Genomic DNA, 72,089 nt, shown 5'->3' with positions numbered 1-72,089 from the left:
AGGGCTAAGAGCGGACAGGGAGCGGCAAAGCCAGGGGATGCGAGGGCGTCCGTGCGCGTCTGCGTGTGTACGCGGATGAGAGGAGAGAGTGTCCATTTGGCAACGGGGAGAGAAACCGTTGGTTATTACTAAACCAAAACCGTCCCCGTGAGGCAAAGTTCTTCCCGTCCCCATCCCTGATAACTGCCACGGGAACATATTGCATACCATAACCACCACCATCGGGTTAACGGCTAACCAGCGGTTACCCATCCCTGACAATAGGCTAAAAAAAATTGAGCAGCACTTCTCTAGTACCTTAGCTAAAAATATTGACAGCAAATCAATAGGAGAAAACTGGGCACATAGCCACACACAGGTCATAGAAATAGATAATATAGGTTCAAATACTTAGCCGCACAGGGACACATAAAATAGGGTCAATACTTTGCCGCACAGGGACACATAGCAGTTTAAGTTCAGCCATTACATGACGCAAATGGTAGGAGTAGCAGTTCAAGTTCAGCCATTACATGACACAAATCAATTGGCAGTTTAACTTCAGCCATTACATGACACGAGTCATGACAGTACAGAATTCGAATGAACCGAAAATGAAGATAAATTGCAGTCTTTACTCCAAGCTTTGCTTCATCATTTCAGACTTGTAGAAGCACTGAAGTGCAGGCTGCGACTCACTAAACATTACAGCTTCAGGCTCTGCATAAGGTGAAAAGATTAGACTGAGAGCTTGTTCTATACAAGTATCATCATCCTGTCCGAAACAAGTGAATAATTGATGATCCATTCATCTATCATAGTAGTATCATCATCCTGTCCGAAACAAGCAAGTGAATAACTGATGATCCATTCATCTATCATAGTATTGGATAATATACATGTTTTCATAATCGTTTAAGCAAAGTTTTAGGCCTAAAAGTATACTATATTAAATAAAAATCGATCATTGATGTCATGTGATTTGTATTATTAAACGGTACACAAGACAGACCAAGGACTCACATGCAGTTTGAATTAGATTGACTTCCAAATTTAAACATAATAAACTTGTTCATTGATTTAGTATAGTAAAAATGCTTTGTATTACATTTTGTGTTCGATTTAGTATTAGAGATAGATGCTAACCTCCAGGCCTTCCTCAATATCTTCAAGAACACTCCAGAAGCTAGCTTCTTGTCCATTGTCATCATCTACAAGCAAACACAAATACAACAATTTAGACATGAAAAATAACAAGGAATATAACTAGAGATGTTGCTCTATGCATGTACCTTTGTATCTATTCCGAATCCAGTCTTGTGAACACATCAAAGCTTCCAGCAAATCAGGGGTAAGCCTACTACGATGTTCACTTAGCACTCTTCCACTTGTAGAAAATGCAGTTCTGAAGCAACTGTACTGATTGGAATGGCATATATGTCTCTTGCAATCAATCTGAGTGTTGGGTATTGATGACCCACAAGTATAGGGGGTGTATCGTAGTACTTTCGATAAATAAGAGTGTCGAACCCAACGAGGAGCACAAGGTGTTGACAAGCAGTTTCGATGAAGGATTCACTGTAAATGCTCACAGACAAGTGTTCAGGGGGTTTTGATATAGCAGATGAATAAAGTACAAGTAAGTAAAATGCGAGATTAATAATTGCAGCGAGTGGCCCAATCCTTTTTAGCACAAAGGACAATCCGGTTTGTTTACTTATAATGACCAAACGTTCTTGAGGACACACGGGAATTTAGTCTAGTGCTTTCGCTTCATATAGCTGATTAATCTTCATTGTTTTGATAAGTGTTATGTGGGTGAACCTATGCTAATGCACCGCCCTTCCTAGGACTAATACATACTTGTGATTATACCCCTTGCAAGCATCCGCAAATACAAGAAAGTAATTAACATAAATCTAACCACAGCCTTAAACTCTGAGATCCTGCTATCCCTCCTGCATCGATATACCAACGGGGATTTAGGTTTCTGTCACTCCGGCAACCCCGCAATTAGCAAACGAATACAAGATGTATTCCCCTAGGCCCATAAAGGTGAAGTATCATGTAGTCGACGTTCACATGACACCACTAGAAGAATAACACCACAACTTAAATATCATAACATTGAATATCAATCAACAAAGTTCACTACTAACATTTAGACTTCACCCATGTCCTCAAGAACTAAACGAACTACTCACGAGACATCATATGGAACATGATCAGAGGTGATATGATGATGATTAACAATCTGAACATAAACCTTGGTTCAATGGTTTCACTCAATAGCATCAATAACAAGTAGAAATCAATACCGGGAGAGTTTCCCCTATCAAACAATCAAGATCCAACCCTAATTGTTACAGCGGTGACGAGGTGCAGCGGTGGAGATGGCGGTGATGATGATGGAGATGATGGTGATGATGATGGAGATGATGTCCAGCTCGATGACGGTGACGATGGCGTCGATTTCCCCCTCCGGGAGGGAATTTCCCCGGCGGATTTCAGCCTGCCGGAGAGCTCTTTTCTCTCTGGTGTTTTCCGCCCCGCAGAGGCGGCTGTGACTCTTCGCGACTATCCTCTGGAGCTTAGGTTTTTTGGGACGAAGAAGTACGCGAAGGAGAGGAGGCCAGAGGGGGCTGTGGGCCCCCTCCCCACATGGCGGCGCGGCCAGGGCAGGGCCCGCGCCGGCCTATGAGGGGGGCCCATGGCGGCCCTCCTCGGCTCCTTCTGGCTCTCTTCGTCTTCGGGAAAAATAGGATTTTTCATATAATTTCCGTCAATTGTTGATCTTCCGAAATATTGCATTCTGACGGCGCTTTTTCCAGCAGAATCCTGACTCCGGTGCGCGATCCTCCAATAATCATGAAACATGCAAAATAGATGAAATAACATAAGTATCATCTCTAAATATGAAATATATCAATGAATAATAGCAAATTATGATATAAAATAGTGATGCAAAATGGACGTATCAACTCCCCCCAAGCTTAGACTTCACTTGTCCCCAAGTGAAACTGAACTCAGTAAACAAGACCACATGTTTATGGAGTGAAGAGTCGATAAATAAAATATGGACAAGAAGTATCATAATAATTCACACAAGACATTCTAGTGAACAACTTCCCCATATGATTCAACTTGAAACAAGTAAAAGGAAATCACAAATAAAGGTGCATAAGAAATCATAATTGGTGATGGCAAACTTCGTTCTTGGTCAGAGAACATTTAACAGATTATACTTATTTATCGAGCAGCGCTCTTATATTAAAGCTTATAGCAAAACTTGCATACTCAATCATAATAATCTCCTCATAATCATCGATAATCTTCAATGCTATATTCATTTAGATAAAACTTGTACTAAACAAGGAAGAAATAAAAGGCATGATTAAATAAATCACAATATAGATGGTTGGATCACAACAACTCAATTGCTTGCTTAAGATGGAGGGAAATAGGTTTACTGACCCAACATGAAAATAAAAGATAGGCCCTTCGCAGAGGGAAGCAGGGATTAAATCATGTGCTAGAGCTTTTCAAGTTTTGAAATCATATAGAGAGCATAAAAGTAAAGTTTTGAGAGGTGTTTGTTGTTGTCAACGAATGGTAGTGGGCACTCTAACTACCTTATCAACTAGACTTTCAAGAGCGGCTCCCATGAAGGACGTTATCTCTACCAGCAAGGTAGATCATCCCTCTTCTCTTTTGTTTACACATGTACTTTAGTTTATTTAAGGACGACAGTCCTCCCAACCTTTGCTTTCTCAAGCCATGGCTAACCGAATCCTCGGGTGCCTTCCAACATTTCACATACCATGGAGGAGTGTCTATTGCAAAATTAAGTTGCTTACTGATGAATCAGAGCAAAACATGTGAAGAGGATTATTAATGAGAGTTAATTAATTGGGGCTGGGAACCCCGTTGCCAGCTCTTTTTGCAAAATTATAGGATAAGTGGATGAAGCCACTAGTCCATTAGTGAAAGCTGCCCAACAAGATTGAAAGATAAAACACCACATACTTCCTCATGAGCTATAAAACATTGACACAAATAAGGGATGATAACTTTTTGAATTGTTTTAAGGTAGCACATGAAGTATTTACTTGGAATGGCGCAAAATACCACATAATAGGCAGTTATGGTGGACACTGATGGCATAGGTTTGGTCTAAGGGTTTGGATGCACGAGAAGCATTCCCTCTCAGTACAGGTCTTTGGCTAGCAAGGTTGATTAGCAAGCATAAGAGTTGAGGGAAACAAACAAATATACATGTGATAGAAACAATCATGCATCTTTCTTGTAAGCACAAATAATTTTAACTTCAGAATACTAAGCTCATAGCTAACAGGAAAGAAAGATAATGAAACAACATATCTACATGTATCTCCTCTTTTCTACTTAAACTCAAAGTGTTGTTGCTATTGACAAATGCTAAGTTTGCCAAAACCAAATAGATTTACTCAATGCTCCCAAAGTGATACCAATACTTAACAACAAGATCAATCATATAATAGAGATTGCAAACTAAAATAAGATGTGCAATATGTAAATGATAAGACTTCTCATTAATATTCCATAACAATAACTCACACCAAGGGATACATAGATAACCAACTAAAGAGAGCTACTTCCATACCGCAACACATCTTATATGATAACTTCCCTACTCATGATATGACACTACTTGATAATAAAAAGGTAAAAGGTAGTGATGATGTGATACCACGACACTCCCCCAAGCTTGGAACAAACCAAGGGGATGCCAATACCGATGATGAATTACTCCTTCGGTGATGATGGTGAATCCTTGATAAGCTTCTTAACCAGCTCCTTTAGCTCATCAATCTCGTAAGTGAGGTTGCGGATCAGCTCCGAGTTTTGCTCGACGCGGTTAAGAAGTATGTCAGACGGTGAGTCCCAACTCTTAGAGTTGTTTCCCCACTCTTCAGCTTCAGGCTTCATCCTTCCTGCAGTGTTAGAACGATCTATATACCAATTGCTTGGCAATACTGCCTTGGGAACCCTTTCAGTTTGACTATTATGAATTAGAATGTGGAAGGGTTTGTAAGTGCCTGGAGGAGATGTCCTTGGAGCTAGGTAATGACGTGGGACTCCTCCTCCGGTGCTAATCCGTGCGCTCTTCTTGGTATTGAACGGATTTGCCACCACTCCGATGCTTGCGACGGTGGCGCGCGGGTGCACTCGAGGAACTTCCTCCACTTCTCCTTCGTCCTTGCTCTCGACTTCCTTCTTCAAATCGGGGTCTTGAATATCTTCCTCCAAAGGCTCCTTGTCCTTGTTGTTGGAGACCATGGTGCTTCTAGATCAAAAATAGATCCTGGCAGAAAACAGGTCGAAACAAAACACGACGAGAAAATGATATACGGACCTCCAGGGGTCCGGGGGATTATATAGCAAAAAATTTCACGACAAAAGGAAAGTACCAGGTCGAACCAGAGTCGGAGAGGGACAACGAGGTGCCGTCCTCATAGGGCGGCACGGCCAGTCTGGGGCCCGCGCCGGCCTATGGGGGCACGCCCTCGTGCGTCTCCTCCACTCCGTTTCGATCTCGTAATTTTTCATATTTTCCGAAAATAGCAAAAACATAGTTCGGAAAGTTAAACGCGGACTTTTTATTACCAGTACTGTTACCTATTCAAAGTCGAACTCTGCAGAACTGTCAATTTGACCTTTGATGAAAGCTTCCGGAGTTACCACTTGAATAACATCAACATCTTCATTATAAGAATCTCCAGAGATGTAGTGCTTGAGTCTTTGTCCATTCACTACTTGTGTGGCACCACCTTGCAGAGAACTAATTTTAATTGCCCCTGAACGATACACCTCCACAATGACATATGGTCCTTCCCATTTTGAGAGTAATTTCCCTGCAAAAAATCTGAGACGAGACCGATACAATAGGACTTTATCTCCCACATTAAATTCTCTTTTGATAATTCTTCTATCATGCCATTTCTTAACTTTCTCTTTAAAGAGTTTAGCATTTTCATAAGCTTCACTTCTCCATTCATCTAGAGAACTCAATTGTAGCAATCTCTTCTTACCGGCAAGTTTAGGATCTTTATTTAGTTCTCTTACAGCCCAATAAGCTTTGTGCTCTAGTTCTAAAGGTAAATGACAAGCTTTCCCATAAACCATTTTATACGGTGACATACCCATAGGATTTTTATAAGCAGTTTGATGACCCACAAGTATAGGGGGTGTATCGTAGTATCTTCGATAAGTAAGAATGTCGATCCCAACGAGGAGCAGAAGGTGTTGACAAGCAGTTTCGATGAAGGATTCACTGTAAATGCTCACAGACAAGTATTCAGGGGGGTTTGATGTAACAGTTGAATAAAGTACGAGTATGTAAAGTGCGAGAGTAATAATTGCAGCGAGTGGCCCAATCCTTTTTAGCACAAAGGACAAGCTGGTTTGTTTACTTATAATGACCAAACGTTCTCGAGGACACACGGGATTTTAGTCTAGTGCTTTCGCTACATACGGCTAAATAATCTTCATTGTTGTGATAAGTGTTGTGTGGGTGAACCTATGCTAATGTACCGCCCTTCCTAGGACTAATACATACTTGTGATTATACCCCTTGCAAGCATCCGCAACTACAAGAAAGTAATTAAGAATAAATCTAACCACAGCCTTAAACTCTGAGATCCTGCGATCCCTCCTGCATCGATATACCAACGGGGGTTTAGGTTTCTGTCACTCCGGCAACCCCGCAATTAGCAAACGAATACAAGATGCATTCCCCTAGGCCCATAAATGGTGAAGTGTCATGTAGTCGACGTTCACATGACACCACTAGAAGAATAACACCACAACTTAAATATCACACCATTGAATATTACTCAACCATAGTTCACTACTAACATTTAGACTTCACCCATGTCCTCAAGAACTAAACGAACTACTCACAAGACATCATACGAAACATGATCAGAGGTGATATGATGATGAATAACAATCTGAACATAAACTTGGTTCAATGGTTTCACTCAATAGCATCAACAACAAGTAGAAATCGATACCGGGAGAGTTCCCCCTATCAAACAATCAAGATCAAACCCAAATTGCTACGGCGGTGACGGTGTCCAGCGGTGATGACGGCGGTGATGATGGTGGAGATGATGATGATGGTGATGGCGATGATGTCCAGCTCGATGACGGTGACGATGGCGTCGATTTCCCCCTCCCGGAGGGAATTTCCCCGGCGGATTCCTGCCCGCCGGAGAGCTCTTTTCTCTCTGGTGTTCTCCGCCCCGCAGAGGCGGCTGTAACTCTTCGTGAGGTACCCTCTGTCGCTTAGGTCTTCGGGACGAAGGGTTTGGCGAAGAAAAGGAGGCGAAAGGGGCCGTGGGCCCTCCACACCACATGGCGGCGCGGCCAGGGCCTGGGCCGCGCCGCCCTAGGGTGTGGGCCCACCCTGGCTCCTCCTTCTGGCTTCCTCCGTCATCTTGAAAAATAGGATTTTTGGTATAATTTCCTTCCAGAGTTGATCTTCCGAAATATTGCGTTCTGACGGTGCTTTTCCAGCAGAATCCTGGCTCCGGTGCTTGATCCTCCAATAATGATGAAACATGCAAAATAGATGAAATAACATAAGTATTGTGTCCCAATATGAAATATATCAATGAATAACAGCAAATTATGATATAAAATAGTGATGCAAATTGGACGTATCAACTCCCCCCAAGCTTAGACTTCGCTTGTCCCCAAGCGAAACTGAACTCGATAGACATGACCACATGTTTATGGAGTGAAGAGTCGATAAATAAAATACGGACAAGAAGCATCATATTCATTCACACAGGACATTATAGTAAACAACCTCTTATAACTCATATTGAAGCAGGTATAAGGTAATCACAAGTAAAGGTGCATGAAAAATCATGATTGGTGATGGCAAACTTCGTTCTTGGTCAGAGAACAAATAACAGATTATATTTATCTCATTGAGCAGCGCTCTCATGTTAAAGTTTATAAGGCACAACTTGCGTACTCAATCGTAATGGTCTTCTCATAATCATTGATAACTTGCAAAGCTATATTCATTCAGATAAAACTTGTACTAAACAAAGAAGAATAAAAGACATGATGTAGCAAATCACAATATAATGGTTTGATCACAACTACTCAAATGCTTGCTTGAGATGGAGGGAAATAGGTTTACTGACTCAACATAAAGTAAAAGACAGGCCCTTCGCAGAGGGAAGCAGGGATTAAATCATGTGCTAGAGCTTTTTCAGTTTTGCAATCATATAGAGGTAATAAAAGTAACATTTTGAGAGGTGTTTGTTGTTGTCAACGACTGGTAGCGGGTACTCTAACCCCCTTGCCAGACAACCTCCCAAGAGCGGCTCCCATATTATTTTCATTTTGTGTGGCACTCCTTCCAACCTTTCTTTCACAAACCATGGCTAACCGAATCCTCGGGTGCCTGCCAACAATCTCATACCATGAAGGAGTGCCTTTTTATTTTAGTTTTATTATGATGATGACACTCCCCCCAACCTTTGCTTACACAAGCCATGGCTAACCGAATCCTTCGGGTGCCGTCCATCAATCACATACCATGGAGGAGTGTCTATTTAGTTTAATTAATTTGGGACTGGGAATCCCATTGCCAGCTCTTTTTGCAAAATTAGTGGATAAGCGGATGAAGCCACTAGTCCATTGGTGGAAGTTGCCCAACAAGATTGAAAGATAAAACACCACATACTTCCTCATGAGCTATAAAACATTGACACAAATAAGAGATACTAAGTTTTGAATTGTTTAAAGGTAGCACATGAAGTATTTACTTGGAATGGCAGAAAATACCATGTAGTAGGTAGGTATGGTGGACACAAATGACATAGGTTTGGGTTAAGGTTTGGATGCACGAGAAGTATTCCCTCTCAGTACAGGTCTTTGGCTAGCAAGGTTAATTAGCAAGCATAAGAGTCAAGGGAAAAGAACAAATATACATATGATAGAAACAATCATGCATCTTCCTTGTAAGCATAAACAATTTTAACTTCAGAATAATAAGCTATGAGCTAACAAGAAAGACAATGAAACAACTACATGTATTTCTCTTTTCTATTTAAACCTCAAAGTGTTGTTGCTATTGACCAATGCTAAGTTTGCCAAAACCAAATAGATTTATTCAATGCTCCCAAAGTGATACCAATACTAACAACAAGGTAAATCATATGATAGAGATTGCAAACTAGAATAAGATGTGCAATATGTAAATGATAAGACTTCTCATTAATATTCCATAACGATAACTCACACCAAGGGATACATAGACAACCAACTAAAGAGAGATACTTCCAACTGCAACCCATCTTATATGATAACTTCCCTACTCATGATATGACACTACTTGACAATAAAAGTAAAAGGTAGTGATAATATGATACCGCGGCACTCCCCCAAGCTTGAAACAAACCAAGGGGATGCCAATACCGATGATGAATTACTCCTGCGGAGATGGTGGCGATGAGCTCCCATCATCAAACTTCCAAGGAAGAGGCTCTCCATCAAGAAACGACATCTTGGTCTCGGGGATCCTGAAACTAGCAGCACGGCTTATGTATTTAAACCTGTTTTCATACTCACAGTTCTGATTCTGAAAATCATAGAGTTGTGCTTGGAGCTTGTTGGTGGTGTCGTGAAGTGAGAGGATGTCGCTCCAAAGCTTTGCAGTTTCCTTCTCATGTTCAGCAATGAGTTCAGACACAATCCTGTGGAAGATATCCACCTCACGCTCAGCCATCTTCTTGTACTTGAAAACCTCTTGTTCTAGCTTCTCCATCCTGTCTTCCAGGCTTCCTTCTCCTTTAGGACCCTGGACATCCTTGACCTGCAGTTCTCCTTCAACGAGCAGCAACTCCTTGGGGTGCATCCTCAGCTCCTCCATGTACAAGTTGCCAACATCCTTGCTGGAGCTGTCCTTCGGAGTTTCCGACGAAGACATGATGGCTCTAGATCCGAAGCAAATCCTGGCAGAAACAACTCGAAACAAAACACGTCGAAAATACGATATACGGACCTCCAGGGGTCCGGGAGATTATAAAGCAAAAATTTTCTCGTCAAAAGGAAAGCACCAGATCGAACCAGAGTCGGAAAGGGGCGACGGGGCGGCCAAACCATAGGGCGGCGCGGGCCCTGGTCAGGCCGCGCCGGCCTATGGTGCCACGCCCTCGTGCGTCCTTTCCACTCCGTTTCGAACTCGTAATTTCTCATATTTTCCAAAAACAGCAAAAATATAGTTCGGAAAGTAAATTGCATACTTTTCATTACCAGTACTGTTACCTATTCAAAGTCGAGTTCTGGCGGGCTGTCAATTTGCCCTTTGATGTAGGCCTCCGGTGTTTCCACTTGAATAATATCAACATCAACATTATAAGAATCACCCGAGATATAATGCTTGAGTCTTTGTCCATTCACCACTTGCGTAGCATTGCCTTGGAGAGAGCTAATTTTGATTGCTCCTGATCGATACACCTCCTCGACAACATATGGTCCTTCCCATTTCGAGAGTAATTTCCCTGCAAAGAATCTGAGACGAGACCGATACAATAGGACTTTATCCCCAATATTAAATTCTCTTTTGATAATCCTCCTATCATGCCATTTTTTAACTTTCTCTTTAAAGAGTTTAGCATTTTCATAAGCTTCACTTCTCCATTCATCTAGAGAACTCAATTGCAACAACCTCTTATCACCGGCAAGTTTAGGATCTTTATTTAATTCTCTAACAGCCCAATAAGCTTTGTGCTCTAGTTCTAAAGGTAAATGACAAGCTTTCCCATAAACCATTTTATAAGGTGACATTCCCATGGGATTTTTATAAGCAGTTCTATAAGCCCAAAGTGCATCCTTCAATTTACTAGCCCAATTCTTTCTAGTTTTATTAACGGTCTTTCCCAAAATAGATTTAATCTCTCTATTTGATAATTCTACTTGACCACTAGTTTGAGGATGATAAGCGGAAGCAATTCTATGATTAATACCATACCTAGCAAGAGTTTTTCTAAAACCTCCATGAATAAAATGAGAACCTCCATCAGTCATAATATATCTAGGCACTCCAAATCTAGGAAAAATAATATCTAAAAGCATTCTTAAAGAGGTCTCACCATCAGCACTTTTTGTAGGTATAGCTTCCACCCATTTAGTAACATAATCAACAGCAACAAGTATATGAGTGTTACCTTCTGAAGACGGAAAATGTCCCATAAAGTCAAATCCCCAACAATCAAACGGTTCAATAACAAGAGTATAATTCATGGGCATTTCATTGCGTCTGGAGATATTACCAACCCTTTGGCATTCATCACAAGATAAAATAAACTTTCTCGCATCCTTGAAGAGAGTTGGCCAATAAAAACCTGATTGTAGAACCTTTTGCGCGGTTCTTTCTCCGGCGTGATGTCCTCCATAAGCACTACCATGACATTTACTCAATATCTCCTGTTGTTCATATTCGGGAACACATCTTCGCATAATACCATCCACTCCTTCTTTATATAAGTGTGGGTCATCCCAGAAATAATGCCTCAAATCATAAAAGAATTTCCTCCTTTCTGAAATTTGAAAAGGTTGGAGGCAAGTACTTGGAAACAATAAAGTTAGCATAATCAGCATACCAAGGACTGTCCCGCGAGCTCACCTTTATTACAGCCAATTGTTCATTTGGAAAACTATCATTAACAGGAACAGGATCATAAGCAATATTTTCCAATCTAGACAAATTATCAGCAACAGGATTATCAGCACCTTTCCTATCTACAATATGTAAATCAAATTCTTGCAAAAGAAGTACCCATCTAATAAGTCTTGGCTTAGCATCTTTCTTTGTCATTAGGTATCTAATTGCAGCATGATCAGTATGAATAGTAACTTTTGAATCAACAATATAAGATCTAAATTTATCACAAGCAAAGACTACAGCTAATAATTCTTTTTCAGTTGTAGCGTAATTTCTTTGAGCAGCATCAAGAGTTTTACTAGCATAATGAATAACATTCAGTTTTTTATCTACTCGCTGTCCAAGAACAGCGCCTACAGCAAAATCACTAGCATCACACATAATTTCAAAGGGTAAGTTCCAATCAGGAGGTTCAACTATAGGAGCAGTTGTTAAGGCTTTCTTAAGAGTATCAAAAGCTTCCTTACAATCATCATCAAAAACAAATGGTACATCTTTTTGAAGAAGATTAGTAAGAGGCTTTGAAATCTTGGAGAAGTCTTTAATAAATCTCCTATAAAACCCAGCATGACCAAGAACACTACGAATACCTTTAACGTCCCTCGGATAGGGCATCTTCTCAATTGCTTCAACTTTAGCTCTATCAACTTCAATACCTCTCTCAGAAATTTTATGTCCCAATACAATTCCTTCATTAACCATAAAGTGGCATTTCTCCCAATTAAGAACAAGGTTAGTTTCTTCACATCTCTGCAAAACTTTATCAAGATTTCACAAGCAGCTATCAAAAGAATTCCCATAGACGGAAAAATCATCCATGAATACCTCTACAATACTTTCACAAAAACCATGAAAAATAGCAGACATGCATCTTTGAAAAGTAGCAGGAGCATTACATAAACCAAAAGGCATGCGTCTATAAGCATAAGTTCCATAAGGACAAGTAAAGGTGGTTTTCTCTTGATCTTTAGCTTTAACAGCAATTTGTGAAAACCCAGAATAACCATCAAGAAAGCAAAAATGAGTATTTTTAGACAATCTTTCTAGCATTTGATCAATAAATGGTAAAGGGTAATGATCTTTCTTAGTAACTTTGTTAACTTTTCGAAAATCAATGCACATTCTATACCCTACAACTACTCTTTGAGGAATAAGCTCATCATTATCATTAGGCACAACAGTCATACCTCCTTTCTTGGGAACGCAGTGCACAGGACTAACCCATCTACTATCAGCAATAGGATATATAATACCAGCTTCAAGGAGTCGTAATACCTCATTCCTTACCACTTCCTTCATCTTCGGAATTAGACGACGCTGAGGTTCAACAACAGGCTTTGCATCATCTTCCATATTAATAGCATGTTGGCAAATAGAAGGAGAAATCCCCTTCAAATCATCAAGAGTGTAGCCAATAGCGCCTCGATGCTTCTTCAATATTTCCAATAACATTTCCTCCTCAATCTCTGAAAGCTTAGAACTAATAATAACAGGATATATTTTCTCATCATCAATATGAGCATATTTAAGATTATCAGGTAAAGGCTTTAAATCAAAAATAGGATCTTCCTTTGGTGGCGGTGTTGTACCCAAATCTTCCACCGGTAAATCATGCTTGAGAATAGGTTGGCGAAGAAAAATTTCCTCAAGCTCATCTCTTTCTTTCCTAAAAATTTCGCTCTCGCTATCCTCCAAATGTTGCTGCAAAGGATTATTAGGAACAAGAACAATAGATGCACATTGCTCCATTTTAAAATCATTACTAGGCAAATCAGCTTTATAAGGAGTTTTAGTAAATTTAGAGAAGTTAAACTCATAAGATTCACCAGCAAATTTAGTCAAAATTTTCTCTTTCTTGCAATCTATAATAGCTCCACAAGTATTTAGAAAAGGTCTACCAAAGATAATAGGACAATAATCGCTAGCAAACAGAATCCAAGTACCAAAAAGTCAGCAGGATATTTAATCTTACCGCATAAAACTTCCACATCTCGAACAATACCAATTGGAGAAATAGTTTCTCTATTAGCCAGCTGAATAACCACATCAATATCTTCAAGTTCACAAGAATCAATTTCGTGCATAATCTCCGTGTAAAGCTCATACGGAATAGCACTAACACTTGCACCAATATCGCATAATCCATAATAGCAATGATCACCAATTTTAACAGATAGCATAGGAACACTAGCTTGTTTGGGTTTATTAGGATGTGAAACAATATTAGAAGCATCTTCACAGAAAATAATATGACCATCCTCCACATTTTCAGTCACAAGATCTTTAACTATTGCAACAAAGAGTTCAACTTTTATTTGTTCTTCAGGTTCTACAGGTTTCTTTTCACTTTTATGAACCGCACTATTTATAACAGAGTACTCTTTCATTTTAGCAGGGAAAGGAGTTTTTTCAATATAAGCTTCAGGAATAACATGATCAGCAGTTTCAACTACAACGCATTTATTAATAGATGAATCAATTTTATCTTTAAACGGTTCATGATACTTATCAAAATTCTTCTTTGGCAATTCATAATGAGAGGCAAAAGCTTTATAAAGATTTACAGCAACTTGAGAATCAAGACCATATGTAGCACTCATATTATGAAATTTATCAGTATCCATAAAAGCTTCAATGCATTTATAATCATAAATTATACCTGATTCTCTATCCTTGTCGTTCTCCCATCCTTCAGTATTTTCTTGGATCCGATCAAGAAGGTCCCTTTTAAACTCTTCTTTGTTGTGTGTAAATGATCCAGAACAAGTAGTATCCAGCAAGGTCTTGTCTTGAAAAGAAAGTCTTGCATAGAAATTATCAATAATAACATTACCAGGAAGCTCATGAATGGGGCATTTGAGCATTAAAGACTTCAATCTCCCCCAAGCTTGGGCAATACTCTCTCCATCATGAGGCCAAAAATTATATATGCGATTCCGATCCTTATGAATTTCACTTGGAGGATAGAACTTTGAATAAAACCGGGGCACAATATCATTCCATTCAAGAGAATCCCCATTATCCAGTAATTTATACCAATGCGCCGCCTTACCAGACAGCGATAAAGAGAATAGTTTCTTCCTCACTTCATCCATAGCAATACCTGCACATTTGAATAACCCGCATAATTCATGCATAATCATTATATGATCACCGGGATGGACAGTTCCATCCCCTTCATAGCGGTTATCCATAACACGTTCAATAATTTTCATAGGTATTTTATATGGTATTACTTCCTCACCTGGCGCTTCATCCACTACCGTTGCAGTAGTAGTAGATTTCCCAAATAGAAATTGAAGAGAAGATCTCACCATAATGAATTATAGCAGCAGGTAGAAATAAAATCAGCACAACAGTAAAGGTTTTCCTTACCAATTCCACTTACCAATAGCGCTTCACTCCCCGGCAACGGCGCCAGAAAATAGTCTTGATGACCCACAAGTATAGGGGGTGTATCGTAGTATCTTCGATAAGTAAGAATGTCGATCCCAACGAGGAGCAGAAGGTGTTGACAAGCAGTTTCGATGAAGGATTCACTTGTAAATGCTCACAGACAAGTATTCGGGGGTTTGATGTAACGATTGAATAAAGTACGAGTATGTAAAGTGCGAGAGTAATAATTGCAGCGAGTGGCCCAATCCTTTTTAGCACAAAGGACAAGCCGGTTTGTTTACTTATAATGACCAAACGTTCTCGAGGACACACGGGATTTTAGTCTAGTGCTTTCGCTACATACGGCTAAATAATCTTCATTGTTGTGATAAGTGTTGTGTGGGTGAACCTATGCTAATGTACCGCCCTTCCTAGGACTAATACATACTTGTGATTATACCCCTTGCAAGCATCCGCAACTACAAGAAAGTAATTAAGAATAAATCTAACCACAGCCTTAAACTCTGAGATCCTGCGATCCCTCCTGCATCGATATACCAACGGGGTTTAGGTTTCTGTCACTCCGGCAACCCCGCAATTAGCAAACGAATACAAGATGCATTCCCCTAGGCCCATAAATGGTGAAGTGTCATGTAGTCGACGTTCACATGACACCACTAGAAGAATAACACCACAACTTAAATATCACACCATTGAATATTACTCAACCATAGTTCACTACTAACATTTAGACTTCACCCATGTCCTCAAGAACTAAACGAACTACTCACAAGACATCATACGGAACATGATCAGAGGTGATATGATGATGAATAACAATCTGAACATAAACTTGGTTCAATGGTTTCACTCAATAGCATCAACAACAAGTAGAAATCGATACCGGGAGAGTTTCCCCTATCAAACAATCAAGATCAAACCCAAATTGCTACGGCGGTGACGGTGTCCAGCGGTGATGACGGCGGTGATGATGGTGGAGATGATGATGATGGTGATGGCGATGATGTCCAGCTCGATGACGGTGACGATGGCGTCGATTTCCCCCTCCCGGAGGGAATTTCCCCGGCGGATTCCTGCCCGCCGGAGAGCTCTTTTCTCTCTGGTGTTCTCCGCCCCGCAGAGGCGGCTGTAACTCTTCATGAGGTACCCTCTGTCGCTTAGGTCTTCGGGACGAAGGGTTTGGCGAAGAAAAGGAGGCGAAAGGGGCCGTGGGCCCTCCACACCACATGGCGGCGCGGCCAGGGCCTGGGCCGCGCCACCCTAGGGTGTGGGCCCACCCTGGCTCCTCCTGGCTCCTCCTTCTGGCTTCCTCCGTCATCTTGAAAAATAGGATTTTTGGTATAATTTCCTTCCAGAGTTGATCTTCCGAAATATTGCGTTCTGACGGTGCTTTTCCAGCAGAATCCTGGCTCCGGTGCTTGATCCTCCAATAATGATGAAACATGCAAAATAGATGAAATAACATAAGTATTGTGTCCCAATATGAAATATATCAATGAATAACAGCAAATTATGATATAAAATAGTGATGCAAATTGGACGTATCACAGTTCTATAGGCCCATAATGCTTCCTTCAATTTAATAGCCCAGCTCTTTCTAGATTTATTAACAATCTTTCCCAAGATAGATTTAATCTCTCTATTTGATAATTCTACTTGCCCGCTAGTTTGAGGATGATAAGCAGAAGCGATTCTATGATTAATACCATACTTAGCAAGAGTTTTTCTAAAACCACCATGAATAAAATGAGAACATCCATCAGTCATAATATATCTAGGTACTCCAAATCTAGGAAAAATAATATCTAAAAGCAGTTTCAATGAAGTCTCACCATCAGCACTTTTTGTGGGTATAGCTTCCACCCATTTAGTAACATAATCAACAGCGACAAGTATATGAGTGTTACCTTCTGAAGAAGGGAAAGGACCCATGAAGTCAAATCCCCAACAATCGAACGGTTCAATAACAAGAGTATAATTCATAGGCATTTCATTGCGTCTGGAGATATTACCAACCCTTTGACATTCATCACAAGATAAAATAAACTTCCTTGCATCTTTGAAGAGAGTTGGCCAATAAAAACCTGATTGTAGAACCTTTTGCGCAGTTCTATCTCCGGCGTGATGTCCTCCATAAACACTAGCATGACACTTACTCAATATCTCTTGTTGTTCATATTCGGGAACACATCTTCGCATAATACCATCCACTCCTTCTTTATATAAGTGTGGGTCATCCCAAAAATAATGCCTCAAGTCATAAAAGAATTTCCTCCTTTGCTGAGCTGAAAAGGTTGGAGGCAAGTACTTGGAAACAATAAAGTTAGCATAATCAGCATACCAAGGACTATCTCGCGAGCTCACCTTTATTACAGCTAATTGTTCATTTGGAAAACTATCATTAACAGGAACAGGATCATAAGCAATATTTTCCAATCTAGATAAATTATCAGCAACAGGATAATCAGCACCTTTCCAATCTATAATATGTAAATCAAATTCTTGCAAAAGAAGCACCCATCTAATAAGCCTTGGCTTAGCATCTTTCTTCGTCATAAGGTATCTAATTGCAGCATGATCAGTATGGATTGTAACTTTTGAATCAACGATGTAAGATCTAAACTTGTCACAAGCAAAGACTACAGCTAATAATTCTTTTTCAGTTGTAGCATAATTTCTTTGAGCAGCATTGATACGTCTCCGACGTATCGATAATTTCTTATGTTCCATGCCACATTATTGATGTTATCTACATGTTTTATGCACACTTTATGTCATATTCGTGCATTTTCTGGAACTAACCTATTAACAAGATGCCGAAGTGCCAGTTCCTGTTTTCTGCTGTTTTTGGTTTCAGAAATCCTAGTAACGAAATATTCTCGGAATCGGACGAAATCAAGACCCAGGTTCCTATTTTCACCGGAAGCATCCAGAACACCCGAGAGCCGCCAGAGGGGGGCCCTATGGGCCCCAGATGATAGGGTGGCGCGGCCTGGGCCCTGGCCGCGCCAGCCTATGGTGCCACCGCCTCTTCGACCCTCCTGCGCCGCCTCTTCGCCTATATAAAGCCCCTGGATCGAAAACCCTGAGGCGTTCGACGAAACCCACAGAAACCTTCCAGAGCCGCCGCCATCGCGAGGCCAAGATCTGGGGGACAGGAGTCTCTGTTCCGGCACCCTGCCGGAACGGGGAAGTGCCCCCGGAAGGCTTCTCCATCGACACCGCTGCCATCTCCACCGCCATCTTCATCACCGCTGCTACTCCCATGAGGAGGGAGTAGTTCTCCATCGAGGCTCGGGGCTGTACCGGTAGCTATGTGGTTAATCTCTCTCCATGTACTTCAATACAATGATCTCATGAGCTGCTTTACATGATTGAGATTCATATGAGTTTTGTATCACTACTATCTATGTGCTACTCTAGCAATGTTATTAAAGTAGTTTTATTCCTCCTGCACGTGTGTAAAGGTGACAGTGTGTGCACCGTGTTAGTACTTGGTTTATGCTATGATCATGATCTCTTGTAGATTGCGAAGTTAACTATTGCTATGATAATATTGATGTGATCTATTCCTCCTACATATGCATGAAGGTGACAGTGTGCATGCTATGTTAGTACTTGGTTTAGTCTGTTGATCTATCTTACACTATAAGGTTACTTAAATATGAGCATTATTGTGGAGCTTGTTAACTCCGGCATTGAGGGTTCGTGTAATCCTACGCAATGTGTTCATCATCCAACAAGAGTGTAGAGTATGCATTTATCTATTCTGTTATGTGATCAATGTTGAGAGTGTCCACTAGTGAAAGTGTAATCCCTAGGCCTTGTTCCTAAATACTGCTATCGCTGCTTGTTTCTTGTTTCTTTGTGTTACTACTGCTGCAATACTACCACCATCAACTACACGCCCGGCAAGCTATTTTACGCGCACCGTTGCTACTGCTCATATATATTCATACCACCTGTATTTCACTATCTCTTCGCCGAACTAGTGCACCTATTTGGTGTGTTGGGGACACAAGAGACTTCTTGCTTTGTGGTTGCAGGGTTGCATGAGAGGGATATCTTTGACCTCTTCCTCCCTGAGTTCGATAAACCTTGGGTGATCCACTTAAGGGAAAACTTGCTGCTGTTCTACAAACCTCTGCTCTTGGAGGCCCAACACTGTCTACAGGAAAGGAGGGGGAACGTAGACATCAAGCATCAAGAGTTTTGCTAGCATAATGAATAACATTTAATTTTTTATCTACTCGCTGTCCAAGAACAACGCCTACAGCAAAATCACTAGCATCACACATAATTTCAAAAGGTAAGTTCCAATCAGGAGGTTCAACTACAGGAGCAGTTGTTAAGGCTTTCTTTAGAGTTTCAAAAGCTTCCTTACAATCATCATCAAAAACAAAAGGTACATCTTTTTGAAGAAGATTAGTAAGAGGCTTTGAAATCTTGGAAAAATCTTTAATAAATCTCCTATAAAACCCAGCATGACTGATACGTCCCAAACGTATCTATAATTTCTTATGTTCCATGCTACTTTTATGATGATACTCACATGTTTTATACACATTATATGTCATTATTATGCATTTTCCAGCACTAACCTATTGACGAGATGCCGAAGAGCCAGTTGCTGTTTTCTGCTGTTTTTGGTTTCAGAAATCCTACAAAGGAAATATTCTCGGAATTGGACGAAATCAACGCCCAGGGGCCAATTTTTCCATGAAGCTTCCAGAAGTCCGAAGAGGAAACGAAGTGGGGCCACGAGGTGGCGACACACTAGGGCGGCGCGGCCCAAGCCCTGGCCGCGCCGGCCTGTTGTGTGGGCCCCTCGTGACTCTTCCTGACCTGCCCTTCCGCCTACATATAGTCTTCGTCGCGAAACCCCCTGTACCGAGAGCCACGATACGGAAAACTTTCCAGAGACGCCACCGCCGCCAATCCCATCTCGGGGGATTCAGGAGATCGCCTCCGGCACCCTGCCGGAGAGGGGAATCATCTCCCGGAGGTCTCTTCATCGCCATGATCGCCTCCGGATCGATGTGTGAGTAGTCCACCCCTGGACTATGGGTCCATAGCAGTAGCTAGATGGTTGTCTTCTCCTCATTGTGCTATCATGTTAGATCTTGTGAGCTGCCTATCATGATCAAGATCATCTATCTGTAATGCTACATGTTGTGTTTGTTGGGATCCGATGAATATTGAATACTATGTCAAGTTGATTATCAATCTATCATATATGTTGTTTATGTTCTTGCATGCTCTCCGTTGCTAGTAGAGGCTCTGGCCAAGTTGATACTTGTGACTCCAAGAGGGAGTATTTATGCTCGATAGTGGGTTCATGCCTCCATTAAATGCAGGACAAGTGAGAAATTTCTAAGGTTGTGGATGTGCTGTTGCCACTAGGGATAAAACATCGATGCTTTGTCTAAGGATATTTGTGTTGATTACATTACGCACCATACTTAATGCAATTGTCTGTTGTTTACAACTTAATATCGGAAGAGGTTCGGATGATAACCTGAAAGTGGACTTTTTAGGCATAGATGCATGCTGGATAGCGGTCTATGTACTTTGTCGTAATGCCCTGATTAAATCTCATAGTACTCATCATGATATATGTATGTGCATTGTTATGCCTTCTTTATTTGTCAATTTCCCAACTGTAATTTGTTCACCCAACATCTGTTTATCTTATGGGAGAGACACCACTAGTGAACTGTGGACCCCGGTCCTATTCTTTACATCTGAAATACAATCTACTGCAATTGTTCTTTACTGTTCTTCGCAAACAAACATCATCATCCACACTATACATCTAATCCTTTGTTCTGACAAGCCGGTGAGATTGACAACCTCACTGTTACGTTGGGGCAAAGTACTGTGATTGTGTTGTGCAGGTTCCACGTTGGCGCCGGAATCCCTGGTGTTGCGCCGCACTACACTCCGCCACCAACAACCTTCAGCGTGCTTCTTGGCTCCTACTGGTTCGATAAACCTTGGTTTCTTTCTGAGGGAAAACTTACTGCTGTGCACATCACACCTTCCTCTTGGGGTTCCCAACGGACGTGTGTCTCACGCGCATCAATGACCAAGAACACTACGAATACCTTTAACATCCCTCGGGTAGGGCATCTTCTCAATTGCTTCAACTTTAGCTCTATCCACTTCAATACCTCTCTCGGAAATTTTATGTCCCAATACAATTCCTTTATTAACCATAAAGTGGCATTTCTCCCAATTAAGAACAAGGTTAGTTTCTTCACATCTCTGCAACACTTTATCAAGGTTTCGCAAGCAATTATCAAAAGAATTCCCATAGACAGAAAAATCATCCATGAATACCTCTACAATATTCTCACAAAAGCCATGAAAAATAGCAGACATGCATTTTTGAAAAGTAGCAGGAGCATTACATAAACCAAAAGGCATACGTCTATAAGCATAAGTTCCATAGGGACAAGTGAAAGTAGTTTTCTCTTGATCTTTAGCTTTAACAGCAATTTGTGAGAACCCAGAATAACCATCAACAAAGCAAAAATGAGTATTTTTAGACAACCTTTCTAACATTTGATCAATAAAGGGTAAAGGGTAATGATCTTTCTTAGTAACCTTATTAACTTTTCGATAATCAATGCACATTCTATACCCCACAACTACTCTTTGAGGGATGAGCTCATCATTATCATTAGGCACAACAGTCATTCCTCCTTTCTTAGGAACACAATGCACAGGACTAACACATCTACTATCAGCAATAGGATATATAATACCAGCTTCAAGAAGTTTTAATACCTCATTCCTTACCACATCCTTCATCTTCGGAATTAGACAACGCTGATGTTCAACAACAGGCTTTGCATCATCTTCCATGTTGATAGCATGTTGGCAAATAGTGGGAGAAATCCCCTTCAAGTCATCAAGAGTATAGCCGATAGCTCCTCGGTGTTTCTTCAATATTTCCAATAACCTTTCTTCTTCAAATTCTGAAAGCTTAGAACTAATAATAACAGGATATATTTTCTTATCATCAATATGAGCATACTTAAGATTATCAGGTAGTGGCTTCAAATCGAAAACAGGATCTTCCTTTGGTGGTGGTGTTGTACCTAAATCTTCAACCGACAAGTCATGTTTAAGAATAGGTTGACGAAGGAAAATTTCATCAAGCTCATTTTTTCTTCCCTAAAGACCTCACTCTCACTATCCTCCAAATGTTGCTGCAAAGGATTATTAGGAGCAAGAGCAATAGACACACACTGTTCAACTCTAAAATCATTACTAGGCAAGTCAGCTTTATAAGGAGTTTTGGCAAATTTAGAGAAATTAAACTCATAAGATTCACCAGCAAATTTAGTCACAATTTTTTCCTTCTTGCAATCTATAATAGCTCCACAAGTATTTAGAAAAGGTCTACCAAAAATAATAGGACAAGACTTACTAGCAGCAGAACCAAGTACCAAAAAGTCAGCAGGATATTGAATCTTACCACATAGAACTTCCACATCTCGAACAATACCAATAGGAGAGATAGTTTCTCTATTAGCTAGCCGAATAACCACATCAATATCTTCAAGTTCACAAGAACCAATTTCATGCATAATCTCCGTATAAAGCTCATAAGGAATGGCACTAATACTTGCACCAATGTTGCATAAACCATAATAACAATGATCACCAATTCTAACAGAGAGCATAGGAACACTGGCTTTCCTAGACTTATTAGGATGCGAAACAATATTAGAAGCATCTTCACAGAAAATAATATGACCATATATCTTCAACATTTTCAGTCACAAGATCTTTAACTATTGCAATAGCAGGTTCAACCTTTATTTGTTCTTCAGGTTATATAGGTTTCTTTGCACTTTTATTAACTGCACTAGTTATAGTAGAATACTCCTTCATTTTAGCAGGAAAAGGAGTTTTTTCAATATATGCTTCAGGAAGAATATGATCAACAGTTTCAATTATAGCACATTTATTTATAGATGAATCAGTTTTATCTTTGTATGGTTCATGATACTTATCAAAATTCTTCCTAGGCAATTCAAAGTGAGAGGCAAAAGCTTTATAAAAGTTTGCAACGACTTGAGAATCAAGACCATAAGCAGCACTCATATTACGAAATTTATCAGTCTCCATAAAAACTTCAATGCATTTATAATCATAGTTTATACCTGACTCTCTATCTTTGTCGTTCTCCCATCCTTCAATATTCTCATGGATCCGATCAAGAAGGTCCCTTTTAAACTCTTCTTTGTTGCGTGTAAATGATCCAGAACAAGAAGTATCCAGCAAAGTCTTATCTTGAAAAGACAGTCTTGCATAGAAATGATCAATAATAATATTACCAGGAAGCTCATGAATGGGGCATTTGAGCATTAAAGACTTCAATCTCCCCCATGCTTGGGCAATACTCTCTCCATCATGAGGCCAAAAATTATATATGCGGTTCCGGTCTTTGTGAATTTCACTTGGAGGATAGAATTTAGAATAAAATAGAGGCACAATATCCTTCCAATCAAGAGAATCACCATTCTTCAGCAATTTATACCAATGCGCCGCGTTACCAGACAGCGATATAGAGAATAGTTTCTTTCTAACTTCATCCATAGCAATACCTGCACATCTGAATAACCCGCATAATTCATGTAAAAACAGTAAATGATCACCAGGATGGACAGTTCCATCCCCCTCATAGCGGTTATCCACAACATGTTCAATAATTTTCATAGGTATTTTGTATGGAACCTCTTTCTCACCTGGCGCCTCATCCACTACCTTTGCAGTAGTAGTAGATTTTCCAAATAGGAATTCAAGAGAAGACCTCTCCATAATGAATTATATCAGCAGGTAGAAGTAAAATCAGCACGTACAGTAAAAGTTTTCTTTACCAATTCCACTTTCCAATAGCGCTTCACTCCCCGGCAACGGCGCCAGAAAATAGTCTTGATGACCCACAAGTATAGGGAGTGTATCGTAGTACTTTCGATAAATAAGAGTGTCGAACCCAACAAGGAGCAGAAGGTGTTGACAAGCAGTTTCGATGAAGGATTCACTGTAAATGCTCACAGACAAGTGTTCACGGGGTTTTGATATAGTAGATGAATAAAGTACAAGTAAGTAAAATGCGAGAGTAATAATTGCAGCGAGTGGCCCAATCCTTTTTAGCACAAAGGACAAGCCGGTTTGTTTACTTATAATGACCAAATGTTCTTGAGGACACACGGGAATTTAGTCTAGTGCTTTCGCTTCATATAGCTGATTAATCTTCATTGTTTTGATAAGTGTTATGTGGGTGAACCTATGCTAATGCACCGCCCTTCCTAGGACTAATACATACTTGTGATTATACCCCTTGCAAGCATCCGCAAATACAAGAAAGTAATTAAGATAAATCTAACCACAGCCTTAAACTCTGAGATCCTGCTATCCCTCCTGCATCGATATACCAACGGGGGTTTAGGTTTCTGTCACTCCGGCAACCCCGCAATTAGCAAACGAATACAAGATGTATTCCCCTAGGCCCATAAAGGTGAAGTATCATGTAGTCGACGTTCACATGACACCACTAGAAGAATAACACCACAACTTAAATATCATAATATTGAATATCAATCAACAAAGTTCACTACTAACATTTAGACTTCACCCATGTCCTCAAGAACTAAACGAACTACTCACGAGACATCATATGGAACATGATCAGAGGTGATATGATGATGATTAACAATCTGAACATAAACCTTGGTTCAATGGTTTCACTCAATAGCATCAATAACAAGTAGAAATCAATACCGGGAGAGTTTCCCCTATCAAACAATCAAGATCCAACCCTAATTGTTACAGCGGTGACAAGGTGCAGCGGTGGAGATGGCGGTGATGATGATGGAGATGATGGAGATGATGATGGAGATGATGTCCAGCTCGATGACGGTGACGATGGCGTCGATTTCCCCCTCCGGGAGGGAATTTCCCCGGCGGATTTCAGCCTGCCGGAGAGCTCTTTTCTCTCTGGTGTTTTCCGCCCCGCAGAGGCGGCTGTGACTCTTCGCGACTATCCTCTGGAGCTTAGGTTTTTTGGGACGAAGAAGTACGCGAAGGAGAGGAGGCCATAGGGGGCTGTGGGCCCCCTCCCCACATGGCGGCGCGGCCAGGGCAGGGCCCTCGCCGGCCTATGAGGGGGGCCCATGGCGGCCCTCCTCGGCTCCTCCTTCTGGCTCTCTTCGTCTTCTGGAAAAATAGGATTTTTCATATAATTTCCGTCAATTGTTGATCTTCCGAAATATTGCATTCTGACGGCGCTTTTTCCAGCAGAATCCTGACTCCGGTGCGCGATCCTCCAATAATCATGAAACATGCAAAATAGATGAAATAACATAAGTATCATCTCTAAATATGAAATATATCAATGAATAACAGCAAATTATGATATAAAATAGTGATGCAAAATGGACGTATCAGGTATCTTGTTCCAGCAACCTTCCACCAATCCAAGACATTGAAATTCTTTGTATCTAGTGAAACATAATCATCCTCCAAGTATTTATCCAACTCGGAAAATAACCTCCTTGTTGCTGGCCTCCTTTTAGCCACACGTGCACTAAACATTGACATAAGTTCTGCCGGTACATCTTCTACAGATTTTGAGGTATCTGGAATATCTTCATGAATATGGTATTCCTCTAGCAATTTTGTTAATAGGTTGATGACTTCTCTAACATAGATCTCACTCTCATCCTCACAAACACCATGAAGCACAGAAAAACAAGTGTTCAACATGTCATCCTTGTATCTAGGATCTAGGAGAATAGCCTCAATCTCTCTACCACATCTAGTGCGAACTCCCACTCAATTTCAGTAGGAAGACAGTCATATTGCTTATCCACCTTCTTAGCACGCTCAAATACAGCTTTGTAAAGACAAGCAATACTAAGCATTGTAAATATAGAGTTCCATCTAGTTTTACAGTCAAGTTGCAACTTTTTGGCATAGGGACTTTAAGAAACGTAGCAATCTCCTCAAATTTTTCAGCTCTCTTAGGAGTGGCAGTCCAATATGCTACACTCTCACGGATATTTTCTATAGCAGTCTTCATAACATCTAAGCCATCCTTAACTATCAAGTTCAGGATATGTGCACAACAACGCATGTGAAGCAGTGTACCTTGGAGCATGAGCTTGTCTGCCCCCAGCTTCTTCACCAGCAGTTCAACAGCCTTTTCATTTGATGTGAAATTATCAACTGTGACAGTAGAGAGCTTCTCATCAAGGTTCCATTCAAGCAAAGCCTCAGCCAGTTCTGCAGCTATAACCTCTGCAGTGTGTGGTGCTGGCACATAAATGAACCTACAAACAATAGTAGAAATCATAACCAGCAACGATATGTGACAACAACAATAGTTTAAAGTAAGAACCAGCAATGATATATCACAAAACAACAATTTTTTATCATAACCAGCAAGGATATGTGACAAAAACGCCCATATATATCATGCTACAGTATGCCAATGTCACAAAACAATAGTTCAAAGTCAGAACGAGCAATGATATATCACAAAAGCACCAATTTTTGATTGTCAGAACCATCATCAATAAAATGGGCTGTTATCACCATATAACCCTTCTTTTGATTGTCCGACGTCCACATGTCAGTGGTGATGGCCACTCTTGAATTGCAGGAGCTCATGTATTTGATAGCCTTTGTTGATTCTTCTTTGTAAAACTTGATAATATCACTCCTATCAAACAAAGACCAACACACAATCAGATACGTGAAAACTATCTACTAGTGTTCCTTCTAAGACCAATACACAACAGTACATGAAGCTAAAAGGAGGGTGATTATACCTAATAGTGTTCCTGTGCACCAGCTTGAATTTAGGGTTCAATGCACTAACAAATCTGCGGAAACCAGCATGATCCACCATACACAATGGATACTCATGGAGAGTTATCATGGCAACAAGAGCTTTCCTAGCAAAATCCTGATCAAATATGTAACTATCCAATGACACTTTGCAACCATCTTTAGCAGCAAACCTCAACGAGGACTGAGCCATCATTTTTCCATTCATCTGGGCCTTGCTATATGGACATGTGTCATTGTGGGCAAACAGATGTGATGTTCCATTCCTCGTTTCTCCTCCAAGAAGCTTACCACATTTAAGACACTTAGCTTTGAGTTGGCCATCAACTCTCACACGCTTGTAGGAATGCCAAGCCTTTGAAGTCAACTTCCTTTTTGACCGGACAGAGCCATCTTCATTCAACTCTTCTTCATCATCAGAGATTTCAATCTCCTCTTTCTCAATGTTCAGAATTATAGGCGAACCAACCGGGCTGCTGCTCCCAGCCCGAGGACTAGAAGTCATCTCTCTGTGCAACAAAACAGCAAGCTTATGTCAACTGGTCATAAACATCAATATTATATCGATAAAACTTCTCTATACAACAAGACCAATAAGCTTATACCATATGCAAATATGCAATACATTTGTAGACCAAAACAGGAACAAGCTTAGATGAAGGACTAGTTCTACAATCAGTAGGCATCCTATACTCCTATTGGAACCATTTATTACCATGCATATGATATCGAAGAACAAGCTTTTATCGCACAATTCACCACGCATATATACACAAAAGCATATATCACAGATCATCAAACATATATCATAGAGAAGCATCAAGCATACATCTAAACATCTATGTATCCAAGAAAAGGCCTCACCGATTTGGACTTGGAGAAGCAAGGCGGGTCTTGAGGGTGGAGCTCGCTGTTGGAGAAGCTACTGCCCGGCGTGGAGGCCGTTTGTCGGCACTAGAACGACGGCCCGGGGCGCTGACGCCATCGGGATGGCGGAGCCGGTTGATGATTGAAGAAGCCGTGCGCAGAGCTCCGTTGTTCGCCGGGATCTGAGTGGCATCGGCGTCGGCCGCTCCTGGTCCTGGACCTCCTGGTCCTGGGTCGACGATGAGCTGCGGAACAAGTGGGTGCTCAATGGCATCCGTCACCACGGTGAGGTCAAGGGACCCCATCTCCACCGGCGGGGCAGACGACCGGGAGGGGGGCTGCTCGCTGGACGTCGTCGTTGCCTCTACAGGTGAGGAACCTGAGGTTGATGTAGTGGGGAACAGCGGCAAGAGAGGAAGCAGAGAGAGCGACAGCGTGCGCGGGGAGCGAGAGCGGCGACGGCGTGCACTGGGAGGGAGTGAGAGCGACGGCGTGGCTGTGGATCGGGAGCGAGCGGGACTGCGGGAGTGGTGAGCGGCGGCTGCGGCGGCGGATCGGGAGCTGAGGGACGTCCGGGAGCGAGCGGGAGTGGTGAGCGGCGGATGCGGTGGCGGATCGGGAGCTGAGGGACATTCGAGAGGATTTGGTTTGTGGCTGGGTCGCTGGGAGCGGCGGCTGGGGGTTGGAGACAAGAGGAAAAAATTGTGGACTAGGGTTTCCTATATGTATATATACTGCCACATTCTCATTAAACTGCCCCCACATATCATAACCAATGACGGGGATGCACCGGGGATTCACCGTTGGGTACTGCTGTACCGTAACTGATCCCCGCTTCCCCAACGGGGAGTGATTTGCATTTGATAAGATCCCCACGGGGATTATATTGTCGCCATAACCGTCCCCTAATAGGTGAATTAACCACCGGGGATCGGGGAATGGGGAACCATTGACAAATTGAAGAGAGTGAGAGGGTCAGGTCGGGTTTAACCCGAGCCGGACAAACCGCGTGGGCCACTTGAGCCAGGCCGATTTGGTTCCGTAGAAATAGTTGGGCCAGCCTAGCCCAACAGAATTGATCCATCCATTTAGCCATTAGGATATATATTCCTTCTAATAAATTTCTGAAAATAATATTTTTTTAAACTCATAACTAAATAAATAAACAACGTAAAAATATATATTACCTCTCAAAATATTAAGAAAAATAAACTCTATCCATTAAAAATATAATATAAAATATTTAATAAAATAAAAACTTAGTTAATTAATGCGTATTATTTAAGTCTTTTCTTTTATCCTAATTTCAAAAAAAATCAATAATTAATAAAATTTGTAAATTAAACAACAATAATTTAGAAAATAAATACAAACCTAAAAAGTGATTTTCTTTTGTAATATTAACATTAACATTATCATTCGTATTTAAAACCCTAAATTACATTACCTAATTATTATTTCCTTTAAATGATAAAAAGAAGAAAAATATTAAAATCCAATATTATCTTGTACTTAAGAGTTATTCGTTAAGTTCAACATTACTTAACAGATGATTTCTCAACAATTGTTGGACAAATAGAAAACCCTAGTTCAATTATGAGTAAAACCCTAACTCCATAATTTTATGTGAGGCACTAAATTTCTTTCACTCCTAAAACCCTAGGGGCTTATGAAATGTAATCATATGAAGGTAACCTTACTTATAGATCCATACTAATCAAATGAATGCATGCTCATGTTCTACTATAATTATATAAGTACCAAATACAAGTTAAGTTGTTCATTCCATGTTTTAATAAAACATAAGTGATCAAATAGTACCTAATAGAAACAAACCCTAACTTGTTACTCCCATGTCATCACCATTGATCACCATTCATACAACATCATTGTGATCTACCTTGATAGTAACCATCTATAGTAATTTACCTTATATGCTCATACTCAACTAAATCTTACAAGTGATAGAGTATTATGAACCATCTTGGTTTAGGAACCAATTATTCCTTACTCAATGATCAAATAGTAAACACTCGAAACCAAAAGCCTTAATTGAAGTACTTCTTGTTCATTGATAAGCATGTTCTTCAAATGTTATTCTTTTGAAGTATATAACAAGTAATCATTAACCATGTCCTATAGTACTAAAACTAGCAATTGTTCTTTACATGTTAACATTATGCCAACTACTATTCCTTGTGTGCTAAGATGATTACTATGCTTTATTATACAACATGTATATATGATACCAAGTTAACCAAACCCTAATAATAACCTTGTTTGTTTGAATCCACTCTGAAAGTGCAACACACCCTAAAGAAATCATCACAACTCACTAATCCAAAATCATCGGGGTTAGATCACACTTAGTACGATTGCATCTCGTACTTATGCATTATAGCATCTTTCTCTAAACATTGTCCTTACTGGACGATGATGCTATTTCAGAATTTGGAGTTATACCGCATCGAAGCTTTTGCCTGCATAATCTTGCAGTCAAGAAATGCAAGTTCACTCTTTCTCATGCTATTTGATTATTTTTATCAAATTTTGTGCAAAGTACTACACTTACCACTCATGCATTGAAAAGCAAAAGATTACTTTTACAATTATGAATATGGCTATGTGGTGGGCAATGGAACCATGGTTTGAGATGATCGTGGAGGTTCCATTACAACTGGAATGTATTCGCATAGAATTAATAACAAATGTCATCCAGTGATTCTAGCGCCGTATTACGTGTTAACCATAAGTTCTTTAATGGGATGGAGAAGTCAGCTGTACCTTTTTTCCTCCGCATATCAACGGACTTGATAGAGCCTGGTTGTGTGTTTGTGAACACACAATAGTTTGGGATGGAATTAATCTCCCCATCCACCTGGATGAAGAGCGCTCTACCGTCTAAGATGGACTGTCCATAGCATATCGTGGGTAAAGCCGTATGAACAGAAGATGTTTACCAGGGATATGTGAGTGTGACAAAAGGGTGGGTATGCAGGGTCACAGAGAAGTACAGTGATTGGCTTGGATCTTACACCTCGCCTCACACCAAGGAAGTGTGGACGAGCATGCAACTCGGCTAGCAACAAGGATAAGTTCTCTTCTAGGTAAAGTAACACGCCTCTGTAGAGTGTATTGAATGTGACCTGTCACTCCATGTTTCGGGAAAGAACTACAAATGCGGCAGGAAAGGAACTCCATGAAGTTCTAGTCAACCTGTGAAGACTGACGGACATAATTTTTCAGAATAAAAACTACCTTTTGAAGAAATGATTATGAAAACTTGCATTTTCTTACGACTTTCTGGTTTGTGGCTGTAGCTAGTGCATGATAAACCTATTTTTATTATTGAACTTGCTGAGTACGCTCGTACTCATCCGTTCCCTCTTGAACCCCCTACTTAGATTTAAAGTCACCGAAGGAAAGCTACTGCGGAACTCGAAGACAAAGGAGTCAACTACAACAAGATAGATAACCTAAAAATTAAAGTCAATCGAGTCAACTTCTACATCAACTAGGGTGGAAACCTAGACTACTAGACTAGTAATAGAAGCGAACCATTTCCCTAATCTTAGCACCTAAGTAGCTAGAGTTCTATGAGATTTTTTTTAGCAAGCCAAGTACCTCTAGAGTTAGAGTTAGCCATAAGTTAGTCTACCAGTTGTTATTTTGGAGCTTGATTTGCAGATTTACCTCACTGTAAAGTAGGAGGCTGTGTTCATCGTCTGTAAAGAGTTTATGTGTAATTCTATAGACATGCCTTGGACTCGCACATGTTTTTGGTGTACCACTCTGAGGGATGTAATACTAGTGGAACGGTGTTTCATTGGTGTTATGTCAACGACTTGCATACTACACCATGCAGTGGTATGCTGTGTCACCGCACATGTCGACCCGGGGACATCCGTGCTGCATTAGACCAAGATCCACCGCATCCCATCGACAAAGTTGAGGAATAACGATAAATCCACCACCTCCAGTCCAACATCCTTGTTTCAGAGCACCCAACTCACCCCAAGCCCCAACGTCACCATGGATAACGACGAACGTCGGCGACATGTCGATGCTGGCCCTCCAGTGCCCCAGAGTTTTCCTGCTACGTTGGCCCTCCAGCGTCGCCCATGGAACTACTCGTTCTGGATGACCAGCGTAGCTTCGACCGACATGAGGAGGAGACCAGCCTCCTCCCGTTGACGCCCGCTCGATGAGATCTTGGTGATGCGCTCCAGGATGGCCGTGTTAGCTTCCTCAATGGCTCGGGCGGTGCCCCTATACTGTTGCTTCGTATGGAACGAGGCGAGGAACGCCGCCTGCTCTGCATCCGCTGGCTCCGTCCATTCGTCCACTGCGCTTCCTCATCTGCCACCTTGCGCTCCGCCCCCGCGATGTCCTCCTTGTCAACTCGTCGTACTCCTCAGAGCCATCGTCCGAAAGAGAGAAGGGCTTAGGCTGCGGCACAGGTTCGGCCGCGGCCGGCGGTGTGCGTTCGGCTGGTGGCATGTGGCCGTTGTGGTCCAACATCGATTACGCGGTGATGAGGCGGCGCAACATTGTAGCTAGGAGGCGGAGAGGCAAGTGTGAGGCTCATCGTGCGATGGTTGGGCTTTTATAACTGGAGACGACTCAGGCGGGAAGATAGGGTGAAAGGGCGGGAAGGAATGGTGGGCATTAATCTCTATTTCTTCTCTACTACTATAATGCAGCAGTTTTGAAATTTAAATTTCATCGGCACTCTGGCAGGTATCTCAGAGTTGCTTTTAGCCGTCGATTGCACCCCATCGAATGGCTATAACCAGCTGGATTCGCCAGTACTCCTTTCCTGCTCTCTTCCGCGCGCATGCTTCAGTCGCTGGTAGCTGCTCGACCGTTCCTGAAATCCACAGCATGTAGCACTGCTGATGTTTTTTTATTCGAAATTACGCCAGTTGTTGGCCGGCCGTGCTGGACATACTCCACTTCTTCATCTCGCGCACAGGCGCACAGCAGTACCGCACACCACCGCCTCCATGGTTCCTTCCTGTTATCGCTGGTCATATATCACATTCTCAGCTCCATTTCCGTCTCCGTTGCATCGTGCCTTGATTCTTCGAGGATCTTGCTTCTGTCAGATCATACAGTTTGGTTGAGATTGACACCTCTTAGCTCTCTCTAGCTGTGTCGTCCGCCGTCGCGTACATATGTATACGACCTGTACATAGGCAAGCCTGCCCTGTACGATCCTTGAATGATGGTTATGTGTTTGCACAGTTCATTGGCGTCAATTGATACACATCTGATGCATCTTGTTAGTCCTGGAAGTACAATTAGTGCGGTTCCTTTTTCTTTCTTTCGTTCTTGTGTGTATCAACTGTGAAATTGCTTAAAATATATTAATTCAGTACCAACATTTTGTATATTTACTAATATTATCTTCTAATTTTGTTTTCCGTATGACAAACATTGACCGCAGCTGGTAGTTTTGACATGTCAGCACCTGACCAACACATCCTTCTTCAGCCAAACATGTGTCGACCAAATATTGGTACCTGAATGAAGACCAGTCCATCTGGAGTTCATGTATCTTCTATTTCTTCAGAAAATCAAGCCGCAACCGATGCATAAATAGATAACAGTAATGATGGTCACGGTAGATGTATGTAAGCTACATTCACCACTAGCCAATGTATAATATAAAGAATGTGGCTTGAGGAAAACGGCATATAAATCATAAAAAAAAGATCAAATTGAAAAGTATGAGTTGATTAAAACTCACTTCTTAATTGTGAATTGTAAAGATGGGGAAGAAAGGTAGAAAAATAGATAAAGGAATCAGCACAAAATTTTGTAGGACGCAAACAACACAAAAAAGTAAAGATAAATAAATATACAGAAGATGTTTAAGTCACGTATTACAGTGAACTTGAGAAACAAAAAAATGGAAGAAAAATATTTAAGAGCATAATTAAACCATAGTTCAATTCCGTTTTCCGAAATTATTAACTTACAATAGGATAGAATAAAGAGTTCTTTTAAAAGGAATGCACCTTTTTTATTGAAATAATAAGAACTCATCTCTGAGTCCGTGGACTTTAACGTGTCTAGATAGGTTGTACATCCACTTCCTTAACCAAATAAGTCAGGCTCATTTCTTATAGAATAAAGATCTTACTCTGCAATCTGACAAATACAAGAAAATATTTAACGTTCCTATAAAATCTAACAGTGTCAGTGTGTGGGTTACATAAAAATAAAATTTATGAAGGTATTAATTTTTTATATAGATATCAGGTAATGTTTGTATCAAGTTAAAATTTATCATAGCCAAAATATAATCGTTGATATTCTAATTTTTATATAGATATCATGTAATGTTTGTAGCAATTTAAAAGTTGTGACAACCAAACTATAACTTAAATAGTCTAGCCACGCAAATGCGTGGACTACCCTACGTAAGATGGACCCTTAATATGTTTTCGACATCTAATCATGAATATATACATACTCATATTGAAAAAGTTGTGTCTCTGCTTAATAGGTTATACTTCGATTTCGTATGTATTAAAATATTCTTGTAATGATCTCAGGTTATTATTCCTTCCATTTTTTGTTATAGGGTGTATTAGTTTTCCAAAAGCCAATTTATGTGCCTATGTTTGGCAGAAAAAGATATCAATATCGTGCATAAAATAAAATAAAAATAATACTTAAAATTGATATATGTTGCAACGTGCAAAGCACGTGCTACTTACTAGTATGCAACAAGTCACGAACCCGTTCGCAACTATGAGCTTTTGTATACGAGGAAATACAACATCCAGTTTCACGGTATGATCTCTTTTCTACAAAAGTCCATGTAGACCAGTACAGAATATACAACTGTTTGCAAAATTTCGACAAAACATTCACCGTAAAGGCAAACAGAGTATATATATATAATTTCTACTGGAGTAACCAGTTCTGAAACATGATCAAGATAACAACTTAGTAATCACATATATATCATATATATTTGTCCCTGGATATTATTTCGCAACGAAGAAAACCATGGAACACACTGCATAGTACGGTGAAATCCAAATCTTCTGGCATGGAGGATCAATTCAGCCGATCAGCACATGCCAGCACAGTACTGCTGCAGGCTTATACTTCACTTTCCAAGCTTGACTAGTCCATGACATGGTGAATCACACAGCCTTCTGTTTTCCAAAGTAATATACCGAGTATATGTTGATAATTCAAGGTGAAACCTGATCACCCATTGGCTCAATGCATACCGTTGGCTTAGTGGTGCGTTGGTTGTTCCGGTACACATACTTCTTCGCCCAGTACAGGTAGTTGAAGAAGCCAAGCAATCCGACTACAGCCACAACCCAGTAGAACCAGTCAAGATGGCTGCTGTTCAAGGTTGTACCCTCTAGCCAGCCTCGCTGGTGACCATGCCTTGTTGCCCTGTTCACAGCATCCACCAGGAATGTGGCCATCAATGACGCAAGCCCTAGATCACACCAGAACAATGCCGTGCCAATTGACTTCATTCCCCGTGGCGCTTCACTGTTGAAGAACTCAAGGAGCCCAGTGAATGATGTTACGTCTGACATGCCAAGCAGTAAGAACTGAGGTGTAAGCCAGAAAATGGACATCTGCTCAACAGCTTCCTTTCTCTTTTTCTCAACAACCGCTGCGATGACACAGGAAAGTATCATGGCGGCGAAGCCTATACCTATGCGCTGCAAATGGGTGATGCCACCAATGTATCCTGTGCGCCTTCGCAATAATCGCACAATGAATTTATCATAGATGGCAAGAATTAGCATCTGGAATATTACGGGGATGGCGAAGAGCGTCGCTGGTTCAACATGAATCTTGCCCAGCCTCGTGTTTGTCATACCACCTTGTTGCACTGTGAATGTGAAGATGATAATGTTTGATATATATCCAAACACGGAGCTGATGAAGATCGGAAGAAAACGGAGCACAATCTTAGTTTCCTCCACCTTCGTCGCACTGCAAACTGACCAGGCTCCACTTTTACCACGGTTGATGCAAGCTTTGTTGAGAAATCTGGCAAGATAAATGAAAAGAGTTTATAATAGGGAACACTATCCAAAACTCTAGTGTACTTTCTATGCTCACTTGATTAGTCCGAACAGAAGAATGAAAATTTTCTATTTCACCGAGTCTTACTTCAGACTATTTGTTTGAGAGTATGCATCAATAGAAACTGTTCCCGCCTCGGGATTGATTTTCCGTGCTTCTTCCAGATTTTCGGGTGCTTCAAGCTTCATGTTCCTGAATGCAACCACAAGAACCTGGGAGAGATAAAATACTGAAGTCAGCCAAATAGTTCTAGTACATTTGTTGAGAACTGGGATGAAATTTATGTTTTGAGCCAGGAAGTACGTAGCACAACCTGCAGTACTCGAGTTAGAGGACTTCCTTCTGGTACTTGGTTGCGGTAGAAGGGGAAACCAGCAGCAACAATGAGCAGTCCGAGAAGAATTAGGAGAGCGCACAACCCAAATCCGATATCCCACCCTTTATACTTCTGGAGCCACACTATGAGAATCAGCCCTACAAAGCCTCCAAAGGAGATCCCGAAGGTATACCAGTTAAAGAAGCTGGACTGTTGGCGAGATTCAGTGGGATCTTCATGGTCAAACTGGTCTGCTCCAAGGGAGGACAAGCAAGAACGTATACAACCATCACCAAATGCACTCATATACAAGCCTATGTACAACAAGGCAGCGTCCCGGCCATGGACCTCTTTGCAGTTGTTTAGCTCTGCTTCAATATTGCACGGTGGTGGATGCAGGGAGGGTAAGTAGGCTTGTAGTGCGAGCAACCCGTATCCCTGCACAAATTCATGTTTGATTAGACTCTACAATAAAGTTACATATTTAGTTTCCTCCGGAAGGTGCATAAAATGGCTGTTAGCTAGTGTACATTTCCATCACAGAGAGAGAGAGAGAGAGAGAGAGAGAGAGAGAGAGAGACCAGTGTCATTTTTATAATTTTATTAAGAACTAAATTATAATTTTACAAGAGAAACTTGTTTGAAATCATGGACCTCCTTATAAAGGGAATTTAGAAGCTGAGAAAACTATTGTGAATAAATACATACATCCTAAGCTGTTAGGATTTTTGTTTACATGTAAACATTGTGAAGGACAATAACATAGCCTTAATAGGATAGGACACAAGGGATACCGATACTACCATTTTACAGAAAAAGGTACCCCTTCATATCAACATTAATAAGTGGGTTATATTTGTCAAGGATATGGCAGAGTAGGTATTCTATGTTTGTCAGGAATCGGGCTGTATGAAAACATGGCAAGAAAATTTATATCATTCCTCAAAGAAAACATGATAAGTTATAAGGAAGTTCTAAGTCCCAGCATCGGATCAGTATGTTAGAGGCACATCCCTGTTTTAGCTAGGTATATTTAGAGCCATTCTCACCTCACCACGCCCCTTATCATTTGGCACAAATGATTTGCTCTTATGGTGTCTATTAGATGACGGGCTAAATGATTGGATGACATTTCATCATTTTTTTATTTTCAAGCAATTTTGGTGACTGACTGTGTCGACAAAATCGTGTATTTAAGGGTATTTTTAAGATTTACAGTTTCTTCTGCAACTGTATTTCAGAAAGGCAGGCAGAAGTTTCTTTAAAGTTGGTGAGACCGCAACACAATAATTACCACAAACAAAATCAAATTTATGATACTACGGTTAGTCATCGTAAGCACTTAGTTTTGGTATTTAATGGTACTACCTATGTCTCATGAAACATGCCTTAACTTTTTCTAAATGCTAAATAGTGTCTAGATACATCAAAATCTAGATAAAGTTGCGACATGTTTCATGGGATGGAGGGAGTATATTTTACAATACTGGGATCTCACGTTTACTTTTTAAAATTGATAAAGACATGCAGGTATCATTGCTGTCTCTATTGTTGGCAGGTTCTAGTTTTAAAAGGAGAACATGTAAGTAATAAAAAATAACTCCTTTGGATCATGAGAAAATTAGAAATCGTGTAGATAACTTAACAGAAGATTCATATTACCAGAAACATAAATGGACCAAACATGAGCATAGTTCTAGAACGGGTAACATAGGAGTCTGAGATGAAAGCTCCGATCATTGCAAACCCGGATGTGGCACCGAAAAAATTAGCAGCTGTAGTTACGGATCCTGAAACCCCCATATGCATTGTTCCATGGAGATAAGTAACCATATTCAGGACGTTTGGGACTATAACCACGTTTGTTATCACAGTCAGAACTGCAAGGAAAAACAACATACAAAAATGTTACAATGTTTAAAATTCCAGAGGTTACAATGAGATATTGCATCCGCACATATGTAACCATGTCTGCATATAAGGACTTGGTGTGTAGTGACTTAATTACCATACAAAAACCATGCTGCTCTGACTCCGCCGTGCACCTCTCTATTAATGGTGTTTCCCCTCCAATCTACAAAGACTCCAAGTGCCATGGCGCTTCTTCTTCTTCCTCCTCCTGCTTACTGCTTGTCTGCCTACCTGTGGCATGGCTCACAGTACGAGGGGTATAAATTAGCAGGTGGATATTCATATTAAAAGGAGTGATAGCATCAGCAGGGTCGATCAAAGATTTTTTCCTATTTTATGCTACTTGCTATTTCCTACTGACTCAAATTTTGATGTTAGAAAATGCATTCACTAACATCAAATAGAAAAAGAGGCAAGTGAGACTACTAGTCCAAGTACCAAACAGTAGCACATATTTCTATCAGTGTGTTATCATCCTGAGAGCAACATTCTGTGAGTTAGCTCATAATCCATTATTGTTTCCAGCGCAAGTCCTTTTTACGAGATAATTTACATCCAAGTAGTTCACATTAATTGACTTGTGAATTGGAAAGCTCATGTCATAAACAAACATGATAACAACGTAAATAAAAACTCAGAAGTACAACAGACTTATTTACTCTTGCTCACCCACCAATTGTATTGGAAGTAGAATGCTGAAAAGCACCAAACCTACAAGGACAAACAAAACAAACAAAACTGCAGGCAGAGGTCAAAGACAAAAACCTAGGCGGCTAACTTGACCAACCAGCAGAAAGCAAATCCAAAACGAACACAAGGTCAAAAGAGAAAAAAGAAAAACATGCCATGTTAAGCCATGCTAAACTGCAGTGGGGTTAAAGAATCTGGCAGCCGTGAATGTGGTGTCAGCCTTCTCGGAAATAAAATTACTGACTAATCTGTGCTCAGTACAATTGTTTGTAAGACAAAATCCATAATCCTCTGTTTGAAAATTTAGGGCATAGTTTGACTGTCTTAGTTTAGACTTTGAGCATAAAGTACTGGTACACTGTTGAGTTAACAGTTACAAAATCACTAAAATTAGTTTTTTTCTTCTTGAACATGCATCAAAATGTGTGTCATTTTGTACTAGATGGAGCACGTCCAAATGACGGGAAGCTACAGCAAACAGAACAAGATTAACAGGTAAAAGAAAACAAAAAAGGAAGCAAGAAACGAAAAACAAAAAACTAACTAACTAGCTAACTAAGAATCTGCATATGATCGTGAGTTCAATTGTATGAGTTGTTTGTAACATACTAATGTCATTGTATTAATTGTTGGCCAAAAGATCGACCTTGGATAGTCAAATTACCCTTGTATTTCCTAACAAAGAGAAAAAAATTGATAGTTTGCCACGAGATGATGTAATTAGTACATTTGCTAGAATGGCAAACTAAGGTTATGAGACATTAAGTCCAAATCCAAATATCACTGCCATACTGAATAAAATGCCTAGCCCCTTTCCATCAGCTCTTGTAATATTTCTCTCAGTGTTGTCCCCTAGACAGACCTAGCTCTCTACAAGCAAATATACTTTAATTTTATATAATATAGAAGCTTCTCCTGCTGTAATTCCTAAAAGACACTGCCATTTTCGCAAACCTTGTGTATGATCGTTTTGGAGGGACCAGGCATGTAGATGCTCTTGTAACTCCATAAATGGTCCAAGTGCAGACAATATCCAATCGAGGAGAGGAACTACTTCAAAAATATAGTTAATTGATCTACAGAGGCTCCAAGTGCAGAAAATGTCCAACAGAAGAGGCGTAAGTGGGTTCTAATTTGCTCCCTTAAAAAGCCCTTATGTAGTCATCGACTGACTAATCTCACAATAAGTTGAAACCATATAAAGGAAAAAAAGTAACAGTTTTCCACCAGAAGTTGAACAATACCAGATTTTGTTGAGTATGAGCTGGCCAGAGAATAATTCCAAAAGAAATATATCAAACCAGACATTCTTAAGACTTAGCCCTTCCTGTAGTAGCACTGTAGCACATCCTATTCCATTGAATCTCAAATTCCCTACATGGGCTGCTACAGATGTCCTAGCACCAACGACATGGTCAAATTACAGAAGCTGACATGTTGAAGGTTTACCAAACTCCCACTGAACTACAGAAAAAGCTTAGTGTCATCTTCCATAAAAATGATTCTCATATGAAACAGCAAGACTAACTCGTGTGTGGATGAGCTAGTAGCTCAGTGACTAGACCGCTGCGGCGTCTTCTGGCCGGCCAGAGTTGCCCAGCGGTCTTTTTTTTTTCTGAAATGGGTGAGCTTTATTCATTAGGCAACAACGTTTTTACAATCATGCATGACGGTGGTCTTGTTTTTTTTAAGACTAAAACGTTGACCAACGGGGGAATGATCCCTCCCTTGGCTATACGTTGTTAGGTAGGATGAGACTCTCCCCGCGGATGGACGCGGATGGATGATAACCCGGTTTATTCGCCCCTCCTGCGAAATTACCGCGGATGGGGATTCGAACCCGGGTGGGCTGGCTGCGCACTCGCTTGCCTTGCCACTGAGCTAGAACTCAGTTCTCCATGCAAATCGTATGAAGATGCTATTAGCATTCACTGCAAAAGAAAATAATACTTGTATAACATGTGCACTTATTTATCCGAGCTACATATTGTTTTGGTGAACAGAGAGAGAGAGATCATAGACAACTGTGTAGCATAGGAGGATTCATAATATCTGAAGACTAGTCTGCTACCTTGTGTTACCGTGCAGGTGACCAAAAATCAAAAATAATACTTCGTCACTACTTTTTCCAATACTTGAAATTTGAAACCCAGGCGTAGAGGTAAAGGTGCATCATGTAATAACAGGGTATGGTTCCTACAATACACACAGATATAAATGTAGAGAAGTTACCTAAATCTCATGCTATCGATAAATTAAACTTGTGAACTGCCATAAAGACTAATAGTCCACCAATGTTTCAGGCCTAAGCCCCAAAGTTGCTCACGCTCATTGAGCAACATTTGGAAACGAAGTGAAAGGGAATGGACACAAAGATTAAGAAATACATTAGACGTATCATTCGGCCAACCTTCCAAACGGCTAAGTACTAAAAGGGTCACTGCTGTTGTCCCTACTAAGAAAAGAAAAGGACAAATAGCTGCCGTCCTTGCTAAACGTCGGGAATTCATGTCTAGTTTAAGGAGGAATCGTAATCTGCGTGAAGTAAGATCTCATAAAGAATACCTCTGCACTCATCTGGGCGCTTGCGCGTATCTCCACCTCGGCCTGATGGAGAAACGTCGGACGCGTGCCTGAGTGGCGGGGTCCCAACGGGCGCCGAGGGCCCGAGGCTGGCGGTGAGCCATCTGGCCATGGTCGAGTACGGCGAAGGAATGAAGTCTGGATGAGGAAGGGGGTGACGGTCCGTCGTCGGCACTCGGCAGAAGGGATATTCTGGGTTCCTTCCCTTGCCCTTTGCTTTCTGGTTAACTTTCGTTTTTCCCCCTCCGGTTTTCTTCTTCGTTTTGAACATTTCTCTTATTGTTCTTATTTCTTACGCTTAGAGTTTTTGTAGCACCAAGATAATATACTTTTGAAATTGTGACTTCATCTTTAGGTTTATTGGCTTCAGCAATTTAATGGGAAAGAAGACCTACCAGTACCGCAAGGGGACTTTTTTTTCGAAATGGGATACACCCCCGGCCTCCACACAGCCTTTTATTAATAAACAAAATATTCAAAGTTTACAACTCAAGGATCAATGAGGGTCGATACAAAAATCAACCATCGAAATAACAATAAATTACTAAGTGCTCTAAACATCTTGTAATCTCTTAACAGGCCACCAAGTAGTCTGGTAGAAAATATCCTGGGCAACCATTCGAACGCGGTTGCATCCAGAAACCATGCACTCCCGCTCGTCCTCCTGGAGCAAGAAACGCCATAGTTGGATCCAGTGGACCATAGTGTGGATAACCTGCAAAAAATTAGTAGAGTCCTTTCTGTTAAAAACAATATCATTTCTGCAATTCCATATTGACCAACAGAAAACCGAAACACCAATAGCTTTATCGTATTTGTCAACTCCATTAAGCCAATTTCCAAACATATTTATCACATTGGATGGAGGTGGAATATTATAAGCAGCGAAAATAACCCTCCAAATAAGCCTAGCAAAAGGGCAGGAAATAAACAGATGTTCAACTGATTCCTCGGTGTCACAGAAAGAACATTTCTTATTACCATTCCAATTCCTCTTTACTAGATTATCACGGGTTAATAGGACTTTCTTACTAAGGAACCACATAAATATTTTTAATTTCAGTGGGATTTTTATTTTTCAAAGATACTTACGAAGATATCTAGTATGTCCATTTAACATATCAGCATACATCGATTTAACCGTGAAATTCCCTGAAGATGTTAGGCCCCAAACAAACTTATCAGGATCATCATTCAAATTTACCGTCATTAAATGTTGACATAGGTGTGCCCATTGATCCCATTTATCACCAATCAGTTTTCTCCTAAAACCAATATTTAAAGGAGTTGATCTCATAACATTTGCCACAGTATCATGCTTACGGTGAACTATATTGTATAGTTGGGATACTGAGTTGCAAGCGTCTGATCACCAAGCCATTTAACTTATCAAAACTGCACCCCTTCTCGAGAGCCTACCACAAATTTACCTCTACTGAAAAATTCCCCCTTGATTTTCATTAGTCCCTTCCAGAATGGTGAGTCTGTCGGCTTACTTTCAACTTCAGCCAGTGTTTTTTATGATAGGTATTTATTTTTCAACAATTGTTGCCATAAACCTTCTTCTGAAAGCAGTTTGAAAAGCCACTTACTAAGAAGGAAGGAATTTTTAATCTCCAACACTTCAATTCCCAAACCACTTTGGTCTTTGGGTCTACAAATCAAGTTCCACTTAGTTAACCTATTTTTTTTTTATTTTCCTCGCATTGCCAAAAGAAGCGTGATCGGAAAAAATCTAGCCTCTTCCTTACCCCTTTAGGTATCTTAAAGAAGGATAGCATAAACATTGGTAAACTAGTAAGAACTGAATTAATCAACACAAGACGATCCCCATAGGATAATAATTTTCCAGCCCAACATTCTAATTTGTTTTCAAACCTACCTTCCACTGGATTCCACTCAGAGTTTTTTTAATTTTCTGTAATGGATTGGAATACCCAAATAACTAAAGGGTAGAGAGCCAGATTCACAACCAAATAGTTGTTTATATTGTTCCTCTTCCTCTTTAGCCTTACCAAAGCAGAAAATCTCGCTCTTATGGAAATTAATTTTTAGTCCTGACAATTCTTCAAAGAAACGCAAAATCAATTTCATATTTATAGCATTTTCAATGTTATGTTCCATGAACAGTATCGTGTCATCAGCATATTGCAGAATGAAAATTCCTCCATCAACCAGATGAGAGATGAGGCCTCCTATCTGTCCATCCTCTTTCGCCCTTGCTATTAGGATGGCTAGCATATCCGCAATAATGTTAAATAACATCGGTGACAGTGGATCTCCTGTCGAAGTCCTTTTCTAGTTTGGAAGTAGTGACCAATATCATCATTGACCCTGATCCCTACACTTTCTCCCCTCACAAATTGTTCGACAACACCAACTAGGATGAAAACCTTTCATACGCATAACTTGTTGAAGAAAAGGCCATTTTACCTTATCATAAGCCTTCTCAAAATCAATTTTAAAAATCACACCATCCATTTTCTTCCGATGAAGTTCATGAATGGTTTCATGAAGGACAACTACTCCTTCAAGAATATGTCGTCCCGGCATAAAAGCCGACTGCGTAGGGCTAATAACTATTTCTGCAACTGTATTAGCTCTAATAGTAGCGACTTTCGTGAAAATTTTAAAACTAACATTAAGAAGGCAAATTGGTCTATATTGCTGGATTTGAACCGCATTCTCCTTTTTAGGTAATAGGGTAATAACACCAAAATTCAATTTAAATAACTGTAACTCCCCTGAATTTAGTTGATAGAACATTGACATTAAATCACCCTTGATAACTTCCCAGAAGGTTTGGTAAAACTCAGCTGGAAAACCATCAGGACCTGGGGATTTATTTAACTCCATTTGAATAATAGCATCCTTAACTTCCTTCTCTGTGAATTCAGCAACAAGGATATCATTTCGTCTTGGGTTAATTGCAGTATATCCTGTATATAGTCCTCATTCAAAGTGAGGGTAGAAGGAGTTGGTTCCCCAAACAACTTCTTATAATATTTTGAAATATATAATTGCAAATTTTCATCACCCACTATGGTACCGCAAGGGGACTGAATACAAATATAGCTGTGGTTCGCTGGATATATGCACAAGAGACGTAGTTCGTCAGGACAGTAAAGAATGACATTGCTGACCAGATAGGTAATTAGAGTTGACAATGTCACAACATCCAGATGCATTGTTCCATAGAAGTAAGCCACACGACTTAAGTTTGCGCTACTAGGGCAGCTTCGCAGTATTACCAAAACTGCAATGAATATAAAATTCAGCTCCAACAGTTTGTTCGGTTCTGGTTAAAAATGCTGGCAACACTAGTATTCCAGGATCAGGAAAGAGGAACAGATGAAATCTAAAGGTTTGGCCAAACTGCTTATGATATTCACCCAGTTTACCAAGCTGAGCTTTACAAATATATACCAGGCTTCAACAAACGGTCTAGCTTATATTGTCCAATTGGGCCCAGACTTAGCTTGACCAGAAACTGAGTTGCTAGTAATACAATATCTGAGTTTGTTTTGATCCCAAATGTCTCAGCAACCATATATGCAGTGTAGAACTATTTTGCACATGCCACATGTCGTGTTCAAACAAAGAGTTATTGTTCTGAATTATATGATCAAACATACACATATGGGAGGTGAACCGTACAAATTATTCATGCGGTGCTGAGTCAAAATTATAGTTTCAAACTTGTATATCTACGGCTCTACCTGAAACCAGAAATATGTAAAATGTTCTTGCACTTGAACAGATGATGTACCCGATACTTTCAGTTTTTTTTTTTTTTTTGATTTTCTGCCAATATTTGTGACGAAAAAGTGGTCAGTGCCTTCTGTAGTTGCATTACGCCCAAGATCTTTTCTTCACTTGTCCCTATTCATGGATATTAAGAGCAAGATCTCTTCGAGCAGATATGAAGAAGACAAAAGGAACGATGATTATTGAACAGAGATTTCGTCAGATTTTCTCTTGGTCATTATGAACTAGGGTTTGGCTGGTTCGAAAACTTCCTCACCATATATCTTGTTTAATACCTCGATCATGGACTATATGTCCCTCATGAGATTCCATTTGATTTTATTGTGTTTTTTTGCAAATGTCACTTTTATTGCATGTAGACTGTCTCAGATGTAATATCTTTTACCTGTTACTCTCATTATCTGGTTGTTAGCCATGCGAAAAAATAGTCTAGAGGTGAAACTTCTAGCTACTAGACTAGTGAAAGGGCATCTGATTGTTTTTCTTATTTTAAATTGAGCAATTAGGACATATTGTCCTTTACTAATATAAGCTGCAGCTGTTTATTTATTGGAGGCGTGCAAAGTGCTGGGAATCTTCTGTATAGTTAGAATTATTTTATTGCGCAAGCTTGCTTCTGATGATATTATCTGTTTTCTTTATGACCAAGTAGAAGAGAATCAAGTCAATTATTATCTACTGCAGCCTGTAGGCATTGAGATCAAGAGAAGATTCTGAATGATCATGCTGTTGGTATTGAGTTTAATTCCTGTTCTGGAGTGCTGTTGCTTTGCACCTGTTAAAGTTTTTTGGACAATTGTATTGACCGGCTACATTATAATGTTTATTTACATTTTAAACTCTACCACTTGCATGTAAAAGGCACTTCATACTTCCTGACAGCATGTAAATGGTTACAATTAAAAAAAGGAATTATGTGGTCATAAACCTTGTACAGCTTTACAGACGAGTATTTCAACAAATAAATGTCTTTGTTCTCAGAAATATAGGTGTATCCTTGTAGCTCTAGTAGCTATGAATGAAAAAATATAGGTTGTGCATGACATCATCCAATGCAATTACTTCTGTGTAGATGAGTACATCAGTACATCGAGAAGGAAATAAGTCATGGCAGGAGATGAGATTTCCTGCATACATAGAATTATGTGTAAAGAAATTACAGAAAAAAACGGCTCCTTTTGAGATGATTGCAAAATTTCAGAGATACTGTTCATGGTGAAGCAGATTATATATGTATAATCTCATCTCCTGAAAATACTCACTGGAGAGTGCAATTTTAGCAAAATTCCACTCTTTAGTCTATGCATTATGTATAGAGAAACGTGAGGACAAAAATAGTAGGATTTTGATTCGGATGCTGAGAAAGATGTCTGAGATCTAAGAAAATACCGGGCACCTTAGAAATAGACAATAGCATGGCTTCTACCGAAGTAACAAATGTTGAAACATACGAGAAATGTAACATGCTTGTCCCTCGATTTCACACTGCACCGACCTTAACACAGTGGCCTACCCTACTTCTTTTTGGATATGACATGAAGGGGGAGTGTAAAGGATGAATCTAACCAATTAGCTGAAAACAATCAGCACACGACAGCGGACTACTAGTACATGCTTCTACATTACTTTACAAAGTTGACTAATCCATGCCATGGGCAATCAATAAACCCATGCAAATGTGACATTTCAAGGCAAATCATGATCAACTGATTGCTCAGCCATGCGTGGATTGTGCTGGTACACATACTTCTTTGCCCAGTATAAGTAGTTCAAGAAGCCAAGCAACCCGACGACTGCCACAACCCAGTAGAATAGGTCAAGATGGCTGTTGTTCAAGCTTGTACCCTCGAGCCATCCACTCTGGTGACCATGCCTTGTCACCCTGTTCACAATATCCACCAGGAATGTAGCCATCAGTGACGCAAGCCCTATCTCACACCAGAATAATGCCGTGGCAATTGACTTCATGCCCCATGGCGCCTCACTATTAAAGAACTCGAGGAGTCCGGTGAATGATGTCACGTCTGACACACCAAGCAGGAAGAACTGAGGTGTAAGCCAGAACAGGGACATCTGCACTACAGCATCCTTTCTTTTCTTCTCAACAACTGCAGCGATGACCGAGGCAAGTATCATGGAAGCGAAGCCTATAGCTATGCGCTGCAGATGAGTGATGCCACCAACGTAGCCTGTGCGTTTACGCAAGAATGGCACAATGAACCGATCATAGACGGGAAGCATTATCATCTGGAATGTGATGGGGATGATAAAGAGAGTCGCAGGGGAAACATTGACCTTGCCCAGCCTTGTGTCGGTCATGCCACCTTGCTGCACAGTGAATATGAAGACGATAGTGTTCGACACATATGCTATCATGGAGCTGAAGAAGATCGGAAGCACGCATAGCACAATCTTAGTCTCCTCCACCTTCGATGCAGTGCAAACTGCCCAATCTCCATCCTTACCACGGTCAATGCAGGCTTTGTCGAGGAATCTGTCAAGAAGCATGAAAGAGTTTGTAAGGAAATACAGCTAAACACTCTCTAGTCTCTTCTCTCTGTGACAAGTAGCCCGCTCAGAAAATGGAAATATTTGAGCTAATCTTACTTCAGACTTTTTGTTTGAGAGAGTACTTCAACAGACTGTGTCCTAGTCCCTGTCTCAGTAAAGCTTTCCTGTGCTTCTTCCAGCTTCTCAGGAAGTTCAAGATTCCTGTTCTTGCATGCAACCACAAGAACCTGGGAAGGTAAGATTGTAGTTAAGTATTAGAACACATTTGTTGAGAATCACTATGGATCTTATGTCTCAAGTTTGAAGGCAAGACAGAGCACAAACCTGCAGTATTCGAGTTAGAGGGCTTCCTTCTGGCACTTGGTTGCGGTAGAAAGGCAGACCAGCAGCAACAATGAGCAGACCAAACAGAATTAGGATGGCACACACCCCAAGTCCGATGTCCCACCCCTTGTAGTTCTCAAGCCACACTATGAATATTAGCCCTATAAAACCTCCAAGGGAGATCCCGAAGGTATACCAGTTAAAGAAGCTGGACTTCTGGCGGGACTCGATAAGATCTCTATGGTCAAATTGGTCTGCTCCGAGGGATGGCATGCATGAACGCACAAAACCATCGCCAAATGCATTGATGTACAACGATGCATACAGCAAGATAGCATTCCAGCCATGGACCTCTTTGCAGTTGCTTAGTTCTGCTTCAACGTTGCAAGGTGCAGGATGAAGCGAGGGTAAGTGTGCTTGTAATGCGAGCAATCCATAGCCCTGCACAGATTAATGCGTGTTTATAAATAGTTACCTAGAAATTCAGCTGGTGCATATTTGACTAACAACTACATTTGCTTTACAACTTAAACTTCTTTTCAAATCAGGGACAATATTTGGAAGGTATTGTAGATGCTGACAAGGAAATTGTGTAGCATCATACATTCCAAACCAACTACAGTTTCCTAGAGGAAAACATTGTGAAGGATGTTAATTTAAGTCTTAATGGGACAAGGCAAAGAAAGAGCGTCAATATTAGCCTTTCTATGCCAATCATGTTCTTCTTTCATATCCAGATTAAGTGGATTTATGGTCAACGGATATGCAAGAGTAGGTTCCCATCCTTGTCATGTACTGAGCTGTAATAAGACACGACAAGTTATAAGTCAAAGCTAGAAGCACACCGTTGTTGAAGTATTTCTTTCTTTGTTTGCAAATAAATTAGTACAGCTTTCCTAGATAGGTATGTGTGAAGTCCATCTTCAACTAACCATGCTCCTCAAAATCATGTAAACCCACAATTGTTTAATATGTATCACAACTGAATTCCAGCTTTGGACTTCCGAGACACAAACTTTCATCCTTTCTGTTCGGTGAAATCACACCAGAATTAAGAAAACACAATAAGAGAAAGAAAAAAAAATCAGCAAGGATTTTTCATATTCCCGGTTTTTTTGGCAGTGGCCTGAGGATACTAAGTTTTATTATTCACTTCTTCATTTTATAGAGCTATGTATGTCTCAAACATAATTAGTAAAGCTGCAAAAGTGTCATCGCCTATAGCCTTTTTCTCTATTGCTAGCAGTTTCTCCTCTTAGTAAACAGCACGAATATATGCAGATAACAAAAGAATGGTTTCCTTGTATCATAATAGGAATCCTATAGATAATTAGAAAAGCAGGCGCATTACCAGAAACATCAATGGACCAAAGAGGAGTATGGTTGTCGAGCGCATGATGTAAGAGTCCGAGAGGAAAGCTCCTATTAATGCAAACCCGCATGTGGCGCCAACAAGATTAGTGACAGTAGTTGCAGAGTCTGAGATCCCCATATGCATTGTTCCATGAAAATAAGTGACCAGATTCAGCATGTTTGGGACAATAACCGTGTTCATTAACACAGTCACAACTGTAAGGAGAAACAAGGTACCAAAATGCTTTAGTATTCAGAACTTAGAGCGGAAGCTTGAAAAAAGAAGGAACTGAGATATTGCATGCCTGGCCATATGTATCTGCAAAGCAGGGATCGATATATGAGGACTTACCATACATAAACCATGCTGCTCTGACTCCTCCATGCACCTCTTTGTTGATGGAACTTCCCCTCCAGGCCACAAAGCTCCCAGCTGTCATGGTGCTTCTTCTTTCTCTCAGTCTCCCAGTTTCGTCCCAAAATGGTGAGGGCTATAAATAAGCAGGTGGCTACTGATAGTCCATATTCAACAGAGTGATGCCACCAACTTGATCAATCAAATACTGTTGCTTATTTTATGCCATTATAGTATTGCAAGCACCAGTAGTACCAGCAAAAGTTGCTACTACCTCCGAATGACTGAATTTCAGACATCAAAGAAAAAGAAACATGGACAAGTACTATCAACTAGTACAGAAAGTCTGCAAGCACCAACAAAATGGCAGGTATTGCTATCAGCTTGCATCATTCTGAGAGTGAAACTTTGTAAGTTAGCTCTTAATTCATTAATTGTTCTGAACAAAAGTCTTCTGATAAGATAACTTCCCCAGAAGTGGTGCGACTTAAGTTATGAACAAAAAATGCTCAGGTCTGAAAGCACTTAGCTACTTATATTGGTTCTTATGAAGAAACAATTAACACTAATTGTTAATTATGAACTAACACTACTGTCAGATAGCTAGAAAGGCACAAGCGGCAATGTGAAAATATAGTTTCAAAGTCATACATGATTGAGAAGCCATATAACTGCAATCAGTATATGTGAACTGAAGGCAAACAGTTCTGTGGTTCTTATCCATATTTATCTTGTTAATCTGCAGTCTATACTACAAAGGCCTCTGCCATTTTCACAATCAGATAAGTCATCAGTTTGGAGGGTCTAGGCATGCAGGTGCCATGTTCCTAGCCTACTTGCCCAATATAAGTGGTTCAAGTAGTTAGGCTTTAACTGCATTAAGTATCCAACAGAAGAGACAGAACACTCGCTCCCTTAATAAACCACTCAGACAGTCCTGGACTAACTGATGTCACAACTTTGGTGAGACCACACAATGAAAATAGAGCTCCTAGATTCCCACCAAAATTTGAAGAATCCATACAATCTACAAGATTTTCTTGGATACATGATATTCAAAAGACATTCACTAATGTTAAAGTAGAAAAAAGATTAGAGGCATACATAATCCACAACCACAAGTACCGTCAAGAAGATAATGCTATCAGTGTTACAGAGACATTTTGCAACTTAAGTCCTATTCGTTGACTATGTCAAGCACATGTATTTTTTTTAAAGCTAACTTCCTCTTGCGAAAGCAGAAGGTGATGTCTGAAAGCAACATTCCAACTAAAGTATAAAAATTATCGACCAGTACTAAACACATTGGTCCATAGGACGAAAAGTATACTCCCTCTATTTGGACATGTAAGGCATAATTTGACTGTCCAAGATTGAACTTTGCCCCTAACTTTCGTGTACTGTATTTTGTAAGTAGTTACAGAACACCAGTCATAAGAAAGTGATTCTGAATATGAATCCAATGGTATCAATATTTGTGTAACACAACCCACACATTATTAAATTAACTTTTGGTCAGAGCTTGACCTTGGGGAGTCAAACGCAGTGCTGAACTACAACTGCCCACCAGATCTGCGCTGTAGCCACTGTGTTGCGCCTGTTGCCAGTTGAAGCCACGCTCAATGAGCAGTGGAGCCGCCCCTGGGGAGGCGACTGGCTACTAGGTGACTAGGTCATGGGGAGCAACCGTGCCCCTAGGTGACACGCACATGCTGGTGCTGTGTGCGCCTGCCTCAACTCCCAAGCCTTAAATGACGGCCAGTTTTCCGAAACAAAATGGATGATCCAAGTTTAACCGATAGAACAAGCTAATAAGTAAATAAATTGCCGGAGTAAAGCAAAGCTTCTGTGGAAGGTATATGACTAATAAGTACTGAGGGTGAACGACATGCACTTCTTACAGGAGTAACCAATGCTGAAACATGACCGGCGTGACAGCTTGACTGTTTAGACACGTGATAAATTTGCACCTTGGATGTTAGTCTGCTAAGAACTATCCAGGCTAGACAGTGTTATGGCAAAAGCAATTTCTTTTGGCGATTTCACAAATGGAGTATGCAGGATTAACCCAACCAATAAGCACGTGAGAGCAGAACACTCATACAGGCTTATATATTGTTTTGCAAACTGGACAATCCATGTCCTGGTGAATCAGACATCTTCCTCTTTTTTACTGAAATAAGAACAACAGATGTGCAACATCTCAAAGTGGATCCTGATCGGCAGATGTCTCAACGATGTGTGGATTGTGCTGGTACACATACTTCTTAGCCCAGTACAGGTAGTTGAAGAAGCCAAGCAATCCGAGAACAGCCACAACCCAGTAGAACAGGTCAAGATGGCTGCTGTTCAAGGTTGTACCCTCGAGCCAGCCTCCGTGATGCCTGTGCCTTGTGGCGCTGTTTACAATTTCCACTAGCAATGTGGCCATCAGTGACGCGAGCCCCAGCTCACACCAGAACAATGCAGTGGCAATAGACTTCATGCCCCGTGGCGCCTCGCTATTGAAGAACTCAAGGAGCCCGGTGAATGACGTCACATCTGCCACGCCAAGCAGGAAGAACTGAGGTGCAAGCCAGAACAGGGACATCTGCACCACAGCTTCCTTTCTCTTCTTCTCAACAATCGCTGCGATGACTGACGCAAGTAACATGGAGGCAAAGCCTATGCCAATGCGCTGCAAATGTGTGACTCCGCCAACATAGCCGGTGCGTCTACGCAAGAATGGCACAATGAACTGGTCATAGACAGCTAGCATTATCAATTGGAATGTGATGGGGATGATAAAGAGTGTCGCAGGAGAAACATGAATCTTGCCAAGCCTGGTGTTTGTCATGCCACCTTGCTGGACAGTGAATGTAAAGAGGATAACGTTTGATATATAACTGATCATGGAGCTGATGAAGAGAGGAAGCACACGCAGCACAATCTTTGTATCCTCCACCTTCGCCACACTACAAACTGACCAGTCTCCATTTTTGCCACGGTTGATGCAAGCTTTATTGAGGAATCTGGCAAGATGCATGAAAGAGCTATAATAGTGAACACTATTAAAACTCTATAGAGTCTACTCGCTATGACAACTTGATAAGTAGTCGACACGGAAGTCAGAAAATGGTAGTATGTCACTGAATCTTACTTCAGATTATCTGTTTGAGAGAGTGCGTCAACAGAACATGTCCTTGTCCGAGTACAGCTTTCCTGTGCTTCTTCCAGTTTCTCAGGAAGTTCCAGCTTCCTGTTCCTAAATGCAACCACAAGAACCTGGGAGAGGCAAGATTGTAGTTAACTTATGTTTCTAACAATTTTGCTGAGAAATGGGACGTTATCTTATGTTTTAAGCCAGGAAGAATGTAGCACAACCTGCAGTATTCGAGTTAGAGGACTTCCTTCTGGTACTTGGTTGCGGTAGAAAGGGAGACCAGCAGCAACTACGAGCAATCCAAGCAAAATTAGGATGGCACACACCCCGAGTCCAATATCCCACCCTTTGTAATTCTCGAGCCACACTATGAAAATCAGCCCTACAAAACCTCCAGAGGAGATTCCGAAGGTATACCAGTTAAAGAAGCTGGAACGTTGGCGGGACTCAGAGGGATCTTCATGGTCAAATTGGTCTGCTCCGAGGGAGGGCAAGCAAACACGGATAAAACCATCACCAAATGCACTCATATACAAGGCTGTATACAATAATGTAGCATTCCATCCATGGACCTTTTTGCAGTTGTTTAGCTCTGTTTCAATGTTGCAAGGTGGTGGATGGAGTGAGGGAAGGTAGGCTTGCAGTGCGAGTAATCCATATCCCTGTTTAAATGCATGTACAATTATAATATAAGAGCATTACATATATAACTTTCTATAGAAGGTGCATAAAACAGCTGTCAGCCAGTGTACATTTGATTAAACTTAGTGTTACAATCTAAACCTGTTTTAAATCAAGGGTATCCTTATGGAAATTTAGAAGCTGAGATAACTAAAGTATAACTATTTACATGTAAACATTGTAAGGGGTGTTCACATAAGGCTTTAATAGGATATAATAAAGAAGATGTCAATACTGCCAGTTTACACCAAAGGTATACCTACATATCCGCATTAAGTTTATATTATGGTCAATGGTATGCCGGAGTAAGTATTCTTTGTTAGACAAGTTATAAGGCAGTTCTCTAGAACTGGGTCACTCAATTAGCTAGTGGCCTGTGTGTTCGCTCAGCCCACCTGGGTTTGAGGCCTTGCCTCCCCGTGTTCAGTCTCATGGTTCTTCTCAATAAAAATGCCACAGGTGCTAGTGTCTCTTGGCCGAGTTTTTAAATTATATTAGGCGTTTAAAGTTTTAGATTTTGCTCCATATGTTAGAGGCGCATCCCTGTTTTAGTTCAGTATATTTAAATATTGTATATTACCTCATTCCCTATAATTTTGTACAGCCATACATTTAGCAATGAAAAAGTATTTCAGCTAAGCAAAATAGTAAATGACATAAAACCACCACGTTGGAGGCAATTATAGCCGATTGGGGATGATGAAAGGAACGGGGTATAGAAGATAGAGCTGACAGGTGGGACCCATATCCAGCTCAGCATGCTTCCACACGCGCTGCCAAGTGCCAAGTGCCAAACCAGTGCTGACAGACGGGTTCCACTGATCGGAAAAGCTTCATCAGATGGCTATCAGTGCTATTTCAAAGTCATGCATACGAACTTGATGTGGTGGTTTAATGATTTCATGTAATTTAGTCCAGCTAAGCAGGTAACAGATTTCCTCAATGTTAGTGAGACCACATCAAAGGTGAGAGAATTACAATTAAAGAAACTCTAAATTACGAGAAATTTGCAGAAAGTGTGTAACCATTTTTAGCACCGATCTCAGGGTAGTGAGATGGTATATTCACTTTTTCAACTGACGTAGCTGCTGATGTTTAAATAATTGATAAATCTGCAAAATTATTATTGTCAATCTCTATTGTTGGTACAACTTCTCATTAGAAAAAGCAAGGGAAGAAGATTCAAATTACCAGAAACATAAATGGACCAAGAAGGAGCATTGTTCTAGAGCGAGTAATGTAGGAGTCAGAGAGGAAAGCTCCTATCAGTGCAAACCCGGATGTGGCACCAAAAACATTAGTGGTTGTAGTTGCAGAGCCCGAGACCCCCATATGCATTGTTCCATGGAGATAACTAACCAAATTCAGCAGGTTTGGGATAATAGCCACGTTGGATACCACAGTCAGAACTGCAAGGGGGATGCGTACAAAAATGGTTCAATGTTTGGACTCACAACAGAATCTTGAAAAATAGGAACAGTGAGATATTGCATGCCCACGTAAAAATGTTGACAAAGCAGGATTCAGCTATGGTGACTTACCATACAAAAACCATGCTGCTCTGACTCCACCATGCACCTCTTTATTGATGGTGTTTCCCCTCCAATCCACGAAGCCTCCAGGTGCCATTGTGCTTCTTATTCCTCCTGATCACTGCCTGGCTGCCTGCCTGCAGCATCCCTGGCAATAACAGGGTATATATCAGCAGGTGATATTCATATTCAAAGGAGTGACAACATCGACAGAATTAATCAAAGATTCTTGCCTTCTTAATGACACTGTTACCAATTATGTACATTAATTTGACTTCCATTGTACCAACTATAAACACTATAATTTGACTTCCATTGTCAGTGTTCCTACTGACTCAAATTTGTTAAAGTAGAAAAAAGATTAGGTACATGTAAACTGAGGCTAATGAAGTCTACAAGTAGCAGCAACTTACAGATATTGCTATCAGTGTGCCATCATTCTGAGAGCGACATTTTGTAAGTTAGCTCCTAATTCAATGATCATTCATACTTCCTTCAAAGTAGTGCACCTTAAATTATGAACTGCTAGACCTGCGTCTGAAAGCGACATGATAACTATTTATGTAAAAAATCTCAGAAATGGAGCTAAAAGATTTATCGATCAGAGCTCAATAATCGAGCCATAAATCGGAAACCATACTCCCTCTGTTTGGAAATGCAGGGAGTAATTTGACTGTCCAAGCTTGAACTTGAGTGCAATTTTTTTTGTATGCTATTTTGTTGGTAGATACAAAATCAATGTCATACCAAGTGATTTTGTCCACGACTCCAGTGGTATCAATTTTCTGTTTATATTATTGTACTGATTGCTGGCCAAAGATTGAACTTGGACAGTCAAACTAAGCTGAACATTTCCAAACGTAGAGTCTTTCTTTTGTGAGCTAATGTAATTAACAGATTTTATGATTTACAAGGCACATTAAGGTAATATGAAAATAAACTAAAATATCACAATTGGCCATACCACTATACCAGAGAGAGAAGTCAAACTGGAACCCATATTATTTGCTGGTTAGCTACTGATAAATCCTCTTCCAAACTGCTAAGGAAGAATGACATATCTCTTTCCAGCACACACACAGGGGAGAAATGAGCTTTGTGGTATATTTACCTTTCCGATATCTTTTTCACTCCTATCTAAGTATCCAGCTCCATTATCAGGTTATGGTGTATTGCCGATGTTCTGATTCCAGTGGATCAATACTTACAGACCACGGTGTTTCATGCCTACTACAAGAATGTGTTTGCTTATGACATGTGAGAGTTTAAGGCGAACAAAGTCTTACAGTATTTACACTGCTATCCATTTTTCTCTAATTGTACATGCCGCAACCACCTCTGCCATTTTCATGAGCCTTGCCAATCATCTATTTGGAGGAACCAAACATGTAGCTGCTCTGCTAACTCCATATTGTACTTCCAAATGGCAATGGAAGTAATTGAACTACAAAGGTTCCATGTGCAGAAAGTATCCAACACAAGAGAAAGAAGTGTGTTCCCTTAGCTCACAAGTCCTCAACATAATCTCATAATGATTTGCATTTAGATACCACATACAAGATAAAAAAAATCCCAGTAACAATCACCTATCTAATTATCGGCAAAACTTGCTCTAATAATCCACCAAATTTCAGGCCTAAAGTGCGCTCAGTGAGCACATGTGTGGAAACAAAGTAGTATCAAAGGAACGAGCGTGGGGATTGAGAAATACAGTACTCCGTAATATATATGGATATGAACCTGCACACGACCAACGAAATACTCATCCAAAGCTCCAAGCGGTTGCCTGGAGCTCAAAGGATGACTACTGTGAGTGCTTGCCAAATTTGTCACCGATGCATGTCTAGTGTGAAGAATCACTGTAGGAGACTACATGAAGTAAAGCGTGTAATGAGTACCTCCTGCATTCTGCCGGGGCTTGGGTGTATCTCCACCTCAATCTGGGATCGAATGTAGGAACCTCGGAGGAGGGGTGATTGGCCGAGGGGCCGAGGTTGGCGCTGAGTGTGTTCCACCTAGTCCCTTCATCGCCGCTGCCGCAGCTGTCCGCAATCCTTCGTCTGGTGGCCCTCAGACGCAGCTTCTGTCCATGCCCTACCAACCGTGAAAAGGGGAATAGGAGGAGAGGAAGAAGAAGATGCTGACAGGTGAGACCCACCTGCAAGTGCGATGAGATCTCAAGTGTGACTGATTAAGTGGACCCACATAGCATAAGAAACTGGACTTCCCACCGGCGCCGCCGCCGCCGCCGCCGCCGCCGTCACGGCGTCACCAACCCTCTCACGCCCACTGGCCACCACCTCTCTTGCTGTTTCAGGTGCAGATAGCGGCGGCGGAGGCGCGTGCGGTGATTCTCCCTGCATTGTCTTCGCCGGAGACTCGCCGCGGTAAGTTTTCTAGCTCCAAATCTGAACTGCTTTATTCATTTTACTTCCGACAATCCGACCACCGGGGTCTCGTGGTTAGTTTGGAGTGCCGCGGCGCTGAGGTCTCCAGTGGGAGGCTGCGAATTTATGCTTCACCAATCTCTCGTTTACTTGGCCAGATGACCCATTTTCGCCTTCACTGAAAGAGGGCATAGCTGCAAGCCTGCATCTAGACTCTAAAGCGAACATCTGTGAGTGTGACACAATCAATTCTGCTCGATGAATATTTTAGGATTTCTTTGTTACAATCTGTATATATAGCCAGACTAACTAAAGCTAATTCATCAAAGATCTTTGTTCTCTACGGCCTATATTTAGTTTCCAGAGATGTCAGCACTGCTCTGTGTAAACTAATTCGCTGAGATAATGCAATGATTAATAGGATCTTGTCTAATGTCATGAACACGCCCTGATCTAATGCGGAAATTAGGGGCAGTAGAAAGAAACTCCGCTGGGTGATGCAATCTCAGTAGTTGAAGTAGAGTCTGAAATCACTGAACAAGATGAAGCAGTGTAGTCGATCAGGCCGCTGGAACCTTGCAGGATCGATAGCTGTTCTTCATGCAGTGGATCCGCTTCGGTTTTGTAGTGAATTTCGCAAGGCAGTTCTTCCCTAAATGATAGAGTGATCTTTAGGTGCTACGTCTACCCCTTATAAATATTGCGCTGCCTTTGACTGTGGGACCAGCCGTATTAGCGAAATTTGCCATCCAATTATGGTCACTTAACTAAGAGATCTCCTTAAGACTACTCATAGTGGGAGTAACGTCACTAGTAACTAAGTGTCCAACTCACCAAATTTGCTTATGTGGCAGCGAGTTAATTAGGAGAGAGGAGGATAGAGTAACACTGTAACATCATATTTTCCAAGATACAATGAGTCTACAAGCTAATTAATGAAGACATCTATGATACTACTTTGATGTTACTAACCACTATGAAGGTAGTAACATAGAGTAGTAACATGCACACTCTCGTAGAGTAGTAACATAGAGTAGTAATAGACCAACTTTTACTTAATGGGTTTCAATATTTGAACCGGCTGATACTTAAAAATCTTACATTCTCCCACTTGTTGATAGCTAAGTGGAATTGAAAATCTCATTGAGACTAATTTTACTTCTGGAAGGAGCACATTCTGATTACCCTTGGGATCATGGACGTTGATTATGCACTTAGTGAAGAAAAAACAATCATCCCTCTGTCCTCTGATGACGAAAAACTTGCTGAGAAAACTGAAGTTTATGAGACCAATAAGGAGAAACAGGAGCATAAGAACTCTTGGGTTTAAGGGAACAATCCCTAATATCCGAGTGCACTAGATTTTCCTAAATCAGTGGAGGAGCAATTCAAATCTCCACAAAATTTTATGCCAACACATTGATCATGAGAATGCCCACCACTAAGTATGATGGTGGAAGCAGCATTAGAGAACATATCATGAACGATATGGCCGCAAAATTAAATAGCATGGAACATAGATATTTCGTAGGGCTTTTTGGTTCACTTCTTTATGACTTCCGCCACGGAAGGTATGGTCCATTTAAGATCAACTATAACTTTGGGGTAATTATATTGACGAGATCTTGAATTTCGATCTGGACAACCGGAGTTTGTTTCACTCACTAGATGCATATGATAATAATAAAACTAGGACCGTGAGTAAAAAAGCATGGCGGCATGCACCTACACATTCTTGGCCATAATTAAATAATAATCCATGCTGAGATGAGTATTATGCTGTAGATAATAGTGTTCCAGTAATGATTATAACGTGAATACATTACCTTGGTATGGTACTTTGTCGAAACATGGACTGATGATGTTAACATTTGGTCAATTGGGGTTCCAGGGTGCAAAGAAACAAAAAAACGGGCCGGGGAGAACCAACAGAGGTGATCAAAGCGTTAAAATGCTAAAATCACATTAAGTAAAAGCTGACTTATTAATTAATATGAGATTTAGCCACTTAGGATCCCGTATTAATTAATTGGCCAGCTTTTACTGAATGAGATTTTAGCATTTGAAATTTTTGATCACTTAAAAGTCCAACAAACTCTCCAAAAAGGAACTTAAAAATTAACACTCTATTGCTTGTTGGCATATCTCCTCGTGCAGAAAGCATAGTTGATCCAGGCTACCAGCTCAAAGGCTGCCTAAAGTTTGTTTCGACTTCCATCCAACCAACCTCTTCCGCTGTCCCTATGCCTTGCCAGTCTGTTCGCTTTCTAGCTTCTATTGCTTGATGGATACTATAGGATTTCACTGTTACAATATGCATAGAATAGGTAGACTAACTAAAGCAAATTCATCCAAATTCTTTGGTCTCTATGAAGTATGAATTACACTATCACCTATGCGCTACTATGTTGCTTGTTGGCATATCTCCTCGCCCAGAAAGCATAGTTGATCAGTGCCACCAGCTCAAAGGCTGCCAGTAACAAGAAGAAACGATCGAGACGCGTCCTGTTGAAGTCCGCTCCGTCCAGCCATCCTCTTACGTTGTCCCCATGCCTCGTCACTCTGTTCATCAGTTGTATGAAGGCACATGCCAACCAGGCTGCTATTCCAGAAAGAATGGATTGTACTGCCGGTGCTATCAGCTCCATTTGTGGAAATGACTCACTCTTTATGAACTCAATCAGTCCACTGAAGGATGCTATATCCATGATGCTTAACAGGAAGAATTGTATCACCAGCCCGAACACGGACATCGGGACAGCTGCTCCTGTCGACGTTAGCCCATGTTGTTCTGCGGCTATCAGTCTTCTTGTTTCAACTAATGTGGCAACACATGCTGCTGCTATCCCGCATGCAGAGCCAGCACCTATACGCTGCAGTGGTGTGATTCCATGTGTGTGGCCTGTGAATCTTTTTAGCAGTGGTATCAATATCCGCCTGTAGCATGGTCGCATAAGCATGTGAAATGCTGTTGGGATTGCGATGAGAGAGGCAGAGGAAATCTTTATCTCTCCTATCCTTCCGTCCATCGTGCTGCCTACTTGTATGGTTAGTGTCATTAGAAGCGTGAAAGGCAGGTAGATGAGCAAGCAGCTGATGAAGATTGGAAACATCAGGATGATGCCATTTGTTTCCTCTTCAACTTGAGTGGTGCTGTAGAATGAACACGGATTGTTATCTCTATCACATATATACTCAAGAATATCCAAAAATCATAGTTCATATACTATCATGATCGTGATATTGATATGTCTGACAAAAAGAATCATTGTTAATATTTCCATTTCCTATATGTAGTAGCAACTTGCTGGATGAAATAATAGGGAACTTACCGAATGATCCTGCTGTCTGATTTGTCTTGTCCATCAACACATTCTGCTGTGCTGGTTTCTTGCAGCTCAATATCATCTGCAATGGCAGCCTGCCTCTTCTTTGATGAAGTCATGACATCCTGGAGAGGTACCAACGATAACTTAAGCACAATTTGTTTTCAGGTTTCTTATTTTATATTGATAGATATACCACATAAGCTTGTTTACATATTAAAATTTGTTTAGTTTCATATCTGGAAAAGAAATATATTGATTCCTTCATTGCTTTAGGAATAATTATCTGTCTGTTGAACTTTGTAAGGATATGAAATTGTGATTTTCAGGATGAAGCATCGAATAACAGTCAGTGCAATTCACTGTGAAAAATGCATGCATCCCATGCACAGAAGTAACTTACTAGTCTAGACCTGTGTTCAGCCAAGTTCAGTTTGTTAATTAACACGCTGGAACCTTTATAATTGGAAAAATCTATGTGGCATGTGAACTTTTACCTGCAATATTCTAGTCACATGACATCCATTAGGTCTGACTGTTCTGTAGAAAGGCAGTCCACACGCTGCCACAAACAGCCCTACCAGTACAATAAGTGCAGATATCATAAAGCCAGTGGCCCAGCCCAAATTGTTTTCGATCCAGACTAAGAATACCAATCCGATGAGCGCTCCAAGGGAGTTTGCAAACTTTAGCCAACTCAAGAACCTACCCTTGAGCTGGCTTTTTTTCATATCATCATTGCTGTACTGATCTCCACCAAGGAGTGGTATGCAGGAGCGCATGCAGCCTTCCCCAATGGCAAATATTGATAAGCTCAGGTAGAGCAGTGTTAACTGCCAGCCTTCAGCTGGTTCACAGTTGTTTGGTTCTTTGTTTATCTCACAGTCCAGAGGATGTAGTGAAGGCAAGTGTGCCTGCAATGCTAGCAACATATAACCCTGCATTGTTTGAGAACAAAATGTTTAGGGTCCAAAATTTTGGCATCTACTTCCCAAATCTAAAAAGCGTAAATAGTTCATATCAGTTACTATTGTGTACTCCATATGGGAGCATCATCATACACTGATACACATGGCCTAAAATCCTAAATTTTCCAAGTTGTCAACAGATTCCTCAACCAAAGGGCCGTCACTCTCTCGAGTTTGATCAGTTGATGAAACAAAGGACTATCAAGCATTTGGTGCATGCTCTTGTGCTTATTGTTGGAATAGATTATTATTATTTGTTTTGCTAATATTACTTCTTTAGTCAGGTATAAAAAATGTAACTTGGCAACCTAGAGAACATAAAAGTATAGATGTATATGATATCAGCACCATGAGAGTGAAGAGCCTTGAAAACTTATAACTTCTATCACTAGGATTAATTAGCATGCGTATCAACCGGGAATTCAACGGGAGAGAAGTATTACCAGGACCACAGTCGGGCCGAACACAAATATAGCGGTGGTTCGTTGGATATATGCACTGGAGATAAAGTTCATCAGGGCAGCAAAGAATTACACGGCACCAACCAGGTAGGTGATCACGGCTGAAGAGGTCACAATATCCAGATGCAGTGTTCCATGGAAATAGGCCACAAGACTGAAGTTTGCGCTGCTAGGACAGCTTCGTAACATGACCAGAACTGCAAATGAACACAGAATTAACTTCCAACAATTAGATTGATTCTGCTTCAAGATGCACGTGACTCTATCATTCTAGGATCAGAAAGAAAGGAACAATCGTATTAATAAGGTTAGGCTAGGCCATGGAGATCCTTTTGTGAAGTTAGAATTTATTTGTAAGCTCCAGCTGAGACCCATGCCAGCTTTTTAGTACAGTAGCTCAATTCAGATATCTGTACCAAAGGCGTCAAGAACAGAAAATTTTCAATGCCCACCTACATTTGAAGTGCTAAGATTGTTAGATTATTTTTGCTCTTTGTAAGAGATCTTATGTGCATAAGCACCAGTGAAGCACTGGTGAATATAATGAGACACTAAATTAAGTTACAAACTTTGCCCTTATTGTGTTATCTGGGAAGCAGCTTTACTCTATCTGTCTGGAACATAAGGAGCTAATTGGTGGTGAAAACCCTGTATTAACAACTCAAAATAGACCTTGCATTTCTGACAGAGGTGGCTAAGAAAATTTTCAGGCACCTGCAATCTGTTGTGTTGCAACTATAATGCAAGATTCACCCTCGCTGGTTAGGCAAATATTTAAGAAGACACATATATTGGCACAAAAATGCATAAATAAAGCACCAGATAAGTTGCTACATGGCCGTGAACACTCCATTTTATCTCGAACATATATAGCCATATTGTGGTGATAAAGACAAAAGAAAGAGAGGGGAAGACATCTAACAAGAAACATTAAAAAACTCTAATACAAATACTAACAGTTGATGCTTAAGAACGTCTAACAAACACATTCATGTCTCAGGCATTGATTTGTATATGGAATATGATCGAGCCAAATAAAGGGATCAAATGGAAAGGCATCCCAGTGCAGCACGAGGAAGCTAGCTTAGCTAGTTGCTCACCGTAGAGGAAGAGTGTTGCCTTAATGCCACCGTGCTTGTTTCCATCCACAGCATTCCCTCTCCAATCTACATACCCAGCTTCAAGCTCCATAAGTAGTATGTGTATGCTCCTCAATTAGCTGAAGCAAACCAATCGGCTCCCTCTCTCATGCACGCAATGGCAATGGCAAGGGCACAACACAACACAAACTCCTGGCCAGGTCCTTTATATACACATGTGAAGTTACAAACTCATGGACAGTGTTTCTAGGAGGCACAAAACAAGGGAGAAGACCAGCTAGCACTCCGGAAGTCCAGCACTCATGTGTGTGGCAATCTAGCTCTCTCACGTGGTGGCGTCTGCGCGCTTAAATGTGTCTCCCGTTTCTCGAGGTGACGCCGCGTCTAGACCGCGCGGCGGCGACGTCTGGTGATTAGTTTTATCATGTGCACGCAGCTGAGATCATATCGATCCTGTCAGTCGAGCGTTTACCCTGGGAATTGTCCTCTAGTTCCAGTTAAGATGGAGTGAGCCAGCTTGCAGCCACTGTCTGTGGCTACCATTATGATCAGATCCTACTGATTTGGACTTTGCCTATGACATTGTATGGCAGGTGTTCATATCAAGACATTGTATGGAGTATTTAGCATGCTAGATTACTGCAGATACATGTTGAAGAGATTGTTAAACATTGATGCGCACTTAATACACGACTAGGAAATGGCAGGGGTTGGCATGATAAAATTAATAAAATTATTTAACATAAGGGTATTATGCACATGGCATTTGACTATCTTCTGTTTAGAGATCGAACTCCCAGACTCAGGATCCTTTATTAAACAATGGTTTGTGATGTGCGCCAGTATTTTAATTCAGGATCGCTACCTCATCCTATTTTCCGTGATGATAACATATTTTGAGCAATGACTTTGTTTCGTATCAGATTCATAAGATCATCTCACATGACCTGTCTATAAATTAGGGCATTAACAAGATATGTGCGATTACTAGAAGCAACTATATGAAATTCATCTCTCATTTTCCAGTACCCGGCAGAGCACTATCTTAATTAGAAGAAATAGAGATCTTGACAAATATGTACAAAACCAGTGTATGCCAAGCTGGATGAATAGTCGTCATGAGGATGTCCAATTCCCATAAAATCGCATCCACAAGGATCGAGCATGTCGACTAGAGAATGAATAGGACACTAATTTTTTTATTGAATTCATTGAATTTAGGAACTGTGGCATTGGCTAGAAAGGAAGATTAACAAACAAACAAACAAACAAACAAACAAACAAACAAACAAGCTAGGGTTACACTAGGCACGATGAGGTTTATGACCGAAGTTCAAATTTACAGGGAATTATAATATATGTTGGACACTTAGAAACAAAGTCTTGACACCACAAAGGCCTAGCATTCTTCTCCTTGATATTTAGCTACAAAGTGCAAGATCAACCACTAAGGATATATCTTTAATCGGGCAATCTCTGAACTTCATAAAAAATCCAAGAGAAAATCCACATGTTTGGAATCTCTAGGGTGACCTCAACTATATAGGATTCCCCACAACTCCAAGAGTGACAAGATTGATAAAGAGCATGGAGGGGGGACGTTTTGGTTGGTGGAAATACGGATATAGAACTCATATCTCTCTTTTCCCTCACTTGAATGGAAGGTTGGACATTTCGAGGCTCAAGGAGTTGTGAGCTTGTTTCAATGGTGGTGTACATCTCATGTACAAATGTCTTGGCTGGTTTGTAAAGAAGACCCCTTTATATAATTCCTCTCCATTTCTACCTATTACGGGATTTTTGTGACCATCCTAGAGTATCCAAGCTTGCCTAAAATATTGGAATCCGAATTCTGTATTTTTTCCTAAGATAACTGAAGGCGGACTAGTAAGTCCATGGTTCAGCCTAAGGTGGGTCTAGAACCCTGGCCAAAAAATCCTGGCAACTTCAATAACTAAATGTATGTTCACTTGGTGGTTTATCTTAAAGTTTATGACTTATGAGTGCATGCTATTTGTTTCAACAGTTGATTCTCACTCCTAGCATTTAATCGAACCCCTTCCCTATGTCTCGAAGATAGGGAAATGTAAATACAAAATTTAAAGACATTGTCTTATTTTATCTTTTTTGTGTAGGGAGTCTCCCCAACCACATATCTTCTTTGGGCACTGGAACATCTCCATACACTTGGGTTACACACTACTATCTTAAATTACTTGCCATTAACACCAAAATCCACTAAGAAAAAATATGCATTTTCATGTCCTCGTGGATGTGGTCAAGGCCGAGGTTTTGAAGTGTGATGCAAGGATTCCAAAAAGCATGCAAGTTAGCTAGGGTGGTGAGAATGGACATCGATATAGTCCATCTATTATATGTGGCATAACTCGTTGAACAAATATGTCCTTTCATGAAGCAATCTTGAATAGCTCTAGCGCATGGTCAAAGAGGGTAGCCGTTCTACTGGATGTGTTTGCTCCGTAGACATCTGCTCCATGTTGAAGTCCCAATTCTAAACGCGGTCTTTCCAGTAATAGGTTCAACAATCATTACATATGGTTACTATTGAGGAAACAACACAACTTCCCCTCCTAATCTTCCTCTTGCTCTCCTGAAAAGGGCCATGTCAACATCATTACAAGGTAGCTCCGATTTGGCCCATGGCCGCAGTTGGTTTTTTCATTGTAACCAAGCCCAACAAAGTCGTAGGTCATGTGCAAACTGGTCCAGGTCCAAGTCCATGACCTAGACCACCTAGCTCATTCGGCGTGCACCATTTCCAGTTACCAAGAAAGTGGTCATCGCTAGTAAGATTTCTATCATCACCTTCCATGTGAAGCCCTTAGTTATCCATCACGCCGAGCTTGTTAAGAAATCACATACATCTTCCCTCCTCTTTTCCTTTGCAAGAATATCACAAAAGTGAAGTTGGATTGGAAATGAGAAGGAACCCTACAATAGTTCAATAAAATCACCAGGTCATAGAATAGAGTAAAATGCATCTCCCGTGATTTTGTTTGTTTTGAGGGTTTGATTGATTTGTTCACTACACCTCTAATACCTCCATTTATGGTCACCGGAGACGCTCAACGAGATAACCTATATATTGTCATTGCCTCCTATACCGATGTATTTTGTTGTCATGGAAGGCATAGGTTTGTCCACTTTGATCATCCACATAGGTTCACAGTATATGATAGATTTGTGTCAGCATGTGGACCTTTTTGGACTAGTTAATTAACTAAACTATCTGAAGCTATCTTACCCTCCAATTCCCTTTTCCCTTCCTCTACTACCACTTTGGATCATTCTATGGAGTAAGAAAGACATCAATGAAGCAGAAGCGGTTGGTGATCGGTGATGACCACGCATGGGCGGAGAAGGGTTGCACATGGTGCAAGAAAGCTTGGTGACATTGCGGTGCATGTTCATTGTTCTGATGCTGAACCAACTTAAGTACTCCCTCCATTACATAATAATTAAAGTTTTAAGTTATCTTAAGTCATTTGACCAAGTTTGTAGAAAAAAATGCATCAAAGTCTACCATGCCAATTTAGTCCTATTAGATTCATCATACAATACAGTGGTGGAGCCGCGCCTGGTGCTACCGGTGCTGTAGCACCGGCTCAGCAGCTACAAAGCAACGAGTTTTCCATCAATTTCAAGGTTACGAACATAAAATTCATAGGTAATTAGCAGCACTAAAGCAGTATTAGCACCACCCTTAGGCTGTTTCTGGCTCCGCCCCTGATACAATATATACTTTCATATTATGGAGTTGTTGTTAGGTGCGATCAAACATAGAGACGTTTGATTTAGGACAAACCTGGAAGAGTGGGAGTATATGGTAAGTGCAAAGGTAAGTGCAAACAGAGCTCACCTAGTCATGGAGTTTTTGTGGTGAAATCTGAGGTTTTTTTTTCTTATTTTGGTCCCTGTTATTCGAAAGGCACAATTATTGTGAAGGATCTAGCACGTAGCTATTAGGGTTTTGGGTAGTGTTTAGGTGACACCTTGGTAAGATACAGTCGAACTTTAGTAGTTTCTGTGTTCGATTTGTAGCAGGATTCTCCGTGCGAGTCTACTGACTAGGTATGTCACGGTGGAGACCCACGTGGACGGTAAGGCTGTCAAACCTATGCCCCGTCAGCACAAATGAGAGGCGGTGACCAACCGTACGTGGGCTCATATATTGAACATTTTGACCGTACCAGCGACCAGAACGAACGGCCAATCTAGCTCTGAACCATCTGGGGACCGTTCTATATGGAAGATGGTCTAGGAAGCGTCCGTCCCTCAGAAACTTAGAATTTTTGCGTGGAGGGCAGCCACGGACAGCCTCGCAGTCCTTGCAGGGCTACACAAACGCATTAACACCGTGAATCCCATCTGCTCCATTTGCGGGCAGGCTGCCGAAGACAGTCATCATGCGCTGGTCAGATGTACTTTGGCCCGTGCTCTCCGGGATGAAACGAGGAAGCTTTGGCGGTTGCCCCCGGAGGAGGCCTTTGAGTATAATGGCAAGGAGTGGATGCTGCAGCTCCTTTGCAGCATCTCTAAGAGTGACCGGCCTAAGGTAATTTTCCTACTGTGGCGGGTGTGGCATCATAGGAATAATGTCGTGCATGGGGATGGGAAGGCCTCGATCACAACTTCGGATTTGTTCATCATCAACTATCACCGTTCATTCCTTGCGGCCCGTTATCCTGCGAACCAACATAGTTCTGAAGATCCGCTGGCTCATACCAAGTGGATAGCTCCGACAGAGGGATCCCTGAAGGCCAATGTGGATGCTGGGTGGGATGAGGTATCCAAAAAGGCTGGGTTGGGGGTCATCACTCGTGATCACGAGCATCAAGTCATTCTTACGGAGTGGAAACATGTTCATTCGTGCGCCAGCGCCGAGGAGGCCGAGCTTCAAGCATGCATTGCTAGGATCAAACACCTTATATCTATTGGATGCGATCACCATTGTTGAATCTGACTGTCTCCGAGCTGTGCAATCCATATCTAGTTCAGGACAAGAGTTGTCGAGTGGCTGGGCATTCTATAATGAAGCTTGTGACCTTATTAGAGTTTTTGGTAGCATATCCATTCGTAAGATAGACCGGGTTAGTAATGGTGCAGCGCATGTGCTGGCACAGTTAGGCAAGTCTGGTTTTGATGGTCTCCTGCGTGGTGGAGCCCCTTCCTGTGTGTTGGAGCTCATTGCCTAGGATTGTAATTGACTTGGCTTCAGGCCAACAGGTTTCTGACGCACTTTTTTCCTTCCAGGGTACCGAAGGGGGCTGGAAGGTTTTTAATGAGGCGGTATGTTGGTCTTAATATATGGTGGTTTATTTCAAAAAAAAAAAAACGAACGGCACATACGTCCGCCGTGTGCCTTCCAGAGCGAGCAATGGCTATGGGTAGGCACCTACACCGCAAATGCCGCTGCGCCCACGCGCGAAGCGGCGTGAAGCGCATCAGCTCGCGCGACGCTCCGGGAACCTTTCGGCGGACGCACATACCGCCGGGCGCGCGGGCCGGCGCAACACCGCCGGCCGTCGCGCCCGTTCCACGGCGGGCGCGCGCGTGGCTGCCAGCTACCTGCTAGCTTCTTCCCGACCTCGTGTCTCCCGTGGACGGATGTGCGCTTAGCGCTTCGCAGCGGACGCCCTTTCAAGGACCTGGGAGGGCAGCCACCTGACTCGCCGCTGCTTACGGTGTGTGCCCATGCTTAAGTTGCAAACGGCCGGCCGGCGATCGCTTCGTGCCGAAATGACGACGATTGCCGGCCGTGTATAGTGGCTAGCAGGTAGTCTGCGTTGATGTTGTCACGCAATAAGCTGACTAGTGCGCAACAGAATCCCGGATAAGAAGATCTAGAGAGACGTACGTGCGTCTTTTCAGTCCGCATGCATGCAACCGATCGAGTCAGCCTAGCTAGACAATACTACTACTCGTACATATCAGCAACTCCGCGATCACGAGCATGACACGAGGGCATCGAGCACGAGACAGTATAGTGGCACTTGATTTGGAAATGCAGGGAAGGCAATGTGAAGGAAAATTTCGCCAGGCACACCGTGCTGGCCGTGCACTAGCTAGCTAGCAACGCATGTAGGCGAGGGGCGGATCAAGCACCAGCTCGGGCAGCCGCTAGGCTTGACAGTGACGTTCTTGCTTGCGTTGTGTGACTTTCCCACTATTCGGAAAAAGGGCAAGTTAAACATGTTTTCCTAGATTTCGAGAAATTTTGATGTCCGACCACTCTAGGTGAGCAAGCCTCTGCATGAAAACAATAGCGGCGTGCCCCATGTCCACACTCGGTTCACAGGCTAGCTTTAAGTCAAGTGTAGTAGTTGCCGTCAATTTTAGAAAAATAACGTTGGGAGCACCTCCCTCTACCTTAAATTCATTTTACTCTTCGAGCCACTGGAGCAAAATAACATGTTTTGGTGAAATAGCAAGTTAAACATACAATATAGTTACTTTTCTACTTCTTCCCTTGGGCATAACCGCTCGATGTCTAACACAACCCCCCCCCCCCCCCCCCCCCCCCGTGATTCTCCAATCCCAAACGTAAGTACCTTCTGATTCCCCACCCGGCCGAGATGGTGACCGGCGGCGGTGACACTACCAAGTATTCATGATAAATTCCTCCAGCACGTGACCAGAGGTGTCGACTCCTACGCCTATTACTCATCTATCATAGAGAGTTCAAATAGACATCTAAACTTTTTTAATTGTACTAAACTTTTTTAGTTTACTAAAATTAGAATATGTTCTCTTTACATATGATCATTACCACTACAATTTTCTACAATTGCTAAGAAAATTAACCACATAAGGATGCAACTAAATATTAAGATACATCCTTATGTAATTTTAATTAACATCCACCATGAAAAATAACTTGCATTAAATTTAAAGCATGTATTGCAAAGGAACTAGTTTTATTTCTTTCATTATTCTAGGACAACATCTTAAATATATTTTATTGAATCAAATTTTCTACATCATAGAAAAAGTAAAAGGAACAAAATTGCATGTCTTCTCGGTTTAATTTATAACATCACATAAATTGAATTGTACATTTATGTTTGTGTCTATTCTACTTTCATTAAATATCATGACAAATAGCTCTAAAGCTAGTAGAGGTTTCTAGAATGCATGATGGACAATCTTATGTGTAAGTAAATATAAGATTTAATAACAAATAAGCTTACTACGAATGTGTTGCGGTCAGAAACCCACCGGCGAGCAGCGACGGGCAACACAGTAGAGCCGGGAACAACTTAGGGCTGCGGCTGGCCCTGGTCCCTCCGAGCGACGGCCCGCAAAGCCTCTGGAACGCACGTCCGATGCTGGTGCAAGGGCGTGCCACCTGACCTATACCTGGTCAGGAAGGTGATGGAGATGCCTCGCTTAGTTTCCTGCATGGCATACACGTAAACATTAAATACGAGCCTCGATCGGCTCTCAGGTTATCCTGTGGATCGGCCCACCCATGATTCGTACGAGGTGTACGAATATATGGTGGTCCTGCTTGATCAAGATAAAGCTAAAGCGATCTACGACGATTTAGGGTTTTCACCGCATAATCGGATCATCCTACTCACGATTGGGCCTCGCGGTCACGTACGGTGATCGTAAGCCGGTTCTAGACAAGGCCTAAAAACCAACACGAGGTTGATCCTCGGAACATCCTGTCTAGGGCTAGCAAACGACACCCTACGCGTCGCTGGATCCTCCAACCCTTTGTAAGGCCTAACTATTGCAGATATTAAACTAATCCTTGAAGAACAAGGAGCAACCGTAACGGATCGGATCTACTAAATAATGATCAAGCGGGGTGCCGCCCCTACACCTAAGATAGGTGTAAGGGCGGCTAGATGTATAAGGGTTGCACTACGACAGCATATGATACGAAGAACAATGCTAACCCTAACACATCTAAGATAACTACGTTGCTCGCCATCAAAAAGGCTTCAGTACGAGCAACGCATGAACAACGAAATAAGCTTGTGCTGCCTAGATCGCATCTTGCGATCTAGGCAGCATGATGCTTACCGGAAGAAACCCTCGAGACGAAGGAGTTGGCGATGCGCCGAGATTGATTTGTGGTGAACGTTGGTTGTTGTTTATTTCATAAACCCTAGATACATATTTATAGTCCAGGGGACTTTCTAATTTAGGCGTGCACCTAACCGTGCACGGGTAAAACTCTATCTTTTAATCTAAGATGCGATCTACTATATTACAGATACACGGGCAATCTAGCCCAAACTCTTCGTGCAAGGCCGCTTCAGAGATCTTCCACATGTAATCTTCCAAGCCCATCTCCCTTACGGCCCATCTCCTGATTTGGCCAAAATCTGGTGATAACACATGCCCCCCTGGTTTTGGTAATGATAATTTCAAAACCACTCTGTTTTTCCTTCGAAGGGTCATGTCGTGGCAGAGCAGAACCGTCGCAGTATTCTTCATCATGAGGACTTGCCTTCTCAACTTCTCTGCAAAATTTGATAGCTTTAGCACCACTTCCTTGGAAACTGCAATGGCATTAAATCTCCATCAGGCTCCTCCTTATTTAACTGTGCCGACTGACTCGCTTTTTTTATCCCCCTCCTCCGTTCTAGCTATCGGCACCGAAAAGCCCTCTTTCCCTGTAGCAATGTCTTCTTCTTCCTCCGTCTCCTCCGGCCTCTCTTTCCAATCTTCTTCCTCGAGCGAGCCGATGTCGGAGCCCGAGTGGGACTTTGACTTCATGTCAGATGGCGAC

General features: G+C 41.2%; 4 protein-coding genes across 12 annotated transcripts; all 4 read right to left on the bottom strand.

The window, feature by feature from the left end:
* Positions 1-34,683: 34,683 nt before the first annotated feature.
* LOC127335381 (protein NRT1/ PTR FAMILY 4.5) lies at positions 34,684-41,632 on the bottom strand. Of its 3 annotated transcripts, XM_051362037.2 has the most exons (7): positions 41,397-41,632; positions 38,815-38,879; positions 38,239-38,372; positions 37,893-38,110; positions 36,228-36,668; positions 36,002-36,126; positions 34,684-35,878 (listed from the first exon to the last, which is right to left on the bottom strand). In XM_051362037.2, the coding sequence occupies exons 3-7, from the start codon at positions 38,324-38,326 to the stop codon at positions 35,053-35,055; spliced, it is 1,698 nt and encodes a 565-aa protein (XP_051217997.1). In that variant the 5' UTR covers positions 38,327-38,372; positions 38,815-38,879; positions 41,397-41,632; the 3' UTR covers positions 34,684-35,052. The 3 variants fall into 3 exon arrangements, with proteins under 3 accessions (XP_051217997.1, XP_071682666.1, XP_051217996.1); XM_071826565.1 differs by having other exon boundaries at positions 38,815-41,632; XM_051362036.2 differs by lacking the exon at positions 38,815-38,879.
* A 4,947-nt stretch (positions 41,633-46,579) lies between these two features.
* Positions 46,580-51,055, bottom strand: LOC127335382 (protein NRT1/ PTR FAMILY 4.5). The gene is made up of 5 exons (XM_051362038.1): positions 49,723-51,055; positions 49,369-49,586; positions 48,018-48,458; positions 47,790-47,920; positions 46,580-47,676 (listed from the first exon to the last, which is right to left on the bottom strand). Exons 1-5 carry the CDS (start codon positions 49,808-49,810, stop codon positions 46,869-46,871), a joined length of 1,686 nt encoding a protein of 561 aa, XP_051217998.1. The 5' UTR covers positions 49,811-51,055; the 3' UTR covers positions 46,580-46,868.
* Positions 51,056-51,813: 758 nt separating this feature from the next.
* Positions 51,814-57,629, bottom strand: LOC127335380 (protein NRT1/ PTR FAMILY 4.5). Of its 7 annotated transcripts, XM_051362034.2 has the most exons (8): positions 56,979-57,629; positions 55,090-55,228; positions 54,740-54,957; positions 53,440-53,529; positions 53,285-53,342; positions 53,089-53,156; positions 52,865-52,989; positions 51,814-52,757 (listed from the first exon to the last, which is right to left on the bottom strand). In XM_051362034.2, the coding sequence occupies exons 2-8, from the start codon at positions 55,175-55,177 to the stop codon at positions 51,929-51,931; spliced, it is 1,476 nt and encodes a 491-aa protein (XP_051217994.1). In that variant the 5' UTR covers positions 55,178-55,228; positions 56,979-57,629; the 3' UTR covers positions 51,814-51,928. The 7 variants fall into 7 exon arrangements, with proteins under 7 accessions (XP_051217994.1, XP_051217988.1, XP_051217990.1 ...); XM_051362028.2 differs by adding an exon at positions 55,494-55,617 and having other exon boundaries at positions 53,089-53,529; positions 56,979-57,628; XM_051362030.2 differs by adding an exon at positions 55,494-55,617 and having other exon boundaries at positions 53,089-53,529; positions 55,090-55,217; positions 56,979-57,628.
* A 2,231-nt stretch (positions 57,630-59,860) lies between these two features.
* LOC127329243 (protein NRT1/ PTR FAMILY 8.3) lies at positions 59,861-61,725 on the bottom strand. Its single transcript, XM_051355775.2, has 3 exons — positions 61,291-61,725; positions 60,800-60,918; positions 59,861-60,620 (listed from the first exon to the last, which is right to left on the bottom strand). Exons 1-3 carry the CDS (start codon positions 61,723-61,725, stop codon positions 59,861-59,863), a joined length of 1,314 nt encoding a protein of 437 aa, XP_051211735.2.
* Positions 61,726-72,089: the final 10,364 nt, after the last annotated feature.

This window comes from Lolium perenne, chromosome 2 (assembly GCF_019359855.2).
Source record: "Lolium perenne isolate Kyuss_39 chromosome 2, Kyuss_2.0, whole genome shotgun sequence".
Taxonomy (NCBI): Eukaryota; Viridiplantae; Streptophyta; class Magnoliopsida; order Poales; family Poaceae; genus Lolium; species Lolium perenne.
This window is presented reverse-complemented; position numbering and strand designations above follow the sequence as displayed.

Excerpts from the sequence above, each read along its gene's own strand:
- LOC127329243 (XM_051355775.2), bottom strand. The coding sequence starts at position 61,725 with ATGTTGCTAGCATTGCAGGCACACTTGCCTTCACTACATCCTCTGGAC. Across the intron at positions 60,919-61,290 it reads ATGTGACTAGAATATTGCAG|GATGTCATGACTTCATCAAA; the intron begins GTAAAAGTTCAC and ends GTACCTCTCCAG. Across the intron at positions 60,621-60,799 it reads TCAGACAGCAGGATCATTCG|CACCACTCAAGTTGAAGAGG; the intron begins GTAAGTTCCCTA and ends TTCATTCTACAG.
- LOC127335380 (XM_051362028.2), bottom strand. The coding sequence starts at position 55,177 with ATGGCACCTGGAGGCTTCGTGGATTGGAGGGGAAACACCATCAATAAA. Across the intron at positions 53,530-54,739 it reads TTGGTCCATTTATGTTTCTG|GGATATGGATTACTCGCACT; the intron begins GTAATTTGAATC and ends GCATTTAAACAG. Across the intron at positions 52,758-52,864 it reads TCTCAAACAGATAATCTGAA|CTCTTTCATGCATCTTGCCA; the intron begins GTAAGATTCAGT and ends TCACTATTATAG.
- LOC127335381 (XM_071826565.1), bottom strand. The coding sequence starts at position 38,326 with ATGGCACTTGGAGTCTTTGTAGATTGGAGGGGAAACACCATTAATAGA. Across the intron at positions 36,669-37,892 it reads TTGGTCCATTTATGTTTCTG|GGATACGGGTTGCTCGCACT; the intron begins GTAATATGAATC and ends GAATTTGTGCAG. Across the intron at positions 36,127-36,227 it reads CTCTAACTCGAGTACTGCAG|GTTCTTGTGGTTGCATTCAG; the intron begins GTTGTGCTACGT and ends TATCTCTCCCAG.
- LOC127335382 (XM_051362038.1), bottom strand. The coding sequence starts at position 49,810 with ATGACAGCTGGGAGCTTTGTGGCCTGGAGGGGAAGTTCCATCAACAAA. Across the intron at positions 49,587-49,722 it reads AGCAGCATGGTTTATGTATG|TTGTGACTGTGTTAATGAAC; the intron begins GTAAGTCCTCAT and ends TTCTCCTTACAG. Across the intron at positions 47,677-47,789 it reads TCTCAAACAAAAAGTCTGAA|ATTCCTCGACAAAGCCTGCA; the intron begins GTAAGATTAGCT and ends GCTTCTTGACAG.